General features: G+C 47.9%; 1 protein-coding gene across 1 annotated transcript; it reads right to left on the bottom strand.

Annotated features, from left to right (window-relative positions):
- Positions 1 to 6,630: 6,630 nt before the first annotated feature.
- Positions 6,631 to 50,016, bottom strand: LOC127579259 (syntaxin-2-like). Its single transcript, XM_052031909.1, is given in 11 exon segments — positions 6,631 to 8,304; positions 11,407 to 11,517; positions 16,982 to 17,119; positions 18,232 to 18,305; positions 20,422 to 20,530; positions 20,843 to 20,913; positions 24,574 to 24,608; positions 24,610 to 24,649; positions 38,966 to 39,065; positions 40,292 to 40,366; positions 49,890 to 50,016. Coding segments are annotated over 11 exon segments (864 nt in total). The 5' UTR covers positions 49,920 to 50,016; the 3' UTR covers positions 6,631 to 8,223.
- Between the last annotated feature and the right edge of the window lie 10,932 nt (positions 50,017 to 60,948).

Genomic DNA, 60,948 nt, shown 5'->3' with positions numbered 1-60,948 from the left:
GGCAGGGGGCAGGGGACAGGGCAGGGGGCAGGGGGCAGGGTTCAGGCAGAGCAGGGGACAGGGCAGGGGGCAGGGGGCAGGGGGCAGAGCAGGGGACAGGGCAGGGGGAAGGGGGCAGGGGGCAGGGGACAGGCAGAGCAGGGGACAGGGCAGGGGGCAGGGGGCAGGGGGCAGGCAGAGCAGGGGACAGGGCAGGGGGCAGGGGGCAGGGGCAGAGCAGGGGACAGGGCAGGGGGAAGGGGGCAGGGGGCAGGCAGAGCAGGGGACAGGGCAGGGGGCAGGGGGCAGGGGGCAGAGCAGGGGACAGGGCAGGGGGAAGGGGGCAGGGGGCAGGGGACAGGCAGAGCAGGGGACAGGGCAGGGGGCAGGGGGCAGGGGGCAGGCAGAGCAGGGGACAGGGCAGGGGGCAGGGGGCAGGGGGCAGAGCAGGGGACAGGGCAGGGGGAAGGGGGCAGGGGGCAGGCAGAGCAGGGGACAGGGCAGGGGGCAGGGGGCAGGGGGCAGGGAGCGAGGAAGGGCTGATTTTGATGCAAAGATCCTGGCAGGTGAGGCAGGGGAATTCGGGCCACAGATCGGCACCTGGGGCTGGGACGTTGCAGCGACACACTGAGGGGTGGGCAGGACCAGTAGCTCAGTGTCCGGGGACAGGCGCCACGGGTCGGGAAGTGGGGAGCAGTGGGGTTGCTTTTGTGATTAGGGAGAACATTAGAGAGGATATTGTGGGGGGGGGGGGTCACTCAGGGAGGCTGTGCAGCTGGAACTGGAAAACAAGAAGGGGGCGATCACTTTGATGGATCGTGTTTGGGCCCCTCCCCCAACAGTCAGTGGGAATTAGAGGAGCAGATATACCTTCAGAATAATAGGGTTGTAATAGTAGGTGATTTTAACTTCCCTCACTGAGACTGCCATGGTGCTGAGGGATTAGATGGGGCAGAACTTGTTATATGTGTCTGGGAAAGTTTTCTCAAATAATATGTAGACAGCCCTAGTGGAGGGGGGGCAACATTGGCCCTTCTGTTAGGAAGTAAGGCAGGGCGAGTGACTGAAGTGTCAGTGGGGGAGAACTGTAGGACCACTGACCACAATTCTATTAGTTTTAAAATAGTTATACAGGATAGGGCTGGTCCTCAAGCCCCAGTCCTAAACTGGGGCAAGGCTAATTTTCATGGCACCAGACAGGAATTTGCAAAGGTTGATTGGGAGAGGCTGTTAGCAGGTAAAGGGATGTCTGGCAAGCGAGAGGCTTTGAAAAGTGAGATGGGGTGAGTTCAGGGGCAGTTTATTCCTGTCAGAGTGAAGGGCAAGGCTGGCATGATTAGGGAACCCTGGCTGATGAGGGATATTGAGGCTCTTGTAAGGGGAAAAATAAGGAGGCATATGTTGGGTATAGGCAGCTGGGATCAAGTGAATCTCTTGAGAGGTGTAGGAGTTTACTTAAGAGGGAAATCAGGAAGGCAAAAAGGGGACATGAATATCCTGGGCAGATAAGTAAAAAAGAATACTAAGAGGTTCTTTAAGTATATTAAGAGCAAAAGGGTAACTAGAAAGCGAATAGGGCCCCAAAGGATGGATGTAGTTGCCTATTTGTGGAGCCACTGGAGATAGATGAGGTCTTAAACGAATATTTCTCTTCAGTATTTACTGTGGTGAAGGTCGTGGATATGAGGGAATTTGGGGAAGAGAACAGTGATGTCTTGAAACATATCCACATTACCAAACGGGAGGTCATAATGTGCACAAAGGTGGATAAATCACTGGGTCCTGACCAAGTGTATCCTAGAATGTTGTGGGAAGGTAGGAAAGATATTGCAGGGGCCCTGGCAGAGATATCTGTATCTTTAGCCACAGGTGAGGTACTGGAGGGTGGATGATAGAACATAGACCAGTACAGCGCAGAACAGGCCCTTCGGCCCACAATGTTGTGCTGACATAGCTAATCCCTCCTACCTACAGAATGCCCATGTCCCTCTATTTTTGTCTAATTCATGTGCTCATCCAAGCCCCTCTTAAAAGCCCCCAATGAGTTTGCCTCCACCACCCTATCAGGCAACACATTCCAGGCATCCACCACCCTCTCAGTAAAAAACCTGCCCCTCACGTCTGTTCTGAACCTACCCCCCTCACCTTAAATGCATGCCCTCTGGTATTGGATCGCTCAATAATGGGAAGAAGATATTGCTTGTCCACCCTATCTATGCCCCTCATCATTTTATACACTTCCAACAGATCACCCCTCACTCAGCCTCTGCCACTCCAGAGAAAGGAGCCCAAGTTTATACTACAAAGACATGTCTCTCAGCTCCAGAGACCCGGGTTCGATCCCAACCTCCAGTGCTGTCTGTGTGGAGTTTGCACGTTCTCCCAGTGACCGCAGGGGCTTCCCCCTGGAGTTCGGGTTTCCTCCCACATTCCAACGACGTGCGGGCCGGTGGGTTAATTGGCCGACGTAAGTCACCCCCAGTGTGTGGGTGAGGGGTAGAATCTGGGGGGAGTGTAGGGAGGATAAAGTGGGATCCGTGTCAGCCCAGTGTAAGTCGGTGTCTGAGGGTCAGCACGGACTCAGTGGGCTGAAGGGCATATTTCAGTGCTGTGTAACACTACAACACCAGCCCGAAATCCTGATGTGGTGTGATCTTCAGCTGTGGACTGGGTCAGCTCACTGATTCAAAGTGCTGCCTCCACCAACCCCCTGACCCCAGCCCCAACACCTACTACCCCCTCCACCCCAGCCCCCATCAGCCCGAAGATCTGGGCCTTGCCTCAGCCGCCTTTGACGAGGAGATCCTGCTGTAACACAGCCGGATCCTCCAGCATTAATAAACATCCTTGGTGGGAATGCCGATGGAATCCGAGCAGCTCGCTGGCTCAGCTGGTGAGAGGCTTTGCTGAGGTTGAGCAGGTTCTGCTGGGACCTGTCCTGAGAGTCTGCCATTTCCTCAGCTCCACATGCCAACCCCTCCCCTGGTCATGGAGCTGTCCACACCGGACAGACCCTTCGGCCCCTCACATACATGCTGGCTATTTTGCCCACCTGCACTCTTACTCAGAGTGAAGCCTCGTGTCCCCGAGGTCGTGTGTCCCACTGACTGACAGGTGGTGTCAGGACCCTTCTGAGGTGGATGGGGGGGGGGGGGCCACTGAGGGGGATGGAGGGAGAGAGGAGTCACTGAGGGGGTGGAGGGGGAGGGGCCTCTGAGGGGGATGGTGGGGGGAAGAGGTCACAGGGTCAGGGTCCAATTTCCTCACACCTCCCAGAGATGCGCTGTAATTACCCCAGGGGGGTGGGGTTGGGGAGAATGGGTTAGTGGGATTGTCCTCCAGCAGTTTGCTCCCGTTATTGTTTTGTGGGATCTTGCTGTGCTAATCACTGTGGTCCAGATGCCAGCAACTGGGGTCTGGTGTGTCCCAGGACACCAGCACCCCTTCAATGCTGTCCTGTTACCCTCAACAACGCTCCCTCAGTACCGCCCCCCCACTGGGGCGCTCCCTCAATGCCACCCGATAGGCTGCAGGGATGAGGGAGCGTCACTGTGGGAGGGGGTGGTACTGTGGGATCTTGCCGTGCGACTCTGGGTGTACATGACTTGGGGCGTTCCATGACCAGGACAGGTGCTATACCAATGCTAGGAACAGATTTGATGGGCTGAATAACCGCAAGCAGTTCGGGATCAGACCCGCCGCACCCAGAGGACGGTCCTGGGACCTGAGCCCACCTCTGGGAGGCGAGGTGGGGGAATCCCTCCCTGGATCACAGGAGCCTAGGGTCAGTCCTCACTGCAGGTCTCCCATAGAACCATACAAAGTACAGCACAAAACAGCCCCTTTGGCTCACAATGTTGTGCCGACCTTTAAACCTCACCTAATACTATCTAACCCCTTCCTCCCACATATCCCTCTATTTTAAATTCCTCCATATGCTTATCTCGCAATCTCTTGAATTTGACCAACGTACCTGCCTCCACCACCACCCCAGGCAGCACATTCCATGACCCAACCACTCTCTGGGTAAAAAACCTCCCTCTGATATCTCCCTTGAACTTCCCATCCATTACTTTAAAGCCATGTCCTCTTGTATTGACTGAGTGTGCGGCATCAGGGCACCCTGGTGAAACCGAACAAAGGTGTCTTTGTTCACACACAACGAAATTTGCCAGGAATATGAGAGTCGATTATCGGTAAGGCTGAAATCCGATGATGGCTATGTCCCAGAGTTCTGGACAACTGGAGATCCTGGAATGGTCCCTGTGAGGAGGGGAGCAGATGTGATCCCACTGCTTGGCAGAAATGATCCCACTGTCACAGTAGGGAAACCACTGGGTGAAGCATGTGGTAACAGAACATTGAAAAAAGAAAAATAGGACTGAGCCGAGCTAGCAAGGGAATCCCAAACTACTGGAGGAACTCAGCACGTCAGACAGCATCTGTGGACCATCGACCTTTCAGGTTCAGACCCCTCATCTGGACTGATTTGAGGATCCTGTGCGAGTAACCTGCCAGAATAGCATGAGGATGGTGGAATAGATCAGGGGGAACCAGTGGATGGGATGTATTTAGATTTTCAAAAGGCTTTTGACAAAGTCCATCACTGGAAGTTGGTCAACAATAAAAACATTGGAAACAGGAGAACTGGCCAGCCTTGAGCCTGTTCTGCCATTCAGGAAGATCGTGGCCGGTCTAATCGTGACCTCAGCACCTCAAAGCAACATCCATCAAAGATCCCCACCATCCGGGCCGTGCCGTCTTCTCACAGCTCCCATCGGGCGGGAGGTACAGAAGCCTGAAGTCCCACACCACCAGGTTCAGGAACAGCTACTTCCCTTCAACCATTCGGTTCTTCAACCAACCGGCACAACCCTGATCACTCAGTTTAGTGACACTGTGACCACTTTGCACTAAAATGGACTTTTTTTTTGTTCTAATTGTGTTTTCTTGTAAAAATTTTGTTTATGTTTTTCTTGTGACTGCTGCTTATCTGACGCTCTGTGCCTGTGATGCTGCTGCAAGTAAGTTTTTCACTGCACCCGTGCACACATGGACTCGTGCAGATGACAATGAACTCGACTTTGACCGTCCTGCCCCCTTCACTCCCTATGGTTCAAACGTCTGTCAATCTCTGCCATAAATATATTCAATGACTTTGCCTTTACACCTCCCTGGGGAAGAGAATTCCAACAGTTCATAACTCGGAGAAGGAACTCCTCCTCACCTTGTCTGAAAGGGGCGACCCCTTATTCTGACACTGTGGCTCTTGGTTGCTTGTGGCCGCTGCACTTTTGCTGTAACTGTAACGTAACTACGCTGCATTCCACTTTCCTTTTTACTACCTCGACGTACTTATGCACAGCACACAGACAAAAACTTTTCACTGTATCTCTGTACACGTGACAATAATAAACCAACACCAGAACAGTCAACTTTCCAGGTTAATGGCCTTTCCACAGGTGAAAGGTTCACTTTAACCGTTGACTGTTCCTCTCTCCACGGATGCTGCCTGACTTACTGGGCATTTGCAGCTTTCTCTGCCTTTATCTCAGATTTCCACCATCTGCAGATTTTGTTTTCCTAGGAGGGAACCATAGTGCAGGGTCATCATTTACACTGGGAGGGTGGAGGGAGAAGGAGATGGGAGGACTGAGTCTTTCAAATCCTCTCCCCCATGGCTGAGCAGGGTCACTGAACACATTCAGGGCTCAGACAGGGGGTAGAGGTTCTGGGGAAGAGCTGAGACCAAGATCAGGTCAGCCACCATCTTGTGCAGTACGACCAAGTGTGGAGATCAGAGTGAGCCATCCCCGGTGCCGTGACCAGCTGCACCAGGGAAGCCCATTCCAGCTGTGAACATTCACCAATCTCACTCCCAGCTCCTTCCCCACAGCCCCGCATGATACTCTCCTTCAACTACTGAATGACAGGTACAGTTAGAATGTTTAGAAGACATTTGGACAGGTACATGGATGGGAAAGGTTTACAGGGATATGGGCCAAACGCAGGCAAATGGAACTGGCTTGGATGGAAATCTTGGTCAGCATGGATGAGTTGGGCCGAATGGCCCGTTTCCATGCTGTGTGACTATTACTATTCCCTTTGGAAAGCTCCTGTTGAATCTGCCTCCACCAACCTCCAGGCACATGTGCTCGATCACAGCAACTCGCTGTGAAGCAAAATCCACATCTTCTGGCACCAATTTTTCTATCACTAGAAAAAAAGTCTTACGTACTCTGGCAAAACAGTAGTGCAGCGGTTAGCGTAACGCTATTACAGCGCCAGCGACCCGGGTTCAATTCCGGCCGCTGTCTCTAAGGAGTTTGTACATTCTCCCGGTGTCTGCGTGGGTTTCCTCCGGATGCTCCGGTTTCCTCCCACATTCCAAAGACGTACGGGTTAGGAAGTTGTGGGCGTGCTATGTTGGCACCAGAAGCGTGGCGACACTTGCGGGCTGCCCCCAGAACATTCTACACAAAAGATGCATTTCACTGTGTGTTTCGATGTACATGTGACTAATAAAGATCTTATCTTAAAACGTCTAATGATGGTGAACACCTCTATTCCATCTCCATTTCACCTTCTCAGCTCCAGAAACATCCCCAGCTGCAGGGACATTTGACACAATCTACAGAAAGTTTCTTTGCTATAATTTTGATATTAGTTTATTCTGAAATTTAACAAACATAATTTACATTTCCAAATAGTAATGCAGTACAATGTTAAATTATAGGCCTTAACATCAACACAGAATCTCACAATTCTCACGTTTGATTTGTGTGTTTTTTTTAAAACGGGAGAAGAATATTGTCTTCCAGAAAAGACTGCACAACTTGTGGAAGAAAAAGATGTGTTTTTTTAAAAAAAGTACAACTTGAAAACCAGGTTTGTGCGAAATAGTGATAACGTACGTGACACAGGGACCGTCTCCAAGTTTCAGAATGCTGCTACAATAATTTGATTTGTGTGTTGACCAAACAGTAATGCACAGAGTGATTAGTAAAGCAGTAAATGTCATATTTACAAGAGAGTTAAAAAGAATCCAATTTCTTTTGGAATTTTCTTTTAAAACAATTGTGCACAGTCTAAGCCTCTAAAACTTAACCTACATATAAATTTAAACATTTAATCTGCACCAACAGATATACACAGGCATTCCAAAATCAGTGACATTCTCACCTGGTCTAAAGGTGAAGGTGTAACAAGCTGTAATGCACAAGATATCTATCAGAATGGCTTTTCCTTCAATTTGTGTAAACACAAGCTGGAGTAGAATTTATGAAGTACAATTATTCCTTACGTTTGCTAGAGTTTTTCAAAAAAAAGTGCAACTAAGTGGTGCCACAGGAGCTGAATGCACATCGTAATCAAAAGACTCAACTCTCAATAAAAGTCCTAGCTCCCACTAGCTCTTACTGTGGAATCCATAACCCAGATCATTGAGAGTTAACAGTCCTTTAACCGTTGAACAAAGACCAATGGGGCAAAAAATATTTCACCAGAGCACGTCCCATAGTGAGCCCTGGTCACAAATGAGGCTGGAGCTGGAACTCAGCGTGACCTTTGTCATTTCCAGTTATCGGCAAGGCATTCCCAACATTATGGGTTTTCAGCATGTTTCTTGCTCTGTGTGTGCGAGTATCTGTGAATGTGTGTGGCTGTCTGAGTGTTCACACAGGCCGAGTGACTGGAGTGGTGTGTGTGTGTGTTCACACAGGCCGGGTGACTGGAGTGGGGTGTGTGTGTGTGTGTGTGTGTGTGTGTGTGTGTGTGTGTGTGTGTGTGTGTGTGTGTGTGTGTGTGTGTTCGTTCACACAGGCCGGGTGACTGGAGTGGGGTGTGCGTGTGGCTGTTGGACTGACTTGCCACTTTGTGTGGATTATGTGCCAACCAACCATTGTTCAGGATTTCCTCAAGTGGCAACTACAAGATCAACACTGTAAATCAACGGAACCTTTATCATGTAAACAGTTTCCAAAGCAAGTCGTTAACTTAAAAAAAATATTTAAATGATATAAAAATGCTTAAGTATTGTACAAACTAGTCAATTAATGGCAGTAATCGCTTTGGTATCAAGCATCTCACAAGCAACTCTTTACGCATTTAGTTGTTGTGTCATCACTTAACCAAGACCGCAGCAGTGTGAGGGACTCAGCCAGTGTGGGCACACCGATTCTGCGGAACGGGGCGTGGAGTGAGCCCTCCCAGTTACCTGTCCCGGGGGGGGGGGGGGGGGGGCTGCTACAATCCAACCGACACTCCTATGATAATTGCAATAACCGCTAGGAGAACCCCAACACAAATCACGATCAGGAACATTTTCTGCAAGAGATGAGAGACAAACATATTACTGTTGCCTCACGAGATTGCCAACATGTTATTGGCACATCAAAAATTAAAAAAAACAAAGTCAAAGCTGAAACAGGACTGAATAGTGTGAACCTTGCAGAGCAGACCCTTGGCATCTCTGTGGTTACTGGAGCACAGTTGCTGATGACGTGCAGGTCACTGTGGCTACCGACATGGACACAGCAAGTTCCCCGAACAGCTGAGTAGTCATTGGCCAGTTTAATTTTCTTTTGTGATTGAGGGGCGAGGGGGCAGGGGCATGCTTTGTGGGAAACTGCCTGCTCTGGGAGGTGTGTATACAAGGCAGAAGCTCTGCACTCATGCCCTTGCTTTAATAATCTGCAGCCTGGACACAGAGCAGCTGGGAGTTTAGTCAAAGCCGGCATCAGTAATGTTAATCGGGCTGACTAATGCCCTTGCCTGGGTTCGCCCATCTGTGATTCCAGATTCCCGGGAGTGGGATTAACAACCCAGCAGGTTCAAGGAGGCAATGCGTCTGGCCTTATCCTGTGAATTACGTTAACTGGGAGTCACCAATGAGACCAGCCACTAGTCCCCATCCCTCACACCTGAGATCCCTGGACCACTTCAGAGATTAGCAAAGGTCCCGTGTTAGTGAGCATCAGACCCTCCCTTCCCTAAACCCAGCAGCATCAGACACCTACACACTTGCTATTTCCCACCTTTCTGGCAGTGAGAGAATTAAAACATTCGTTAAGTTTTCCTTCCCAGTCAATTGTTTGTAGAATTGTTGGACACTCAGAGAGCAAGTCCTTCGTTCCAAGAGCTTTCTAATATTGGAGCCTACACTTTAAACACTTGAAGCTAGAGGGCCTCTTGTAGAAATGAATGTTGACTCAAGAAGGAAACTGCATCCAAGCAAGCGGTTTGTCACTGCTGGGTTTACTTCATGGGCTCTTGATATTAAATTTCTGAAAAGTCAGGCTTGTCATGAAATATGAATCGTTTCTCTCCCCTTCCTGCAGAGGATGCCTGAGACGTGAGTGCTTCTGCTTCTCCAGTTTGACTCACGTCCCCAGCCTCTAGTAACTGTTGAGGGTCACTGATGCACCTCCTACTGCAAGTACAACTCCTCGATGCACACGTCAAACTTGCCTCAAAATGTGAAAAGCGAAAAGCTTGGTACTGTGCAATCAAATAATTCTTATCCCAGGAACAGTGGGCCCTTCCAAAGGTCTGTTAGCAAACTCTTGCTGGCTTCAGATCAGATGAGTAATTGGCTCTGAGGCTCTGCTGACTCTGACTGGCCAGCGTCCAGGAGGCTTGGTCACTTGATCAGTCCCTAATCAAAATATTATGTTGGGATCTTTGATACACCCAGGGCAATAGGTAGATCTTGTTTGAGTGTTTTAGCTAAAAGAGAGCCAACGTACCAGTGTGTGGTTGAGGGAGCACTGCACTGTCAACTAGTCAGCTGAGATCTTTGATCTCAAGCCACATGCTAACCCAAACCCCAAATGAGCCGGAGTGATGTGGGATGGTAAACCAAGGTCCTCAGGTATGAGTGCCAGAAGGTCCCATGGACACCATTTCAAAGATGAAAGGTACAGTCCCAGTGACCTGGTCACTTCCCCTCACAATTGTCCGGCCATTGTCACACTGATGCTCGTGGGTTCTCACTGACCACAAAGAGCTGAAAGCACCAAGTTGGGACCTCAATTTCAATAGCACCTTTCACATCCTAATGATGTGGGCACTGATCTAGAGGATGGGAATAAAAAGCCACGTGGGAGTCTGTGGGATTGAGGATTCAGAGGCTGTGTGGGACCGGACATGGTTCAGTGATGGGCCGGTGAGCTGCTCTGTAACAGTGCTTGCCAAGGGCTGGTTTTGAGACAAGTCCCTTTAATTTGTAAAGTTTATATAAAGTTGGCAGACATACAAAATTTGGTAAACTTGAAGCCAGTCGTGAGGATAGCAGGCTTGTGCTCAGATGGGCTGGGGTGTGGCAGATGGAGTTTAATGTGGAGAAGCAGAGTGTCACAGCTGAACCGTGCTGGGCCCATAACCCAGAGGTTGATGGATCGAAACCATCCTCTGCTATACTTCAGGTGGCACGGTAGTGTAGCGGTTAGCGTAACACTATTATAGTGCCAGCAATTGGGGGTTCGATTCCCGTCACTGTCTGTAAGGAGTTTGTATGTTCTCCCCGTGTCTGCATGGGTTTCCTCCAGGTGCTCCGGTTTCCTCCCACATTCCAAAGACGTACAGGTCAGGAAGTTGTGGGCATGCTATGTTGGCACCGGAAGCGTGGTGACGCTTGCGGGCTGCCCCCAGAACACTCTACGCAAAAGATGTTTTGGCACACGTGTGGCTAATAAATAAATATATCTTAAAGCGTGGAATCATGCATTCTCAGGAGGCCTGATGTGGAAGAGTTTACTGAGACAATGCCCGGCTGAGGAAGAGGGATGAACAGAGGCAGTGACCATAACACATACACACAATCCTTCAAGTTGCCGGGGAGGTTGACCCACTTTGCAAAGTGTATGGGTTTCTTGGGTTTGTAAACAGAAGGAACATCAAATGATCAAAGGTCAGGAGAGAACTTTATAAACCATTTGGTTAGACGTTGGTTGGAATTCTGAGAATCCTTCTGGGCTCCACCACAAGGGGTGAGGAGGCCTTTAGAAATGGTTTCAGGAAGCTGTTGGATGAGGGGCTCCTGCTGTAGGGAGAGACTGGAAAAAGTTCAATGTGCTTCCTCTGTCTGGTCACCTGAAGAGGTGACCCAACAGAGAAGAGCTCTGACAGATCAAGAAAACACATTCTCGCTGGAGAGCTGGTCGATAACCATAGTTAAATCAATGGGGAAAGATCCTGAGCAGAGTGTTAGCTGGAAAGGCAAGGGTTGTTCCCTTCAATAACTGCAGCTTGGAATTGGACAGGAACTGGAGGGTGGGTAAGAGTCCAGGAAGGGGGAGTGGGGGGGGGGCCGACTGTTTCAAAGACCCAACACAAGGCAGTGAGTCTTGAAATAGCCGTGACCCCCCTCCCCCCCATCTTCCCAGATTCTGTGAAGGACCACTGTACGGATGCAGAAAACAGACTGACCCGCCGAGCTTTGCTCTGGTACCGCATGGCTTTCTTCGTCTCTTCTTTTGCTCGCTCGACGTATTCGGTGGCGTTCACCACATTTGTCTCAATGTTGTCAACCATTTCACCCTTTAAAAGGAGGAAGTTTTAGCCACATTGTAAGATGGTGTGTGTGCACATGTATGTGTACGAGTGTGTGCACATGTATGTGAGTGTATCTGTGCGCGCACATCTGTGTACACCAATGTATGTGTATGTGTGCACGTGTGTATCTGTGCACGCACATCTATGTGTATACCAATGTATATGAGTGTGAGCGTGTGTATGCATGTGTGCGCGTGTATGAGAGTGTGCGTATATATACACGTGTGCGCGCGTCAGTGTATGAGGTGTATATACGTGTTGCAGCGCGCGACTTTTCCCCTCCCACCATTACTGAAGGCTTCGCTCTGGTCCCGTGTCACACTCTGACTCTAATACTCAGTTCATCAGACCCACTACCCAAGCTCCCCCACACAAACCACCCCCGACTCGCTCCCACCTGCCCCAACCCCCTCAACGCTCCTCATTAACAGCACACGCTGCTTCAACAACAGAGCGGTGCTGAGATTCCCACTCCAACCTCCAGCAGTGCAGGGCTGGCCCGGCCCACCGGTTCCATACCAAGCAGAACCCCCATGACAGCATCAGCTCCTCACTGAACCCTTTCAATAGTCAGAGTGGGAGTGGGACCAGCACAGCCTACCCAGCCCATGCTGATCAAGCACCCAGTTACACCCACCTACACATATCCCATTTTACTCTCCCCACATTCCCATGAACTGCCCCTAGATTCTACCCCTCACCCATACATGGGGGACAATTTGCAATGACCAATTAACCCCCCCCCCACCGACCCACAGTGCAAGGCAACCCCCACCCCACACTTGCCCTCCGTCCTGCACTGGTAAAATCCCAACAAACCCACTGCGCCTCTTTCCCAACCTCCTCTCTCTCTCAAATGTCCAGGCCTCTGCTCCTGGCAGTTTCCAAAAATCCATTCTTCAGGAGCACAGCAGGGGCATGGATATTACAAAGAAAGCCCCCTCATTGAGCCCAAAGATCCTCAGCCCCTACAGCAGGAACAATCTCTACACATACTGAACCCGGCCTCAGTCCCAAACAGCCTGGCTCCTCCCCGCTGAGGATTTCCCACTGGGGGAAAGTTTATCACCACCCAGTGAATGAAGCACCATCTTTGGTTCAAACACCCAGACTGCACAGGAGAGGGGTTCTGCCCTTGATCACAAGTAGAACATAAAACCACACCTCCTGTTGACAGTCTGCACTGATCACCCCTTCCAAGCTCCAGCTCTGAGGAATGACACAAAAATGTCAATAAAAGTGTCCTGCTCGTTCAAGTCAGACGTGGACTGGTGAGCCTGATTATGTGATGAAGATGCTTCATGACTACACACAGCAGTAGGTGAAATGATGCCGAGGCTGATGAACAGGCACAGGAAACATCATTCAATGCAGACTGGAGCAGCACACAAGCCGGGGTCCTCAGTCTGCACCCAGAACCAGTACTGAATTATCACTGATGTTTCAGGCAGCCCTGACCCCCGTGCATGCACACTGTGCCGGGTGTGAGCTTGGGATTTCGATGTCAACGTACGGGACAGATACCACAGCGATTCAACATGCTCATTGATGAAATGGATGGAATCGTGTGCACTGAGTTGTTACCTGTTACTTGCCATCAGCAGCACTTAACACAAAAAAAGAGAAATCTCATTTACACATTAACACACACACATCAGGAAGCCCAGCCTGAAGCAAGTCTCCAGCGCAGATATCTACCAAACTGGTCTGGGTACGTTTTACACAGTGAATGGTACAGGACGGGGCAGGACCTGCACACTAAACTTTCTCATGGGACAGGAGGTGGCTATTCAGCCCATTGAATCCATGCTGGCCCTCAAAGCAACCCATCATTACCGCTCCCCACCTTATCTCCCTGTAAACCCATTTGTTACAACATGCTTTAGAGTCCCTCAGCACAGAAACAGGCCCTATGGCCCACTATCCCCACTAGCCATCAAATGCCTATCGCCACTGATCCTGACAATGACGTGACCTACTATGCCAGTGTTTCAGCAGCTTGTCTAAATCCTTCATACCTCAGTCCACCTCACCCCTCTCCTCTTCGTACTGGCCATCTCCCATCTCAGTCCCAATGCAGGATTTCAACCCGAAACGGTCAACAATTCCTCCCCCCCCACCCCCCCCCCCCCCCCCCCCTACACAGACACTGCTTGACCTGCGAGCTTCTCCAGCAGATTCCAGCGTCTGCAGCCTCTTGTGTCTCCTGAATACTTCTTCCTATTGTGAGAGAAACTGCCCCAGCACCCCGGGGTGTTCCAGATTCCAGTCACCTGCCTCAGCCCGAACTCCCCTTCATTGATCCTAACTGCCTCGTGCTGTGTGTACACACCTACCTGCAGTGGCAGCTCCGGTCTCCAGTGCCTCGTGCTGTGTGTACACAGCTACCTGCAGTGGCAGCTCCGGTCTCCAGTGCCTCGTGCTGTGTGTACACAGCTACCTGCAGTGGCAGCTCCGGTCTCCAGTGCTCGTGCTGTGTGTACACACCCTACCTGCAGTGGCAGCTCTGGTCTCCAGTGCCTCGTGTTGTGTGTACACACCTACCTGCAGTGGCAGCTCCTGGTCTCCAGTGCCTCGTGCTGTGTGTACACACCTACCTGCAGTGGCAGCTCCTGGTCTCCAGTGCCTCGTGCTGTGTACACACCTACCTGCAGTGGCAGCTCTGGTCTCCAGTGCCTCGTGCTGTGTGTACACACCTACCTGCAGTGGCAGCTCTGGTCTCCAGTGCCTCGTGCTGTGTACACACACCTACCTGCAGTGGCAGCTCTGGTCTCCAGTGCCTCGTGCTGTGTGTACACACCTACCTGCAGTGGCAGCTCCTGGTCTCCAGTGCAGCCCTTCTGCCAGGCCTCGGTATTACTGGTCCTTGTCTGCAAGGACCCCAAAACCTAGAGTTATGGTCACTACCTACAAAATCCTCTCCAATCAGTCACCCAGGTACAAGGGGAGGTCCGGAACTGACCCTTCCCTACTTGGGCTAAAGCTCTCCTGGACAGCTTCCCCCCCCCCGCCACCCCCGGGCCTTTCACACCAAGGCAATCCCTGTTAATATTGGGCGAAGTCCCCTCGCACAGTAGCCCCATAATCATCAACAATACTGCGATTTATCTACACATCTGCTCCCCCGTCTCCCACTGAGTAAGCCTGTTGTAACCACCAGCAGAGAGATCTCCCTCTTTTGTTTCTAAACTCCACTCTCAGGACCTACCAGGATATCCTCCTCCATTAGTTCAGCATGGACTCCTTCATAAATACTGCAATACTCCTGCTCTTCAACATTTGCTCCTTTCCCACCTCAAGGTTCTATATCCTGAATGTCGAGTTACCAGCCCTGCCTGTCTTTTAACCTGTCTCTCTGTGATGGCAACAATATCATCCCGTGCGCTAACCTCCAATGCCCCGTGTTCCACCCTCATGCATGGAATGACTGACAGTACCCACAGGTCTTTGGGATGTGGGAGGAAACTGGAGCACCCAGGGGGAACCCACATGGTCACAGAGAGAACATGCAAACTCCACACAGACAGTGCTGGAGGTCAGGATTGAACCGGGTCTCTGGAGCTGTGAGGCAGCTGCTCTACCAGTGTGCACTGTGCTGCCCATAACTTACACTGACAAGAAACTGTTAACGTGTCAGCTGCAATGTCTGGTAACACCGAAAGCGAGGGAGTGGCAGCTGTGACGGAGCAGAGTCAGAGGGATTGGGCATGGCTGGGATCTTGTCTCCAGGTTAAAAAAATAATCTGCCTTAATTTTTTCTCAAAACAGGTTTGCAATTTCCTGTCTGAGAAAGAACCTGTGTATCAGCTTCTCACCGCCCACCTGCCTCGGCAAAGTCTGCAGTACAACACGAGACTTCAGTAAGTGGACAGCTCTCCGAATGCTCTTTCCGAGCACAGATTAAGCTGGCTGGACTCTTGGCTTAAACCAGGTTTGGGAAAAGCACTGTGAGGCTAGAAGACGGCAGATGGAGCTGCTGTTCCGCAGCTCCAGGGACCCAGGTTCAATTCTGACCCAAGTGTGGAGTTTGCCCATGACCGGTGTGGGATTCCCCGGGTGCTCTGGTTTCCTCCCACACCCCATCATGAGCTGCTGGTGTAAAATACCTCTGGCGTTGGTGGTGGCAGGAGATTTAGTGAGAGTTTGATGGAGAGGTGAGGGAGAATAGGTAACAGGGAATACGTGGAGGAGTGGGGGTGCTGGCACAGATTCAGCAGGCAAAGTGGCTTCCTTCCATGTTGTAACGAAGTATGAAATAATATGAGAAATACAAAGTCAAACGTAGCTACTTTCTTGAAGAACCTTCCAAGGGCGAGGATCAATTCCACACTGATGAGAACTAGAGCTGTTGCTGGGACAGATCTAATCCTCACTCTGGTTCTCTAAACTGTTGTGCAAGTTTGGAGTTGATGGTTTGAGGTAAAAGCTGTGCCTGCCCAACATTCAGACTGGCAAAGTGGAGCCTCGGGATGGACTCAGCAACATCACCCTTGGTCAGCGGCAGGAGGGGTCTGCACAGCTTCAACTGACCCCGCACCACGACCAGCTCCTGGGGTCTCCGCTCCACACAGACCTGGACCAAAGCTCTGACCCAACACGCCTGCCTTACTTTGGGACATTCCGTGACTACTTACACCACCCCATCAATCCAAATTTATGTTGGCTGCCCTGTTAATTCATCAATCACAGACTCGGTCCTTGTCCTGCACACCCCACCTAACCAGCAGGGCAGTTAAATGGTTTATTGTTAAATTCTTACAGCTCTGACATTAGGTGAAATTCTGCCTCTTCCCCCTCAGCGTGCATGCAGTTCGACCTGCTGAGCGTTTCTAGCACTTGTTGCTTTTGCCGATTTTCAGGTTAATGTTCGGGACTGCCGGACGCGGGTCCCGCCGACGCACTGCCCTCGGGGCCGCTGGACGCGGGTCCTGCCGAGGCACTGCCCTCGGCTTTCCCTGGTATCTGACTAACGTTCCAGTCCTTATGCAGAGCCAGCAGCCGAGGCTCGGACGTGTGCAGTCACACGGATGCTGAGCTTGTTTCTATGGTTACAGTTTCCAATGAATCACCCTCAGAATCACTGCTTCAATCAACACGTGCCCTTGTGACACTGCACGCCGAGACTCCAAACTTTCTTCCCCTTCCATATGCAGGCAGCACCTGCTTTTCATACAACTCCACAGCCTAGAAAATTCATAACCCAAACTAGCTGCTAACCAACTTCAGGGACAGAAACACCCACTCCTGGAAGTAAGGGGCACGTCAGGACACAGGCGGTTGGCGAGGAGTTAAGTCTTGGCTCCACACTCCTTCCCACCTGCAGTGATTGCTTTGAGTACTGCTCCGCAACACGTGCCAAGCAGCATGCCGACACGCTCCAACAACCGTGCAATAACTCTGGCGTTTAACACTTCATTTTAAACAGACAACAGACTTTCAGATACCCCACCTGTTGTTCGACTAACATTGCCATGTCCACGAACATGTCGTGCAGCTCCCGTATACTCGCTTCCAGCTTGATGATGTCCTTATGCCGTGACTCAATCTCGTTAAGAGCTTGCCTGGTGATCTGAGTGTCTGATATGATCTGTGGAGATACAGATCGAGAGGTGACTTCTGTGCCATTCAGGAAGTCTAACCACTTGCTTCCTTCAGATATTCAAAGTCTGAGCAGGGTAAAGGGCAGTCCAGGACCTGCCTCACTTCTCCCACTGCACTCTGGACCTCATCCACAGGATGGAGAATTCGCTGCTATACAGCCGTACCATAGGGTGGGAGCTCACAGCTGAAGGGTCAACAACACTGGTTCAGCCACAGCTATCGTGTACAGTGCTGTCGCCACACTCAGTGGACTGTCCAGGCAGGTGTTTTCTTTGAAATAATGAGGTTTAGCTGAGGTGAATAAAATTAAGAAGGTATTGACAACAGAACTGTCTGCAGCTTCATGTATAGTTTAACTAAGATACAAGCTTTACACCTTCTCTGCTTTTCTATCAGTGTTGTAGAAGTGAGGTGCAGGAGTCAGGCCCTTTGCTACACTCAGCTGGAGCAAGAGAAGGTCATCCAGTTCCCCCTCTTCAGATCTTGGGTGGCTGGCTCTTGGCCTCAACTCTCTCCCCTCTGCTCCTCCATCAGCTGAGGCAGCAACCTTCCATGGAATCCCTGGCCTTCCGTTCAAACGCTGAGGGGGGAACATTTCTCCACAAACCAGGATAATCCATTTCCTCAACACTGTGGCCATGAGGTCCCTGAAGTCCCCCGAGACAGGAGGTGGAACCCTGGGTTCAACACCTTGTCCAAAGGACATCACCCCTGACCACCAGGGATGGGAGGGTTGGTTGGTTAGTTGATCACTAAATTGTTTTGCCCTAACGTGCAGTGTTGATAGAATTGGGGGAGTTTATGGGAATCTGGGAGAACAAAAAAATGGGATTAATTCAATGTAAATGGATGGTTGGTCAGCATGGACTCGGTGGGCTGAAGGGCCTGTCTGTGCTATATCTACGACTACCAATGGGAGCTTCCGTCTGGAAGATGCCATTAATTCTCATGGGTGAGGCTTGAACCCAGAACCTTTTGATTTGGAGGTGAAGTTGCCCAGCGGAAGTGAACAGGAGACAGGAGCTCCATAAGGTGTTCGGTCAAAATTTTAAACTGTGCTTTGTACAAAATGTTGGGGCGATGGAGATTTCTGCGTACATCAGATGTGAAAATAGATGGGTTACCACTCTCCAACATCTCTTCCAGTTCATCGTCAGTGGTTGTCCTCCCAGCTGTTGAAACAAAGCAGAAACAGTCCATTCAATGACTGCTCACCCCTCTGGAACACGTGTCCCACTCTGAAACACCAGGTTATAAAGCAAATCAATAAACTTCAGCACAAAGCAGCGAAGTCCAAATCCACCTTCACTTCTACCTTTGGCTGCCCACCAGCTTTCAACGCAATGATCATCCCACCCATAGATTCCACCACCCACTGGAACATGGAGCCCAAACGTTCAGATCAGTTAGCCTTGGGCACGAAACACCAACGGAAAGGAACGAGAAGCAAACTGCTGGAGGAACTCAGCGGGGGAGGAGGAATCGTAGGCATTTCAGGTTATTGTGGTTTGAACTGTATTCTAGTTTGCCCTGATGCGTTCCATACAATTTTGGCATCATGAGCAACAGACAAAAGGAGCTGGAGGAAATCAGCAGGTCAGGCAGCATCTGTGGAGGGAAATAGACAGTCGACGTTTTCAGGTCGAGACCCTTCATCTGGACTGTCTCTCCATCTGGCATTATGACTATACTCTTGTATTGGATGAAGACAAGAGGCTACAGATGTTGTAATCTGGAGCAAGCTAGCACTTGTGGAGGCAGAGGGATGGTCAATGACTTTATCCCCCAGCACTGATACATCCATGGGTCTGTGGACAAACACTTCCAAATCCTCTATAGTTTTGATCAACATTCAAAACTAACAGCAGCTCGCCTGAATGAATTGATTTCACAGATGTTTAGTGACAAGAAGAGTGTTGGACAACAATAGCAAACTGGGTCTGGTGCACAGACCATTGGTACAAGCAGCATGAATGAGCAGTTCCTCAAAGTTTTGCCATTCCCATCTTGGACTCATACGGTTGTTGTTACTGAGGGAAAATTGAACAATAACATTTTCTAAAAGAGAATTTCTTTAAAGTTCATTCCAATACATTTAATTCTAAAACTCGCAAATGTTTCCATTAGCTTTAACATAATACCCCCAAGGCACAGGAAAGAGATAGAAGATGAAGCATTCAGAATTCAGTAACTGACAGTTGGACAGGCCAACACCGTTTGGAAAATCTGACTTCACACATTCCACAGAGCTGAGATCACTAACATGTTACAATGAAGCCAGAATTACTTCAATAAATGTTGGTCTTCAGTGTGAAAGTTCATTGTTCCATTCTCGAGTGCAGTTTGCCAAAGGATTTCAGAATGGCACGTTAAACCCCCATTGTCCACAACCCCAGAGAGCTGGAACTTGTCAGAGCAAATCGTCCTCCTGGCCATTAAGCTGGAGGAGGCCATTCTACGATGACAGCACAGCATGTCTGTCTGCACGTGCCAAACTCGTGGGGGGTGCGCTGGGGGAGGAGTGGGGGAGACAACACACACCACATTGACCAGTAACACAGAGGCAACGGTTGATGTAATATGTTATTCTAACAATGCGATTTTCCCTTGTCTTCACACCCGCTTCCAAAGACTCTCCCCTCCTCCAGCTCTACATCTCTCATGGGAACAGTCCGGCCTCTCCAGTCCATCCATTCACTGTGTTCCCCAACAGGAGCCTGAAGACCCACACTCAACGATTCAGGAACAGCTTCTTCTCCTCCGCCAGATTTCTGAATGGTCCCATGAACATACCTCGTTATTCCTCTTTTGCACTATTTATTTATTTTGTAGTAATTTTGTGTCTTTGCTCTGTACTGCTGCTGCAAAACTAATTTCACATCATATAAGGCAATGATAATAAAGCTGATTCTAACTTTAGCAATCGAGTGCCTTTTACACAGTATTTCTGTGTGACCTGTGTTCCAAGGGACGTAATAAGCTCGAGTAGTGAACTGTAGGGAATTCACGAGCAAGCTCCACCTCAGCAGAAGCATCCCATTCACCTTCACAAGGTGGGCAACGTTGTCTCAGATGCACGAGTTACTCCCACTGGGATCGGACCAATGCTCCGTACAACCGGAATCCAACTTCTACACTTCTGATTTCCAACATTAATAGCTTCCTTCATTTTTAAAACATTAAACTGAGCTGACATTTTTAAGAGGGGATTCAGAAAGTCACATCTGCTTTGAATACACAATTTGTCACTGAGACAGCAAGCAGACTCCTCATTAAAGATGCACTCACTGATCTCAAGCTGACGCTGGATCCGCCCTTTGCTGCGTTCTCTGAAATATATCTGAATCTCGTTGTACTCTGTCATCACATTTGCAAACTTTCGGGACAGAGTTGAGTGCTGAAATTGAAAGAAAGATGTGTTAAACATAAGAGTCACGTCAACCACTGACAGTTCACCACCGACACATCCTTTCCCACTGATCAACATCCCACCCTCCCAACCCCTTTCACCAACACGTCTCTCCCTGCCTCCTCCTCTGCCAGAAGTGCCCATGTGCCTGGGTGCACTCAGGATGACAGTTTTCAGCAGAGTCTGTGGGCATAACACATTCACACAATTCCATCATCCAGTCACCATATGCAAGCTCGATTAGGAATTGTGACCAACTTTCCCCTCCCGTTCCTGACAACTGGAACAACAGTCCCATACCTGAGTTTTCCGTATCCTTAAATCTACTGAACCGTGGTCATCATCTTCATCTTTAATGCTTTGTTCTATAACTAGATTGAAAATCACAAAAATCATTGATAAACATCAAGCAAAATAGGATGAGTTATGTACAAGAATCACAGGAATTAAATGATACAGGAGAGGTCTAATCAAACACTGTGTGTAATGGCAGACAAAGCACTGTTTAATGGGACAAAGAGGGCAGAGCATGCAGATGTAATGCACACATACAGTAGAATGGGAACATGGACAAGAATCAAACGATACTGGAATAACCAAGGTCAACAGACCCAGGGCCCTCTCACCACACAATGATATCTCCAACTAACGTACAGCAGCAACCAGATTGGTGATTTGAGAACCCAAGGAATAGATCCAGTCCAAGGAGCTCACCTTCAAGGAGCCCTACACCTGTGGTACTGTGTACAGTTCTGTCCCAAAGACAGAGATACCTTTACCATCGGAGTGGGGCGGAGCCCGATATGAAGCCTAGTTGGGGTTAGCTCAGAGGAAAGACTGGATAAACTTCTGCTTCATCAATCCTGAAAGTTAATCTTTGACAATTAAGTTTCTAGAGGTTTGCAAGATTGCTTTTAGCATAAGATTATTAAACCATGAACAGGATATTCCAAAATGTTTCCAGATCCAGACATGCAGCCCATGGAACAGAGGTGTATAGGCTCAGATTAGTGAACAGTAAGTGAAGGCACCAGGGATTTTCATCATTATGGTGACCAGTGGCCAAGGAATAACGTACAGGACAAACATTAACTACACAGACTACAATCAGACCCCCACTGTCAAATAAACAAATGAAAAGTATGATGAAGGTAAAAGACCTCAAATCCAGATGAAGAAATAATTTAAAAGAAGGTTGTCCAGAGGGGTAACCACCAAGGAACAATGATTACAGAAAACCATCAGCTCCAGGTCCGCTGCCGGGGCAGCAACCTCCTCAGCCCCACTCCCCTCCTTATTTCCTGGTAGCCCTGCAGTTAATTCTCCCTCACACATGCCCACCAACTCCCCTTTACCGATCACCTGCACTAGGGGCAATTTACCCGCCATGTTTCTGGGATGTGGGAAGAAACCCAAACTCACGTGGTTGCAGGGAAAAGGTGCAAACTCCAGCAGCGCTGGAGGCCAGGATCGAACTTGGGTCGCTGGAGCTGAGAGGCAGCTGTTCTGCCAGCTGCACCACTCTGCTGCCCTACCCACAAGGTGACAATTCTTTCAGCACGTCAGTGGGGGAGGCGTCAGTGACAAGGCGAAAACCACAAAAGGCTGCAGTAGAACCAGGAATGTGTGAGAGTCAATGCTCCAACTGATTAAATAACCATAAGGGACTGGAACAGTGCGAGCTCTCCTCAACAACGGCAGCTTCACTGTGCACGAGACAAGACTGAGGCAGACGCAAACAGCTCTCGACAAAATCACCAGGGATCAGCACCAGGGCTGCATTAGCAATTAACGAGACTTATGTTGGGAAGGTAATGAGATTAGAACTGGGCCAATTGGTCTCTATTCAAAGAGGAGACAGGCAATGGCAAACTCACCAACCTTCAAGCAGGCACGAGAACTGACTATCAGTAGTCAGCCCAAGGGTTCTCTGTGTAACACCGTGGTAAATGTACAAGACATGGATTCAAAAATGAATTGGAATATTATTGTCACATGTACCGAGGTACGGTGAAAGACTTGTCTTGCAAACCGTTGATACGATCGATCCTTACACAGTGCATCGAGGTAATATGAGGTAAAACAATAACAGAATAAAGTGTCACAGTTACAGAGAAAGTGCAGTGCAGGCAGCAATAAGGTGCAAGGCCACAATGAGGTAGATTGTGAGGTCAAGAGTCGATCTTATCGTACTAGGGGGACCATTCAATAGTCTTATAACAGCAGGATAGAAGCTGTCCTTCAGCCTGGTGGTACATGCATTCAGGCTTTTGTATCTTCTGCCTGATAGGAGGGGGGAGAAGAGAGAACGTCTGGGGTCTTTGATCATGTTGGCTGCTTCACCAAGGCAGCAAGAAGTGTAGGCAGAGTCCACGGAGGGGAGGCTGGCTTGCGTGATGTGCTGAGCCGTGGAGACATGTCTGTGTAACCCATTCTGCACAAGTCAGTGGACTGAGAGCTACATGAAATAATGTCGTTGAAATAAAAGACCAAATAGTCAAATTAAAAGTTGTGGGAACTCCAGAGAGCAGATGAATTACTGGGGGCAAACCTTCTCTCATCCATTAACCCATCAGTCTGATGTTTTAACACAAATTGTGAGAGAACCTTCACCAATAGCATTCCAAACTTGTACCAGTAATTCATTGGGTTAATTGGTCCATATTGAAGACATTTTAGAAAAGCAATAGTAAGGTCAATTACAACTACCCGAATGGAAAACAAAAAACTCAAGACAAGGCCAAATATCAAATTATCTATTTCAACAGGGAAAAAAATATTCCTTTCCTGAGGCTGGAATGTTATGGTGAAGGGAAGGGCTGGTTAGACAAGAGAGAGAGGGGGTGCAGGTAGGTACTCCCAACATCTTGAAACACCAAGGAATACAAGACCATGAAGGAACATAGAACAGTACAGCACAATACAGGCCCTTCGGCCCACAATGTTGTGCCAGCCTAAGACTATCTAACCCCTTCCTCCCACATATCCCTCTATTTTAAATTCCTCCATATGCTTATCTAACAATCTCTTGAATTTGACCAATGTACCTGCCTCCACCACAACCCCAGGCAGCGCATTCCATGCCCCAACCACTCCCTGGGTAAAAAACCTTCCTCTGATATCTCCTCTTGAACTTCCCACCCATTACTTTAAAACCATGCCCTCTTGATTGAGCATTGGTGCCCTGGGGAAGCGCTGGCAAATGGGATGTGTGAAGATGGACACCTGATGGTCAGCATGGACATGGTGGGCCGAAGGGCCTGTTTCTGTGCTGTGCAACTGTAAATGCAATAGGAATGAAGGTAAATGACCCAGACTGAAGGCATGAAAGAGGGTGCAAGGAGAGAGATCTGGGTGTGTGCGCACATAGTTCGGAAAAAGCAACAGGACAGGGTGAGAAAGCATGCGTAAAAAACAAAGCACATGGGATTCCAGGCACCGGTCCAAGAACTAAAGGTTGTGGTGAATCTTTATAAAACTGTGGTTTAACCACAGCAGGACATTGTCCCCAATTCTGTGGCACCACACTTATGGGAAGCTGGGACAGATTTGAAGAAACTGAAGCGATTTATTAAAATGATTCCAGGATGAGGAATCTTAGGTGCCGTGGGTGGAATGGAGAAGGTGGGGTTTGTTCTCCTTGGAACAAGAGGAGGTTATGAGGGAAGCTGATAGAGGGATTTAAGACGATTAAGGGTGTAAATGGAGAGAAACTGTTCCCATTGCCAGAGGGGTCAGAACCAGAAGATGCAGAATGAAGATCATTGGCAAGAGAACGAAAAGTAATGTAAGAATTTTTTTAAAAAACTCAGCATGCGGTTAGGATCTGGGATACATTACTGGGAGAGTTGGGTAAGTATCTGCAAGGAAAGAATTGCAGGCAATGGAGAGAGGGTGGGGGAATGGGAATTGCTGAGCATTCTTAGCAAGTTAGTACGGACTCAGAGGACCGAAGGGCTTCCTTTCATGCTGTAACTATTCTGTGATTGAGACTGTCTACAGAGCAGTGCAAGAGGGCAGCATGAAAACACTTACTTTTAGCTTATTTCGGACTTTGTTTGCTGTTCCTGATCGAGAGTGTTAACTCCTCAAGTTCTTCTTTGGTTTCTTTTAAAATGAAAAGTTTTAAATGAACTTCCGAATTTATAGAAAGGGAATATTTGTTCAACATATTGATTCCATCATTAAACTTGGCTGCAATTCATAACACACATTAACATCTGCCCATATTAAATTCAAAATATCTGTAGCGTTTATTTGCTGATTTGGAATGGAAGGGCAGATTTAATATCACAACTAATCAAATGTGGTCCATTCTATAATGGGTTAGGAAATGTAAGACACACTGTGTCAAGCAATCGGCAGGAAACAGCACTGAGATAAATCACCAGGTTAGCTGCTCTCCTTAACTGACAACTTGCTGCAGATTTCCAGCATTTTTGGTTCTCCTCAAGAGCTGGAAAACCATGCCAGGACAGAGCTCCGTCCCTTCTGCACATCACCACACTAGTTCCAGTGATTTATTAACCTCTTGCTGGGGCTCAGATGCATGGCTGGGCACTGATCAGACACTACTTCATCCTCTCTATTGTGAAGTGTTAAACAATGAAGGATTGTCATTCCCTCTCAAGTTAGTCTTTTACAAGACATTATCTTTAGTTGTGTAAAATACAAGGATTATGGCACAGAAAGTTGTTCCCCGCGTTAGATTTAATCAAAAATCCATAAACAATTCTTCACAGGCACAGAGCTAAAGCAATTCAATGACTTCATTGTATTTTAATCCTTTTTGGTGTAGTGTATCGATGCATGGACATCTCCGGCAAGGCCAGCATTCATTGCCCGTGCCAAAATGCCCTCAGGTGGTGGCCAGCTACTTCCTTGAACTACTGCAGCTCTTCTGGTGAAGGTGCTCCTGGGGAGAGAGCTTCAAGATTTAAGCCCAGTGGCGATGAAGGAACAGTGACATTTTTCCAAATGAGGATGGTGGTTGTGGCTTGGAGTGAAACCTGCAGGGGTGTGTTGCCCCTGTTCCTGATGCCCTTTTCCTGAAGCAGTCTTAGGTTTGGGAGATGCTGTCAGAGTAGCCCAGGCAAGTAACTACGTGCATTTTGTAGGTGGTACACACTGCAGCCATCGTGCGCCAGTGGCAGGGGGAGAGTGTGTTTTAGGAAGTGGATGGGAGGCAATCGAGCAGGATCCTTTGTCCAGGATGGTGTCGAGCTTGACATTTGTTGGAACTGCATTCATGCCGGCAAGTGGAGAGCGTTCCATCACACTCCTGACTTGACCTTTGTAGATGGAGGAGTCAGATACTTACAGAAAATGGGACAGTAACTAGACTATAATTGAGATTTCATCACCTCAATGCCTCATTAAACAGACAATTTTTCTGCAAACAAATGCAGCTAGAAACTACTTTTAATGAACTACTGTGGCAATGAACTCGTTGGACATCTTGTTATGAAAGACATGAAATAAATGCAATTACTACTTTCTATTGGAAAGTGCAGCTGTGGTGGAAGCAGCCAAGTGCTCCCCTGGGTCAGTCCTGTAGAGAACCGCTCAACCACAGGGAAAATCAGAGGTGAGGCTCTGCAATGATTTCAACTGAAGTGTTTAAGGAAATGCCTTGGATTGTCTCCTTTGTCTGGGAGCCTGATGGGTAAGTGAGCAAGACATCAGAGTTCCTGTCTGACTGTGCTTTCACCTGCCATAACTCACCTCATCATCACTGGATGGGGGCCAGAGCGAAGGAGCAGCACGTGGTGGGATATCCTGGCTCCATACTGGGAACCCCCTCTTGCTGGAAGGGAATGTGGCTGGAGACAGTCAGCCCACCCTCACTGGTAACCAGCCAATGGCGTCTCAGGTGTTAGCTGGGCTGCTGGGCAGGATATAGCTGAGGGGTGGGGTGGCGTTACCCAGGGCTGTAACTGACTTCAGGCACTGAAGGAGATTTGAGGGGACGGAGGTTTGGATGCTGCTGGGATGACCATAAGATATAGGAGCAGAATTAGGCCATTCGGCCATCGAGTGTGCTCCACCATTTAACCATGGCTGATTTTTTTCAACCCCATTCTCGCACCTTCTCCCCGTAACCCTTAACCCCCTTACCAGTGAAGAACCTACCAATCTCTGCCTTAAATACACCCAACGACTTGGCCTCCACAGCCGTCTGTGGCAACGAATTCCACAAATTCACCACCTTCTGGCTGAAGAGAATTCCTCCTCATCTCAGTTCTAAAGGTACATCCCTTTATTCTGAGGCTGTGCCCTCGGATCCTGGACTCTCCCACTGATGGAAACATCCTCTCCACGTCCGCTCTATCCAGGCCTTTCAGTATTCGGTAAGTTTCAATGAGATCCTTCCCCCCTTCCTGAACTCCATTGAGTACAGGCCCAGAGCATCAAACGCTCCTCATACATTAACCCTTTCATTCCTGGGACCATTCTTGTGAATCTACTCTGGACCCTCTCCAGGACCAGCACATCTTTCCTTAGATATGGGCCCCAAAATTGCTCACGTTATCCAAATGCGGTCTGACCAATGCCAACGGATGAGAAGGGAGACAGTGTGCAGACAGTTCTTCCTTCAGGAGCACTGAGAAGATTCGGGATTGAACATAAATCCACAAATGCACGGACTGCTCTTCAGTTAGTTAGGATGGGGTAAGGTGGCAGCATTTGTGGCCGGCATGGTGGGCAACACCTTGGTCGTTGGACAAGGGATGGTGGACAGCTGAGGGGGCTTCTCCAGAGGAAGAGGGGGGCAATGTGGAAGCCCACCATGTTTCCCCACCTCGCTGCTAAGGTTCAACTTGTAAAGAGAGGAGGAGAGAGCATGGGATACATCTTTGGAAAGGATTCCACATCCAAATGGTTGGTCTGAAAGGACAAACCACGAATAGGAGGCTGGAACCACAGGAACTGCAGAGAGCTCCACAAGAGAAAGGCCCCAGAAGGATAGTACCTCAGACAGAATGGCCTTGTGAAATTGTACCACCACTGTGTGAAGGACAGAAATACACTCCAACATCTGTTGTTGTTTTGTTCTGGCGGTTGACTTCTCTGGGACAACCCAAGAATGTCAGTGAGGTAGCTTCCAGTGAAGCTCACTGTGGAATGGCAGCACCAGCCTACATGATGTGACAGCAGGCTCTGGCTGGTTGGCTCAGCACAGATGGGCCAAATGGCCACCTTCATCTTCTACACCATATGGTCCTCTTCCAAGCTCATTAAATCCCAGTTACACCGCACCCGGATACAAAGCTGTCACATGACTCTTCACTAGTCCGAATGCACGAGTAAAGCACATGGCTAATGATAAACTCCTCAATGAAAAACAGAAATGCCAAGAACACTCAGCAGGTCAGGCTGCATTGGTGGGAAGAGAAACAGAGCTAATGGCTTCATGTCAAAGACCCTTTGTCAGCTGAGTATTTCCACTAGTTTCTGTTTTTATTTTACAATTCCAGCATCTGCAGTTTTTTAAAAATTTAAACTCCTCAATTATGCTCACTTGCAACTAGATTAGAAATTGAGGATATGAAGTTCACCACACAATACAATGACAAAATTTCAGTCTTGAAAATTTGCAGTTAACACTCTTAGCTGAAACAACTAATCTTTCCTTTATGATCTTCACTCTCCTCCACCCTTGGACAACACTGGTCAACCTGACTGCAGCTGGAAGACCAGAACAGGGCAGCCAGCCAAATGCTAATTATAAATCTCAAAAACACCCACAGATGTCCCTCATGTCCCCATTTAAAATTAAAGCTTATTAGAAATGCTTCAAAAGAGAACATCTACACATTTTGATTATTCTACTTACTTTGGATTTCACTTTACACTTGTTAGTTTGCAAGGGGATTGAGTACGAAAGGAGAGTGTGATGCTTCAGGTCTCTGCTGAGACCACATCCACAATCCTGTAGAGTACTGGTCTCCTTATTTAAGTGAGGATGCTAATGTGTTGGAAACAGTTGAGAGATTTACTGGACTGACACCTGGAACAGGATGGTCGTTACACGAGCAAGGGTGGGACAGGTTAGGCCTGTACCCACCGGTGCTGGGAACGGCAAGAAGGGACTTGATTGAAACATAAGATCCTGAGGGGTTTTGATAGTGTGGACGTGGAGAGGATGTTCCCACAGGTGTCATGCAGGACAATTCCCAACATTCCCCTGGAATCCCAGAATGGCTTATATCAAGTTCAATGTCATGGGAGCACACACCCAGGGTATAAATGCCATGAAAGTTAGCTTTCTGCAGCAGCAGCTCAGTGCACTACACACATACAAATATAAATTATACAAATTAGTGTCAACTTAAACAAGATAAACAATGCCATCCTCAAAACAGATATGTATTCAATCACATACAGTTAACTCATATTCAAATACACACAATGCGCACAGCTGCCTATAAACCCATGGAGAAAACAGCCCCGAGCTTGTGCCAAGGTGATTAAACTTGTCCGCTCATCACTCTGTTATCTTTCACCATACTTTCATTTCCAGCTAGATTACACCTTGCAGTATACATTGCACCAAAGTGAAGCAGGGGGTGACACAGCACATTTACACCCTGACTCAGCCGATTTTCCACAGTCCACATACGGATGGATTCCTACTCTACATAAAGTAGTCACTTATCCAGGAAACATACGCTTGCCCTTGAGGGCAGAAGAGGTTCACTCTGTTGACCTCTGGGTTGTGGGGTGCACCTGCCATCAGATTATCAGTTGGGTCTCTAATCTTTCTTTAAATTATTCACCTGTGGGTGGAGGGGCATTGGTGGTGAGACCAGTGTTTATTGCCCCTCCCCTGACTAAGCTGAGCCACCTTCTTGAACCACTGCAGTCTTTCTGGTGAAGGTGTTCCCACGGTGCTGGTGGGGAGGCAGTTCCAGGCTTTAGACCTAGGGATGAAGAAGAGATCCTCTCTGTGTGGAGAGCACAGAGCAGGAATCACTGGGGGAGGGGGAAGAATTCTGCTCTCAGAGGGTCTCACTGCATCACTGGACTATTCTCCCCCAGAACTGTGGAAGCTCAGGCTTACTGGGTACAGTGGTGAAGTGTTAGGTGAATGGACCAGCAGCCAGGGTTCTGGACATTGCGGCAGCTGGGAACATAAATTGAAGTGATCCACATGTCCCTCCACCTTACCTGGTGTAGGCCACGGGTGATTCCAGTCTAACCAGAGGTCAGCTTTCCAGCAGGGGGCTGGAAAGTTCAATAAATGCCATTGACACCAGCATCCCCATCACTGACACAAATATAAAGATTACCCAAGAACCAGGTCACAAAGACTGACTGCTGCTTCAGTTCTGCCAGGATGACTTGATTCAGTTTGAGTCAGCAAGTAGCCATGCCATTTCAAATCACGGCATGTAAAAGATGGTGATTGTAGGGTATGGTTGGGGGTGTGGTCAAGGTTCCTTCGGCTGACGTGCTTGGTAATAGATTTGTTCAGAGCACTGCAGCGTGAATACTTCAATAGGTAGCAGATACAGCTGCCAATCTTCTGCTCAGTATTGGACAATCCTTTAAACCATCCACCAACGGCAGCAAGTCATCTGACTATCAAAACCCCTCATCACCTTCCGTGGATCTTGTAACCTTAATCTCAACTTCTCCACCTCCACCTAACTGAAGTGCCTCGTTCTGTGGATCACCCTCTGCACTCCCTCATCCTTCCCACGAAGCCATGCCTACACTGAACACAGCTCGGGCCTAACCAGTCACTCCTCGCACTACTACAGTTCCACTGCCTTTGTTTATCTGTGCTATGCTGGCAGACTGCATGGTCCAAGTAGCAACTGTGCAAATACCTATAGGAACCAGCAATCATTCTGCACTCACTCTCTGGGATCCAAGCACCTGGTAGGAGTGTGCACGCCTACATGCCTGCCCACAGAAAACCTACCATTCTGATTTCTTTATGTTTCCATCTGTATCAATAAAAATACTGTCAAAGCAAATAAGACCAATTTATATCAATGTGACAGTAAACCCAGGAGAGATGGGCGGTGGATTTTTAAAATCATTTCCAAGTGTATTGAACACACTGAAGTTATGGACAATAATGCAGAGATTCACAGTGCATCTTCAGATGGGAATCCAGGAGTTGAGAGGTTGCTGACTCCGGCAAAAATCAATGGGACCGCCTGCTGAACGAACCTCCCACATCAGCAGGGTGTCACTTCATGTCGATGACCTAGGCTCACGTTTCCAGAGTTCAGGCACAGGCAGACTCAGCACCAGGCCTTGTGTGTCAGATAAGGAAACAAGCGTCACCCTGTGTGAAACCTGAAGTTTAAATACTTTCCATCCAGCAAGGTTTACTGATCAGTAACCGACTTGCATTTAAATCACAAACTGGAGCCTTTAAGAACACTACAGCTCCCTTTACACTGTAATACAGTGGGGATCAATTATTCAGCAGGAGATCCTCACGTGTACAAAGTTCTAAAGCTTCAGCTGAGTTTTTACTCTGAAATTGTCAATGCCATTTTACCTCGGACTAATAAGACTCAGCCATCAGAACTCTTGGCCTTAAAAGAGCAGTGTCTTCCAGCAATGTAATTCACTTAATCTTACATGGATAATGTTCCTGACAGCAGATCAACTGAAAGGAAACAGTGCCATACACTTGCTTAGGAAGGAAATCCTATCCCGGAAACCTGCGTCCACTACATACAGACCATAACTTCCAAAACTCAGACCACATATTTTAAAACTGCTTGTATATTGTAGGAAGAATTTCAATGTAAGATGATGGAATATCCTGCTGTTATAAAACACGGTAGCCCACAACTGTCCAAGTTGTATGAGATTTCAGTTAGTATTTAGTGAGCTGTGGTGTACATGGAAGCACATGGGAACGTGTGGCTTAGGTGGTGGTCATTTGGCCCATCACACCCACGCCTTTCCCACACAGAAATATATTACATTTGCTTCGTGTTATTGCTGAACCTCCTCCTTTCCAGGTAGTGTCTGCAAAATTCATCTCCCTTCTGGATCTTTTGCTGATTATCTTAAGCCTGCCAGAGTCACACAGCACAGAAACAGGCCCATTGGCCCAACCCATCCATGCTGACCGAGGTGCCTTCCTGAGCCAGTCCCATTGCCTGTGTTTGGCCCGTATCCCTCTAAACCTTTCCAATCCACGTACCACCTAAATGTCTTTTAAATGTTATAATTGTACCTGCCTCCACCACTTCCTCCGGCAGCTCGTTCCATGTACCCGCAGGTAATATTTGCCCCTCAGGTCCCCTTTAAATCTTTTCCCTCTCACCTTAAACCAACAGACACTTCTGCCAGAACCAGGAAGAGTAAAAGGGCAGCTAGGGACAGAATAGGTCCCCTTAAGGATCAGCATGGCCAACTGTGTGTGGAGTCAAAGGAAATGGGAGGAATTTTTTAATGAATATTTCTCTTCAGATTTTACAGTAGAGAAAAAGATGGAAGCTAAGGGAATAGGGGAAACGAGGGGTGCCGTCTTGGACCACATACGAATTAGCAGAGAGCAGGTTTTGGATGCCTTGAAGTGCATCGATGTGGATAAATCCCCAGTCCTTTGCCAGAACTGGTAAAGGTGAGAAAATAAGTTGTGGGGAGGGTGAGAGGGGATGGATAGAACAAGCCTCTGGATCGGTCTCTGATAGGGCAAGGCCAGGGTTACTGTGGGAACAAGGTTATGTGGTCTTTGGGTTAATGGAGGGAGAACAGCACATTTGTTCATGAAATCTATGAAATGAGGGTGGTTAGACTGAGAACAGAGAGAAGAAAATGCAAGAGCTATGGCGCACAGGGCTGCAGGGTGTACCCCGGGAAACTGAAACAATATCACAGGTGGATGAACTAGTCCTTTCTCATGCAGACATAGTGAATTAGCTGGAGCTGTATAATTCAACGTCAAGTCCTACAGACTGCCACAAGCCCAGACAGATGAGATCTTGCTCCTTAAGCTTGTTCTAACAGTGTGGGAGGCCAGGACAGAATGGAAACATGACGGAAGATTAAAGAGGCAGACAACAGGAAGTTCAGGGTCATTCCAGAGGACTGAAAGCAGGTGCTCCACTGAGTAGTCACCTGATTTGCACGTGTTCTGTCCAGTGTAGAGGAGAGCACACGGTGAACACTAGGTTGCTGCTGCAGCTGCAAGGACTGGTTTTATCCCTGGGTGGTGGGAAGGAAAGAGGTGAGGGGACATGTTGCACTGTCTGTGGTTGCATGGGAAGGTGCCGTAAGATGGGGAGGGGGAGGTGGGAATGCAATCCCTTCACCTGAGAGGGGGGAAGGGAATGTGTCTGGTGGAGCTGGCAGAGTCACTGAATGTGGAGGCTGGTGGTGTGGAAGGTGAGGACCAGGGGAACTCTGGTTCTGTGCACAAGGGGGTGAGGGAAGAGGTGTAACACAGCCAAGGACACTGCTAATTATACTGGAAGGGTGACAATGGCTCAGGAGGAAGACACCTCAGGGCACACCCGGGGAAACCCACGTGATGGCGGGGAACGTGCAAACTCCACACAGACAGCACTGAGGTCAGGATCAAATCTGGGTCACTGGAGTTGAGGCAGTGGCACTACCTGCTGCACTGGGCCACTTGCTGCTGGTACTACGCTAACATGGTGTGAAACAACATTCTGCAGCAGATTCTCAATGGCTCATGCAGTGACACTGAGGTTAGATTACCAAACACAAGGAAGGGTGAACTTCCCCTATCAGGCTGCATTCTCCCTGAGCTGAACATACTTCCCCAAATTTCCTGTCACCAGTACGCTTCCAACATGCACAGCCTGAGCCCAGAGGGGAGAGGGAGGGAGGCAGGGGGAGAGGCAGAGGGAAACAGTGGGGGAGGGGAGGGAAGGGGCAGAACCAGCTTGGGGGTGGTGGGTGGAGGAAGTGGGAGTTGGTGGGTATCTGAAGGCAAACCAGAAGAACAGGTTTGCTTCATTTCTGTGTGTTACTCGTGCCTCTCGTTTTCTTGACCCAGCACGTACGTCAAATAGAGGGGCATCTATGGCAGGAATTAGTGTCATGACCAAAATACCCGACACAACTCTAAAACATTAACTACAGATGTGTGGCATCAGGAAACCCCTCCCAATACCACGCTTGGCCAAGCACATCCTCCAATGAAGACCTCATCAACCTTCATTCTCCAAAGGAGTACTCGTCCCAATTCAAAGCCTCTCTCATCAATTCCACAAATAACCAAGTAGACAGGACATGCAACAACGGGACGCCCGATAACTGCCGTGCTCTTCCACAGAGAGGAGCTGCAATGGGTTAAACAATTTCCCATTTTGTATGATTTAACAATATTGACCATTTGTATTCAGCATACGCCAAACATCCAGAGGTGTTTTGCAGGAAAATTATCAGTGGGTTTCCCCAAGTGCTCTGGTTTCCTCCCACTTCCCAAACTTGTGCTGCTAGGTTAACCAGTTACCATAAGTTACACCCGGTGTCGGTGAGTGGCAGGAAGATCAGGACGGAGTTGATGGGCATGTGAGAGTAAGAAGGGCTGCACGGAAATGAGGGGAAGATGGGATTGCTCTGGTGGGAAATGGCCTCTGTGTAATAGGGTAGGCAGGGAGATAGACTTTTGGTCATCAAAAGCTTGTCCATGAGATACACTTTATGGGGCATCTCAGGAAGAGCGAGGTCTTGCAATGAGAATGGCATAACTGATCCATTGGCCATCTCAGCTAACCTGATACAACCCTCATTACCACAGGACACGTGTTAACTAACAGCTGGAGACCCATGACCAACAATGCAGAACCTCAGGATTGAGGAGAGAACTCCGATCCACAGGCCGTTCCCAGGGACAAGCACCTAGACAAACGTCGGCTGCTGCTAGAAGATCATCAGCTCGGTGACAGATGTACTTTGGTCTGTCTGAAACTCATTGGTCTTTCAGAGTAAGGAGATGTAAATGGATGCTGCCGCCTGGCACAGTCCAGGGTGCAGGAGTACGGGCTGAGGGATGCCGTGAAGCTCGGCACAGCCACCACAAGAGCTCTGTGGGGAAGGACAACAGTCGAGGGTCTTCCCGCCACAGAGGGGCTGGATGCGGTGTAACATTTCACAGGTGCACGAGTGACATGGATGCACCGCAAGAGGATGTATTGGCTTGATGGCACAATTGTAAAGATGTGGATCGATTGCATTTCCTGTATATATTTTATGGATAAAGTACATTCTTAAAAGTATCTTTGAAAATGAGGCTCATTTCACATACCTCCTCCCCACCAATTTCTCTCCTCCCTGTATTGCCCAGCTCCCAATTTGGTGTGGGCAGATCCTGGCACAGATTTAGGATTGGTTTGGGTGGAGCTATGCAGTATCTGGGAGCAGGAACTACCCAGCAGTGGGAGTTATTTATATGGTCTCCAAACAGTAGATCATGTTATAAATGAGGAAATTAGAGGTGCATGTAACAGACTAGTACAGTGATCATTGTGGCTTTAATCTACTGGGCCAGTCAAAATAGTACCGAGAGAGACGATGAATTCCTGGAATGTAAACAAGATGGATTTGTTGATGAGTATATTGAGGAACCAACAGGGAAATAGCTATTTTAGAGCTAGTACTGTATATAAAGCAAGGGCTAATTAATAACAGTAACAGTGTGTCTCAACTTCCTCAATATTAACTGGGACTGTTTTAGTGTGAAAGGCTCAGAAAGGGTGGAGTTTTTAAGAAGTATATCCAAGAGGTTTTTGAGCTAGTATGTAGATAGTCCTACCAGAGAAGGAGCAGTACTGGACTTAACCTTCGGAATGTTGCCAGGCAAGTGTTTGAAGTGTCATTGGGACAGCATTTCGGAGATGGTGGTCCTAGTTTTAAATTCCAAGGTAGTTATGGAGAAGGATAAAGTTGGTCCAGAAATTAAGGCTCCGGATTGAGGGAAGGCAGATTTCAATATCATTAGACAGGACCTGGCAAAAGCTGATTGGCTACTGTAACCTACCCCTGGTGTTAGTGGGTGGCAGGCTGGAGTTGATGGGCACGTGAGACCAAGATGCCAGATGAAGCAGAACATGGAACTGTAAGGGAGAAGGTCAACCATGGTCTTGTTGAATGGTGGAGCAGGCTCAAGGGGCTGAATGGCCCAATGCTGCTCCTGTTTCTTATGTTAAAGGTGCACATTCAATCCTAGTACTAACTTAAGGTGTAGCACCTTGTAGTTCCCATCTTGAAATTCTTCTACATTTCCAGTTTGTAACACACCGAAACCACTTTCAGCCCCTAGCATCGGCTGGTGAGCATTCCACAGACTCCACGATCACCACCTCACAACCACGGCTATCGTTACAGTTACAAGGTGGAGTGTGAGTACCAGCAGCTGTTTGACTGTACACCCAGTCCAAGCCTATCCTCACCTGGTGCTCTGGAGAAAGGAAGCTGTGGTTAATTCTTCACACCAAGTTCTCTGGTCAGGCTCTGCTCCCCACTTTACCAGAACAGAGACTGCCTGAGACCGTGAACAGCCCCTCAGTTGGTAGACTGGCTAAACATGGAACGGGTGGTCACAGTCCTTGGACCTGTTCTTCCGTTCAATTCAATCAGGTCTGACCTACACTCCAACCCCATCTATCAGCCTTTGTTCCATAACTTAATTCCCTCATCTACCTATCTCAGCAGTAGGGTTCTAGACTTCCATTTTCCAGACATCACCCTGAACAGTTTGGATCTAATTTTCATCCCATGTTCTGGACTCTCCCACCATAGGAAATGCTTCCACTCCAGCTACCCTTCAAATGCCAAAAGGACAGATTCAATTACAATGTTCAAAAGGCGTTTGGACAGGCGCTTGGATAGGAAGGGTGCGGAGGGACATGGGCATATTGTGCGCAATGAGATTAGTGTAGTTAGCCATCACGGTCGGCATGAACAAGATGGGCTGAAGGGCCCGTTTCTGTGCTGTACAACTCTATGAACTGGCTGGCCCACAGAAGGCAAAGAGTGGTTGTTGAAGGGTCATATTCTGCGTGGAGGTCGGTGACCAGTGGTGTACCTCAGGGATCTGTTCTGGGACCCTTACTCTTTGTGATTTTTATAAACGACCTGGATGAGGAAGTGGCGGGATGGGTTAGTAAGTTTGCGGATGACACAAAGGTTGGAGGTGTTGTGGATAGTTTGGAGGGCTGTCAGACGTTACAGTGGGACATAGATAGGATGCAAAGTTGGGCTGAGAAGTGGCAGATGCAGTTCAACCCAGATAAGTGTGAAGTGGTTCATTTTGGTAGGTCAAATATGATGGCAGAGTATAGTATTAATGGTAGGACTCTTGGCAGTGTGGAGGATCTTGGGGTCCAAGTTCATAGGACGCTCAAAGCAGCTGCATAGATTGACTCTGTGGTTAAGAAGGCATATGGTGTATGGTCCTTCATCAATCGTGGAATTGAATTTAGGAGCCGAGAGGTAATGCTGCAGCTATATAGGAACCTGGTCAAACCCCACTTGGAGTACTGTGCTCAGTTCTGGTCACCTCACTACAGGATGGATGTGGAAGCCATAGAAAGGGTGCAGAGGAGATTTACAAGGATGCTGCCTGGAATGCAGAGCATGCCTTATGAAAGCAGGTTGAGGGAACTTGGCCTTTTCTCCCTGGAAAGACAGAAGATGAGGGGGTACAAGATAGAGGTATATAAGATGATGAGAGGTATTGATAGGGTAGATAGTCAGAGGCTTTTCCCCAGGGCTGAAATGGTGGCCACAAGAGGACATAGGTGAGTAGATATAGAGGAGATGTTAGGGGTGAGTTTTTTACTCAGAGAGTGGTGAGTGTGTGGAATGGGCTGCCAGCAACGGTGGTGGAGGCGGATGCGATAGGGTCTTTTAAGAGACTTTTGGATAGGTACATGGAGCTGAGAAAATAGAGGGCTGTGGGTAACCTAGCAATTTCTAAGGTAGGGGCATGTTTCGGCACAGCTTTGTGGGCCGAAGGGCCTGAATTGTGCTGTAGGTTTTCTATGTTTCTATCCTGTGACCTGTCAGACTGTCCCTTAACCATTGCCACTAAAGGGAATAAAAACCTGGGCCATCGGCCTCGGAAATCACGAAGTAGCTATGAAATTTCAAAGTGCAAAAACTAACCAAAAATATTAATGTTTAATTCTAATGTAATAATTGGCCTCTGCTTTTGGTATAGATGTGCACACCTGTGCTCAGGTATGGTCCAATGGTAAACATTCCAACTCTGAAGGGTTTGGGCTCAGAGGGTAGAGCAGCAGAGGTGACACTGACACCACAGTGTGTGCACTGGAGGAGTGCAGCACTGTCACAGGTGCCACCTTTTGGCTAAGACTTTAAACTGGTGCCCTGTCTGCCTCAGCATGAAAGATCCCACAGTATTATGTTGAAGAGCAAGGGAGGGGGATCCATTAGTTACGATCACTGAAAGGCAGCACCTGGTCACTAACAAACCATGTTTGTGGAGCTTGCAGTGGGCAAACTGGCCGTCCCATTTCCTACCACATCGGCACTCCATTAGCTGTGGTCCTTCTATCTTAGGGTCAGAAAACGAGTCTTAGAAATGCAAGCCTGTGTTCCTAGTGCTGTATCAGGTTACCGGAAGTACCTCTGGCATTAGAGCTCATGTGGAAATAACAGACTATGTAGCTAAATATTAAAATGATTCATTCAAAGCATTCAAAATGCAACTTCAGGGACCAAACAACCCATTGGGAGAACATCTGGAAATTAGGGCTCGTCACCACATTCCAACAAACTATTTTACTGTTGTGTATCTTGAGATGACATGTACAAGAATTTTGTTCCAGACACCCTATGTGCCTTCATGAAATCCCTTCCAGCTGGGAAAGGTGACAAGTCAGAGTAATTCCGTGGCAGTCAAACCCAGAGTCTGCTTTTAACGGATGGTGTTTTTGGATTTGAAAACTGCAGTAAGGAAAACCAGCAAACGATACTAATGACTGTAACTGCCTCCGCCAATCTTCGGGAAGTGTTGCTGGGCACTCGAGAGTTAATAGGTTCCATTACGGCAAGGACCTCAAATCCAATCTAGGCCACAAACCTATCATTACTGATTACCAGAACCCTAAAATATAAAGACATGCATATTTAAGTCCATAAAATGCATTGAGTGCCTGGATTTTGCTTCTTGCATCAATATTGGTTTTCAAATACTTACAGAGGAACTTCTACACCATTCCAAGCAAATTTAATTTCCTGTTTATTCTGCATTCCATCAGAAAAACAGTGAGCAGCCTATATTGCCTCCTGAATTATGGGTAGGATCTGGTTAAACTCCTTCAGCTTACTTGCTAATTCCAAATGGATTTTCATGACCCTGGTTTCCAACACACATGACGTCAGTGTCAAACTCCAAGCAGAACTTCGGTACAACATTAGCTCGAACCGTTTCATGCCAATACTTACTGCCATCAGGGTTGGGTGCTGATAGAATGATACTATGCTTCTTCTTCACTTCTTCCACATTGTCAGAAATGCGATCAATGTACCCCCGGATTTCGTCAACCTGTAAAACAAACCTTGCCTTCAGTTACGGATTATGCTCACATATCCACCAACACAAGTCACCAACACAGAATGCCAAAAAAAACCCAGATTGCACGTTTACACACAGTTCCCCTCAGCTAGGTTTCCACTGTTGAGCCTCTGCCAGAAGCAGCTTTTGGATTGGACAAGCTTGTGCATCATTCCTTACAGGGCTGAGAACCTGCACTTAAGCAGGACTGGGAGTCCCCACAGCAAGCTTGGTGCTCCACCAGAGGTGTGCTGATAACAAACACTTGGGAACATCCTCGTCGCTGATGGACTTTACCCAGCACAAAGCTAGAGTAGTATTGGGTCAACCTGCCCACAATTCTCAATCTGAGGTGTGTGAATTGAACAAACATCGACAGCGGAGGAAACAAAAATCCACTACAGTGCAGAGGTTTTCTCAGTAGGAAAGGGCCATAGTTATTCTATAAAGCTGCTGCCAGCCATCACAATCCAACCTATCCACCTATCTGTGACCCACCTATAACAATAGATGTAAATATCATGAATAGCTTGTCCTGGTCCAACCACGTAGAGCCCACGACCAAGAAAGCATACCGGCACCTCTACCTCCTCAGAAGGCTAAGGAAATTCGGCATGTCCCCTTTGAAACTCACCAACTTTTACAGATGTACCATAGAAAGCATCCTATCCAGATGCATCACGGCTTGGTACGGCAACTGCTCTGTCCGAGACCGCAAGAAACTGCAGAGAGTTGTGGACACAGACCAGTCCATCACACAAACCAGCCTCCCCTCCATGGACTCTGTCTACACTTCCCGCTGTCTCAGGAAAACAGCCAACATAATCAAAGACCCCACCCACCCAGGTCATTCTCTCTTCTCTCCTCTCCCATCAGGCAGAAGATACAAAAGCTTGAGAACACACACCACCAGGCTCAAGGACAACTTCTATTCCGCTGTTATAAGACTATTGAATGAAGCCCTTGTACGATAAGGTTGAAATCTTGACCTCTCAGTCTACCTCATCATGGCTCTTGCACCTTATTGTCTGCCTACACTGTACTTTCTCTGTAACTGTGACACTATATTCTGCATTGTTATTGAGTTTCTCTTTGTACTACCTTGGTGTCCTTTGTTTTGCGTGCCATTCAGACAGATCATTTCAAAACACAAGTTTTTCACTGTATCTTGGTACATGTGACAATAATAAATGAATTTCTAATTACCAACTGCCTACCTGCTGGAAGAACTCATCCATGAAATGATCCTTCTCCACAGTAATCGTCACTTCATCTTCATAATTTTCTTTGTACTATATACAGACAGAAAAAAAATCAGCAAACAATAAAAGTAAATTCTCAAAGGAACCCATGTTCAGTGCCTTTGTTGTCTGCACGTTTCTCTGACCCAGTTTGATTTATCTTCAATCAATTCCTTGTTGGACTTCCAAACCAAATTATTCCAGACCCAAAACTTTCTATTTTTACCCTACATTCCACTACTCTGGCAGTGTTCCTCACCACTTTATCCCATCTTCTGGAGACAAGAACATCCACAACTCAAACAGCTTCACTTTGCCTTTCTTTCCAAACCAACATACTACTCCCTGGAAAGGGAGTCTGTGACCAAAAGAAAGCGTAAAAATAAGAGCCAAGAAGTTATGGACAATGTTCAACTCTCTTCCTCAAATGGCCATTAATGCAGGTGAATTGTTAACTCTGCCATTGAATCAGATGTAGGATCACTGCAGCTATTCAAATGAGATAACATATCTAACAGCAGTATTGAGAAAGTAATCCACCTGACCTTGCATTTACTAAACGTGTCAGACACACCTGGCCGTGAAAGGTTAGAAAGGTTAGGTGGAGTGACAGGTCACCAAGGGATCCAGGAGAGAGCAGGAAAGGGCGGCACGGTGGTGCAGCAAGTAGTGCTGCTGGTGACCCAGGTATCCTAACCTCCGGTGCTGTCCGTGCAGAGTGCACACATTCCCTCCACGGCAGGGCAGAGTGCTCCAACACAAAGGCTGGTATAAATTACCTCAGTGCAAGTCCATGGCAAAATGAATCAACGGGGGGTGGAGAATGTTGCACGGTACAGGGTACAGAAAGTAAGGGGAGGGTGGATGGGACTGCTCTGCTGGGAGTGGGAATGAACCTAACAGCCTGAATGGCCTCCTCCTGTATCATTACAAGACCACCACACCAACATCCCTTCTCATTCTCTGCTCATCATCATGATCAATTTTACTTCCATGAGTGTCCATGTGATGGTAGAGGATTACTGCAAGATGAACAGAGCACAAGAAAACGCCTGAACAATTATATGGAGCCTCAGCCAGTTCACACTAGGAGTGTTGTGTACTGTGCGGTCTCCACGTCCAAAACAGCACATACTTGCTTCAGACTGTTCCTGGGATGGCAGGTCTGTAACAAGGAGAGATTGGGGACACTAGGTCTCTGTTCCCCTCGAGTTCAAAAGAATGAGAGGTGAGCTCACTGAAATGTACAAAATTCTTTGTGAGCCCAACAGGTAGGTGTGGGGGTATTTCCCCAACGTGCAGGAAGAGGAAACAAGGAGTAGGCCAGTTAGGAGTGAAATGAGGAAGTTAGAACATAGAACAGTATGGGCCCTTCGGCCCACAATGTTGTGCTGACCTATACAAACCTACTCCACGATCAATCTAACCCTTCCCTCCTACACAGCCCCGACTAATGAAGGCCAACACACCAATACAGCTTAATCACCCTATCAACTTTCGCAGTAACTTTGAGGGATCTATGGACTTGGATGCCTAGATCCCTCTGTTCGTCCATATTGCTCAGAGTCCTGCCATTAACCTTGTAATCTGCCTTCAAGCTCGATCCTCCAAAGCGTATCACTTCACACTGTTCCGGATTGAACACCATCTGCCACTTGTCAGCCCAACTCTGCATCCTGTCTATATCCCGTTGTAACCTACAACAACCTTCTACACTATCCACAACACCACCAACCTTCGTGTCATCTGCAAACTTACTAATCCACCCCTCTACTTCCTCATCCAAGTCATTTATAAAAATCACAAACAGCAGGGATCCCAGAACATATCCCTGTGGAACACCACTGGTCACCGATCTCCAGGCAGAATACTCTCCATCTACTACCACCCTCTGCCTTCTGTAGGCAAGCCAATTCTGAATCCAGCCAAGTTTCCATGGATCCCATGCCTCATGACTTTCTGGATGAGCCTACCATGGGGAACCTTGTCAAATGCCTTACTGAAGTCCATATATACCACATCCACTGCTCCACCTTCAATGCGTTTTGTTACCTCCTTGAAAAACTCAATAGGTTTGTGAGGCACGACCTGCCCCTCACAAAGCCATGCTGACAATCCCTAATAAGACTATGCTTCTCCAAATGCTTGTAAATCCCATCCCTAAGAATCCTCCCCAATAGCTTGCCCATCATTGACGCAAGACTCACTGGTCTATAATTTCCAGGCTTATCCCTATTACCTTTCTTGAACAATGGAACAACATTTGCCACCCTCCAGTCCTCAGGTACTACTCCTGTGGCCAGGGAGGAAGCAAAGATCATCCTCAATGCCTCAGCAATCTCTTCCCTCACTTCCCATAGTAACCTGGGGTACATCCCGCCTGGCCCCGGGGACTTATCTATCCTAATGTTTTTCAGAAGCTCCAACACTACCTCTTTCTTAACCTCAGCATGCTCCAGCACATCAGCCTCACTGAAGTCCCTCTCCCTAATGAGCACTGAAGCAAAGTATTCATTAAAGACCTCCCCTACCTCCTGGCACGTTTCCCCCTTTATCCCTGAGTGGTCCTACCCTCATCCTAGTCATCCTCCTGTCCTTCATGTACGTGTAAAACACTTTAGGGTTTTCCTTAACTCTACTCACCAAGGCCTTCTCATGTCCCCTTCTAACTCTCCTAAGTCCCTTCTAAGCTCCTTCCTGGCCACCTTATAACTCTCAAGGCCCCTGTCTCATTTTTGCTTCCTAAACCTTAAGTCTGCTTCCTTCTTCCCCTTGACTAAATGTTCCACCTCTCATCAACCATGGTTCCTTCACCCTACCATCCTTTCCCTGTCTCAGTGGGACAAACCGACCCAGAACCCCAGACAAGTGGTCCCGAAACAACCTCCACATTTCTGCTGTGCACTTCCCCAGAACATCTGTTCCCAGTTTATGCTCCCAAGTTCCTGCCTTATACCATCGGATTGGTTTTGGGGGGAGGGGGGACGGACGGACAGTGACCCTGTATGTGCAGACTGGGGGGGAGAACGGGACAATGCAGCAAGTGACCCTGTAGGCAGGCCAGGGTGGAGGGGGGTGGAACACACAGCAAGTGCCCATGTATGTACACAGACCAGTGGGGGGGGAGGGACACAGCAAGTGACCCTGTATGTACGCAGGCCAGGATGGAGGGGGGTGGAACACACAGCAAGTGACCATGTACGCAGACCAAGGGGACATGGGCAGTGATCCTGTACACGGGCCGGGGGGGATACGGGCAGCAACCCCGTATTCAGGCCAGGGGAACATGGGGGGGGCGGGGGGAGACACTGGCAGTGACCCTGTATGTGGGCCGGGGGACACAGGCAGCGACCTTGTACATAGCCTGACTGGATAATGTACTGAGCTGGACTTGGTCTGGCCTGGTCTGACACACGTGGACAGGTCCCAGTTCTGTATGTATCAGGCTGCTTTCACCAGCCTCAGTCTTGGTTCACACAGCTTGAGAATTCCACACACCCCGGCTGATTCCATGGGGTCTGTTCAGCCACTGGGCTGAGCAGGGGGTAAGGGAGATCCAGTAGATGGATATTACGCTGGGAAGGATATGGAATCAGTAGTCCTGCTCAGAACAGGGCAGGATTTCAGTGATGTTTAATCAGTGGGTGCAAAACAAGCCACAATCAGACCCAGGGTTGGGTTAAAATTATCCCCGTCAAACTTCCAAACTATGACTTGGGAAAACTGGCGTGGTAGCATGGCACAAGAGAATACTGTAAATTTCAATTACATCACTGAAAACTTGCTTTTAGCCAGGCCTTGGCAACAGCTGAAAAACACAAACAGATCTGGCGCCTGGCTGAGGAAAATTGCAGGCACTTGCCAACAATCACATGGACTCGTCGGGTGCTTGACTGCAGAAAGATAAATGATTCAATAAAACTTCATCTTCAGCTCGTGGCCTGGACTCCACTGGGACATCCAGCCCCTGACCTCAGTACGGGTCCACAAACATTCATACTCCTTAACATTAAAACATTGCTTTTGGCAGTGTTGAGGTCACAGGAAATGAAATGGAAAGAAGCTCAAGTAAAAACAAGGCAACTTTCTTTAGTAGTTTAAATGCAACACCGCTGTGCTCTTTACTCAAAACTTTGAAGCTCATCAGATCTTATCACTAAGTTTCTCCACCCAACTGTATTTTGTTGTTCTTTCAAGTGGTCCAGCATTAGCAGTGCAGGTCCAGCAGAGCAGGCTGTATCAGTGCCAAGAACAACACGAAGGTCCGATTCACCAAACACCACAGCGTGCAGCAAGTTCAAATTCACAATAGTGCACATTTCAGAAACACTGCCAACTTCAATATTTTCACTAGATTAGTCCAAGATGTATTGAAAAGTTGTAGATTTTTCTATTACTTGCTACAGAGTATTTATATAAAAGACAAGTGGTCCCGCACTTGCATTTTACCACTTTGGTTGCCCTCAGCAGTACCAGATGTTCTGTACTGTCCATAACATTAAGACCAGGGTTAGAGCAGGGCACACATTGCACTCGGTTCCCAGTTTCAGGGGAGGACACAGTTCTTGTTTTAAAATGGAGAGGAACTTGCCCACAAGTCCTGGAATGGCTGTTAAGCAGATGTCAGGGACAGACTCCGTTAAAGCAAGACAGACAAGAGTGATTAAGGGAGCTAATCCCAGAGTTTGGCACCTTGGCACGTGAAGGCAGGGTCACCAACATGGGTGAGACTGGCAGTGGAGGAGCTCAGGGTTGTAGATCATGTAACTGAGCAGAAGGTCCAAGGCTGGACTCCTGGCCAGAGCTGAGGTCTGTCTCAGCAATGCATTTGATGATGTGACAGGGAAGGAGGGAAGCAAGGCGAGCCAGTAATCCCTGGGAAGATACACAAGCAGTCGAGATTAGCTCAGAAGCACCACCCTCAGGATGAGAATTCAAGACCTGGTCTAGAATCCTGAACACTGAATCTCAGACTAACACCTGCAGTATTGGGGGCAGCACCTTACAGATGAGATGTTAAACTGAAAACCAGTCTCATTCCTCACAGGCAGCTGTAAAACATCCCATGGCTGCTACTGTAGGAAGAGCAAGTGGCTCACCAATATTTACTTTCCTATCATATTTAAACATGGATCTATCTACTGGTGTTTGTTGGATCTCACTGTACACTCTGGTACATCCTGAAGCCATTATTGAACACAAGAAATCTGTTCAAAGTCCAGCAGATAATTTGTAATCAGCTTTAAGCTTCAGGGTATAGAAACTTCAGACATGACAGAGCGGACTGTGAAAGAAGAAAGAAGTTCACACTACCGAATAGGAAGAACATAACAGCGGATATCCTGAGAGACAATATCCTGAGGGATCGTCCAATGAGGCCACATGGGTAGAATTTAGGAATAAAAGGAGAGAGGGGAGGAACTGCTTTGCCAGGGTTACACTATCGGCTTCCTAACAGTTATCAGGAATTAAGGAACAGATATGTAGGCAAATTGCAGGAAGGCACAAAAGCAAGGCTACAGTAGTGGGGGATTTTACCCTTCCCAGTACTGACTGAGATTGCCTGAATACAAAGGGTTTAGATGGGCAGAATTTGTTAAGTGTTTTGAAACAATATGCAGAGAGTCCTACTAAAGATGGGACAGTACTCAGCCCGACCTTAAGAAATGAAACTGGACTAGATGGTAGAAGTTTCAGTGGAGGAGCACTTTGGAAACAGTGACCATAATTCTCTAAGCTTCAAGGTAGTTATGGAAAGGGATAAGGTTGGTCCTCGAGTTCAGGTCTTGAACGGGGGGGGGTGTAGTTGGCTGATTTCAGTAATGTAAGAGAGGATGCCTGCAGGTAAAATGGCAGCTGACAAGTGGGAGTCTTTTAAAAGAGAGTTAGCAAGAGTTCAGGGTCGGCATACTGTGGTAAGGGGGAAAGGCAAAGATGGCAAGATAGGGGAACTCTAGATGACCAGGATCAGGTTTGATCAGGAAAAAAAAAGCACGTAGTGGATCTAGGTAACTGGGATGAAGGGAGTCTCTTGAGGAATGTAGAGTGTGTAGCAGAGAGAGCAAATAAATTAGGAAGACAAAAAAGGGACAATGAAATATCTTTGGCAAGTAAAGTCAAGGAGAACCCCAAGACATTCCATAAGTATATCATGAGCAAGAGGGTAGCAGGGGAAAAGAGTAGGTCCCCCAAAGGAGTAATCTGTGTGGAGTCAGGGGATGTAGGTGAGGTCCTAAATGAACACTTCTCATCTGTATTTACCAAGGAGGAGTTCAGGGAGGGGTACGTGGCTAATCTGGACCAAGGCAGTATTAAGGAGGAGGTGTTAGATGTCATGGAATGTACAAGGGTCGATAGGTCCCAGGGCTGGGTGAGATCTATCCCAGGATGTTCCTGGAAGCATGGGAGAAGGTGATTGTGCCGGAGAGAGTGCAGAGGGGATTTACCAGGATGTTGCCTAGATTGGTGGGGCTTTAATGATGGGGAGAGATTGGAAAGGCTGGGCTTGTTTTCCCTGAAACGAAGGAGGTGACCTGACAGAGGTATATAAACCTTATAAGAGGCAAAGATGGGGTTGATAGAATCTTTTCCTGTAGCAGGAGTATCAAAAACAAGAGGCATGGTTTTAAGGCGAGAGGAAGGAGTTTTAAAGGGGACCTGAGGAGTAATTGATATCTGGAACTCACAGCCAGAGAAGGTGGAATCAGATACAATCAGTACACTTGAGACACTTAGACAGGCACTTACATGGGCAAGGCGTAGAAGGATACAGACCTAATGCAGACAAATAGGATTCGTGTGGTGGGCAAACAGGTCGGTATGGACGTGGTGGGCCAAAGGGCCTGGTTCTGTGCTGATTGCATTTGCACATACATTCTCGTGAACATCATTAACCCAGTGCTCTCACAAGTGGCAGTCAGCACAAGCTTAGAGTAAGAGACTTCAGTTATTTTCAGCAAAATACCTAGAGAAAATTAACACCAATCATCTGTAATATACCCCAATGCTCCTGTTGAAGTATCCCACAGTATATACTGCAGCTAAGAAAAACACTTGTCATAAAGAAACCACACATTCACTGCCTGGTCCTAAACCGCTCATGGAGCCTGGACTTCTGCTCACCAGCTGACCTCCTGGGCATCGTTCACACTGACTTCTGGGATACTAACACCCGTATGTGTTCAAATCACTCCAAGGACTCGTGCCTCCCTAATTATCTATAACCTCCAACAGTTCAACAATCCTCAGAGCTCTGGTGCGTTGTGCATTCCCCAGTTCCTGCCTCCCCATCATAGGTGGCTGTCCCTTCAGCTGACTTAACCCTCAAATTATGGAGTCCCCTCCCTACACCCTTCTTGCCCCTGATTTGAGATTTCTACAATCCTGCTTGAACACAAGCTTTGGTCACCCCACCTGATGACTCTTCTTCGGGAAGCTTCAATCTGTCAAAAGCTCAATGAGGTGGTGTACAGAAGTGAGACAGATCGGCTGGTTGAGTGGTGTTGCAACAACAACCTTGCACTCAACGTCAGCAAGACCAAAGAACTGATTGTGGACTTCAGGAAGGGCAAGTCGGGAGAACACACACCAGTCCTCATTGAGGGGTCAGCGGTGGAAAGGGTGAGCAGCTTCAAGTTCCTGGGTCTCAACGTCTCAGAGGATCTACCCTGGGCCCAACACACTGATGCAATCACAAAGGTGGCATGCCAGCAGCTCTACTTCATTAGGAGTTTGAGAAGATTTGGTATGACACCAAAGGTGCTTACAAATTTCTATAGGTGTACGGTGGAGAGCATTCTGACTGGTTGCATCACCGCCTGGTATGAAGTCTCCAATGCACAGGATCGCAAGAGGCTGCAGAGGGTTGTAGACTCAGCCAGCTCCATCACGGTCACAACCTTCCCCACCATCGAGGACATCTTCAAGAGGCGTTGCCTCAAGGTGGCAGCATCCATCACGAAGGACCCTCACCACCCAGGACATACCCTCTTCTTGTTACTACCATCGGGGAGGAGGTACAGGAGCCTGAAGACCCACACTCAACGAGTCAGGAACAGCTTCTTCCCCTCCGCCATCAGATTTCTGAACGGTCCATGAACAGATGAACACTGCCTCGTTATTCTTTTTTTTGGCGCTAATTTTATTTTTGTAATTTATAGAATTTATAGCTGCCATACAACAACAAATTTCAGGTCATATATCAGTGATAATAAACCTGATTCTGATCTCTCCATAACCAGGTTCATCCCCTGTCCCAACAAAGCCAACATGAAGCTATTCACAAAACAATTCCCCATGCTAATGCTTAGCCTTGAGAAAACCTGCACCAAAAATGAAATTACAAGAGAAAGTAATTACATTTCCCACGGAAATGGGCCACACCCACAGAGACTGGTAGCCAATGTCTAGTCTAACATTTCAAGCGATGAGCCAGACAGCCGACACCGCCAATAAACGAGATAGAAATCTAAGGCAACCAAGGCGAAATCTCACTCCTTCAAAACCACAATGTGGTTGAGAACAGCCTCACAGCTCACGTGTGACCTCAGATCCTTCGGGGTAGCTCCGTAGGCAACACTCTCACTGCCGGGTCTGAACACAATGCACAGGTATAACCTTCTGGGTCAGAGTTTCACTGTCAGAGGCGTCACCTTTTGACCGTTAAACAAATGCTGACATTTCAGTGGGCTCAATAGATCTCAACACTGTTTCTCAGTAAGAGCAGAGGAACTCCCAAAGTTCTGCCCAACTTCTCCAACGGACTTGCAGCACTTCCTAGCTTACAACATAGTTTGCTTGATGTCACGAGCTCCGGAACATCCTGAAAAGTACCATAGAAATTCAAATCCCTTATCTGAAGCTCTGTGCTACCTGAACCCACACTTCGCCTTACAGATGAGCCGAGGACAACAACACTCACGTTGGAATTTATTCTACGATACCCATTGTCTGACTTCAAAGAGCAGACGGAGAGATGATCCCCCGACCCACAGCACACACAGGACGGTCTGTCACCCTCTGACCGCCCGCCCCCGACCGCTGCCCAGCCGGGTGGGTACTGACCTGAGGGAGTCACTGGCCGACCAAACACACTGCCCCCCCCACCCCCCACCCGGGGAGCACCGGCCCCGCCCGGTGGCAACAGGAGAGGGGGCGGGGGACATGGGTCTGTGGGCTGGGGGGGGGGGGGGGTCCACCATGGTATAGGGGACGTTGTCGGGGGGAACCCTGCCCGTGGGGGGGGGGGGGGTGGAGGGTGGAGGGGGGGACCCTGCGTGGGGGTGGAGGTGGGAGGGGGACCCTGCCCGAGGGTCGGGGGTGGTGGAGGAGGGGACCCTGCCCGGGTGGGGGAAGGGTGGAAGGGAGGGACCCTGCCCCGGGGGGGGGGGGGGACCCTGCCCGGGGGAGGAACTGCGGGGAACCGCGGTCGGGCGCCGGGCCTCCGCCCAACAGCTCCGGGTAACGGTCCCGCGTCGGGCGGCCGGGAGCGGAGGGGTGGGGAGGGGTAGGGTGGGTGTGGGGGGGGGGGGGTAGGGGGGTCCCGGTCCCCGGCCCGGCCCCGCCGCTCACTCACCGCCCGCAGGTCGCCGAGCCGGTCCTTCATGACGGAACCGCAACCGCCGGCACCCCGCGCAAGGCCGCCTCCAGCACGGCCGGCAACCGCACATGCGCACTGTCGCCGGCGGCTGCAGACCGGCCGAACCCGCCCACTGCTCTGCCCCGCCCTCTGCCCCAAGTCCCGCCCACCTCTCCGCTCCGCCCCGCCCACTGCCCCAGTCCAGCCCACTGCTCCGCCCCGCCCACTGCTCCGCCCCGCCCACTGCTCCGCCCCGCCCACTGCTCCGCCCCACCCACTGCCCGCCCCGCCCACTGCCCATCCCGCCCACTGCTCTGCCCCGCCCACTGCCCATCCCACCCATTGCTCCGCCCCACCCCACCCATTGCTCCGCCCCACCCACTGCTCTGCCCCGCCCACTGCCCATCCCGCCCACTGCTCCGCCCCGCCCACTGCCCATCCTGCCCACTGCCCGCCCCGCCCACTGCCCATCCTGCCCACTGCCCGCCCCGCCCACTGCCCATCCTGCCCACTGCCCGCCCCGCCCACTGCTCCGCCCCACCCACTGCCCATCCTGCCCACTGCCCGCCCCGCCCACTGCCCATCCCGCCCACTGCTCCGCCCCGCCCACTGCCCATCCTGCCCACTGCCCGCCCTGTCCACTGCCCATCCTGCCCACTGCCCGCCCTGTCCACTGCCCATCCCGCCCACTGCCCATCCCGCCCACTGCTCCGTCCTGCCCTCTGCCCCAAGTCCCGCCCACTGCTCCGCCCCGCCCACTGCCCCAAGTCCCACAACTCAAAGCCCCGCCCACACTCCAACCATCACTCGGGCTAGGTTGCCTCCAATTCCTAACCCGCAGCCAAGGCCTGCCCGTTGTCCCACCTACAGCTCTAAGCCTCGCCCCTTGCGCCAGCACAGCATGCCCACAACCTCCTAACCCGTACGTCTTTGGAATGTGGGAGGAAACCAGAGCACCCGGAGGAAACCCACGCAGACACAGGGAGAACGTACAAACTCCTTACAGACAGCGGCCAGAATTAAACCCGGGTTGCTGGCGCTGTAATAGCGTGACACTAACCGCTACACTACCGTGCCTGTCCGTGCTGGAGGAACTCAGTGGGTCAGGCAGCATCTATGAAGGGAAATGAACAGTCAACGTTTTGGATCAAGACCCTTCATCAGGACCTTCATCAGGACTGTAACCTCAACCTCAAAGCTTGGTCAACCTCAGTCAAACACAGACTGTAGTCTAAACAAACAGCGACCTGGATGGACATCCGCATTGGTACCATTGGACTGTGATATAGGCAGAAAATGACATACACAAGAGCACAAGAAGTAGGAGCAACAGGGCTAATGTTCTACCTCAGCACCGTTCCCCTGCCCTTTCTCATATTCCACGATTCCTCCAACATTCAGAAATCTGCTGATTTGTTTGTGATTGATTGTGGACTTAGAACATAGAACATAGAACATTACAGCACAGTACAGGCTCTTTCGCCCATGATGTTGTGCCGACATCTTATCCTGCTCTAAGATCTATCTAACCCTTCCCTCCCACATAGCCCTCCATTTCTCTATCATTCATGTGTCTATCTAAGAGTCTCTTAAATGTCCCTAATGTATCTGCCCCCACAACCTCTGCCAGCAGTGTGTTCCACGCACCCACCACTCTGTGTAAAAAAACTTACCCCTGACGTCCCCCTTATACCTTCCTCCAATCACCTTAAAATTATGTCCCCTTGTGTTAGCCATTTTCACCCTGGGAAAAAGTCTCTGGCTGTCCACTCAATCTATGCCTCTTAACATCTTGTACACCTCTATCAAGTCACCTCTCACCCTCCTTCTCTCCAAAGAGAAAAGCCCTAGCTCACTCAACCTATCCTCATAAGACATGCTCTCCAATCCAGGCATTATGCTGGTAAATCTCCTCTGCACCTTCTCTAAAGCTTCCGCATCCTTCCTATAATGAGGCCTTCAGGAAGGGGAAGTCGGGAGAACACACACCAGTCCTCACTGAGGGGTCAGCAGTGGAAAGGATGAGCAGCTTCAAGTTCCTGGGCATCAACATCTCAGAGGATCTACCCTGGGCCCAACACATTGATGCAATCACGAAGAAGGCACGCCAGCAGCTCTACTTCATTAGGAGTTTGAGGAGATTTGGTATGACACCAAAGGTGCTTACAAATTTCTACAGATGTACAGCAGAGACCATTCTGACTGGTTGCATCACTGCCTGGTATGAAGTCTCCAATGCACAGGATCGCAAGAGGCTGCAGAGGGTTGTAGACTCAGCCAGCTCCATCACGGGCACAACCCTCCCACCATCGAGGACATCTTCAAGAGGTAGTGCCTCAAGGTGGTAGCATCTATCACTAAGGACCCTCACCACCCAGGACATTACCCTCTTCTTGTTACTACCATCGGGGAGGAGGTACAGGAGCCTGAAGACCCACACTCAACGATTCAGGAACAGCTTCTTCCCCTCCGCCATCAGATTTCTGAACGGTCCATGAACACATGAACACTGCCTCGTTATTCCTTTTTTTGGCACTATTTATTTATTTTTTGTAATTTATAGTAATTTTTGTGTCTTTCTGCCTTGCACGGTACTGCGGCCGCAAAACAACACATTTCATGACATATGTCAGTGACAATATACTGATTCTGATTCTGTTTTGGATAAATTCAAGAGAAGTCCAGGGATTGGGCAGCTTTGGAGTGAAGAAGATTCTTCTCATTTCAGTCCTAAACAGTCTACCCTCTGGATCTACACTCCACAGACAGGGGAACATCCTCGTCACATTTATCCTGTGAGGGCCTCCCATTCTTCCAAGGAGAGACCTTGTCCTCATAGAACAGACCCGGCAGCCCAGCAATCAGTCTGGTGATTCTTTGCTGCACCCGCTCTGCACCAAGACTGTGTCTCACCAGGGCCCTGGACGACCTCACTCCTCTCCTCCATTCATCTTGTAATAAAGGCCAAGATATTATTTGTCTTCCTAATTGCTTGCTGCACCTGCACATCCACTGATTCCCCTTCATCTACTCCACAAGGTACAGCCTTAAAGAATTCTAGTAGATTAGTCAAGTCGAGTTTATTGTCAGATGCACGAGTCCCTGTGTGGACGGGTGCAATGAAAAACTTCCTTGGAGCAGCATCACAGGCACATGGCATCAGATAAGCAGCATTCACAAGAAAAATATAAATTAAACACAATTTTTACAAAAATGAACACAAACAAAAAAATCAAAGTCAATTTTAGATCAAAGTGCTCAAAGTGGTCCCAGTGTTGCTATACTGAGGCAGTGATTAGGGTTGTGCAGGTCGGTTCAAGAACTGAATGGTTGAAGGGAAGTCGCTGTTCCTGAACCTGGTGGTGCGGGACTTCAGGCTTCTGTACCTCCTGCCCGATGGGAGCTGCGAGAAGATGGTGTGGCCCGGACGGTGGGGATCTTTGACGATGGATGTTGCCTTATTGAGGCAGCACCTCCTGTGGATACCTCCGATGGTGGGGAGGGATGTGCCCATGATGTATTGGGCTGAGTCCACTGCTCTCTGCAGCTTTGTACTGTTACGGACTCAGTGAAAGTCCCTTTAAGATAGAGAGTGTGTGTGTATGTGTGTGTGGGGCGTGCTTACGTCAATAGAAGATAAAGGACGTAATGACGTTGTTGAAGAAGTAAGAAGAAGAAGGAGAGAGAGAGAGAGAGAGAAGGGAGAGAGACACCAGCCTGCTTGTTTTCTCTATCGATGGATGAGAAACAATAACTGTGTTTGCCACTGAAATCCATGTATGGAAGTTGGAAGTAATCCGGTGGAGTTCACTTTGTTGCTGACCTGTAGAAGGAAACAGGTATTTGTGTGTGGACGACCACGATTCGGATGCTTTTCGGGGTGAGGAAGTCACTACCGAGTAAACGCTGAAGTGTCGTTTGGGTTCCATCGTGGAACATTTGGATTTTGTATGTACTCTCTCTATGTTTTTCTACATCTACATCTTATCTTCAGACAACGGTGGTTGTTGAAGAAGCCCTTGCTCATGTTTCACCTTATGGCTTGCGGAACTGAACTTTAAGAACCATTCAGGAACTGGGAGTTTTGGACTTTGCCACACACACACACGACGAGTTTAGTTTTGGGGATAACGTTCGAGGTTTAACATTTTTGAATTCTAACATACTAACATTTTTTTTTACTTTTATTTTACGTATTATCATAAGTAGTGATTAATAAAATAGTTTTTAACACTGAATCATGCTCAGTGTGTTTCTTTTGTTGCTGGTTTGTGACAAAATTGGGGGCTCGTCCAGGATAGTGCCCAAGGTTAACGAGATTCGTCCGGGATAGTTCCCAAGGTTAACGAGTGTCGTCTGGGATCGTTCCCCAGATTGACGAGATTTGTTCGGGATTCAATCCAAAGATTTTTGAGGGAGGTCTGATAAATTCTTTTTAATTGGCTTGTGTGTGTGGAAACCAGCAGCAATGGATATTAAGGCATTTTTGGAGTCACCAACCCAAAAGGGATTGGAGGTGGCGAAAAAGGATGATTTGATAAAGATTGCTACAAGGCTAAACCTTACAGAAGTAAAGCAGTCTATGAGAAAGGCAGATATTCAGAGACTGATAGCTGGCCATTATGTGGAAAAGAAGGTGTTTGAGAAGGAAGTGTTACGACAGTTTCCTGGCAGTGAAATAGCAATTTCTGAGGCACAGGTGCAGCTGGCAAAGATAGAGGCTGAACGAGAACAAAAGAAATTAGAGGCCGAACAAAAGATAACTCAGATGAAGATAGAGGCTGATCTAGCAATGAAGCAGATGGAATTGAAGAGGATGGAGCTGGATAACGAGGAGAAAAAGAGGCAGCATGAGTTACAAATGAAGCGTAGGAGTTTGGAATCTGATTCTGATGATGGTTTTTCAGCCAGCAGGGAGGTTCGATTAGTCCCTCCGTTTGAAGAAGATCAGGTTGATCAGTATTTCCAACATTTTGAAAAGGTTGCTGTGAGTTCAAACTGGCCAAGGAAAGGATGGGCTCTTATGGTACAGAGTGTGATTAAAGGTAAAGCTCAAAAAGCTTATTCTGCTTTGTCTGCTGAGGATGCAGCTGATTATACCAAGGTAAAACAAGCTATTTTGAAGGCCTATGAATTGGTCCCTGAGGCTTATAGACAAAAATTCAGAGACTTGAGGAAATCTGCAGATCAGACTTATATGGAATTTGCCAATGGAAAGAGAATATGTTTTGAACGATGGTGCCTGGCTAAAAATGTAGATGGGGATTATGATAAATTGAAAGAATTGATATTGGTGGAAGACTTTAAAAGATGTGTTCCAGCTGAATTAACAACATATTTAAATGAAAAGGCAGTGGAAACTTTACAAGAAACTGCTAGGTTGGCAGATGATTATGCTTTAACCCATAAATCCAAATGGGGACAACCTAAAACCTTTCAAAAGAGTTACAAAGACAATCCAGGTAAACCGGAGATTAAATTGGGAGGTAATCAAAAAGGAAAGGATGAAAAGAAGCCAGGGCTGGAGAAACCTGTTGAGCGTACTTGTTATTACTGTAGGAAACCTGGCCATGTGATATCTAATTGTGCCCTTTTGAAGAAAAAGAAGGAAGCTGGGCCCAATGCTTGCTTTCAGGCAATTAAAAATCAAAAAGGTTTAGGAGATGCTGTTAAAGACCAGTCCTTGCAAGAGGGAAAAGCGGAAAAGTTGGAGGAGGTGAGAAAGGAATTCCGTTCGTATGTATCAGAGGGTTTTGTTTCACTGAATGATGAGTCACCCCAGGTGCCAGTGAAAATTCTTAGAGATACTGGGGCTAGTCAATCTCTCTTGCTGGACAGTGTTTTAAATTTTGGTGAAGAAAGTGACACTGGTGAAGTAAATCTAGTATGAGGTGTTACAGGTGAGACCATGTCTGTCCCTTTTCACAGGGTGATTTTAAAGTCAAAATTCGTAGAAGGACCAGTTGAGATAGGGATAAGACCTAGTTTGCCAGTGGAAGGAGTTTCTTTGTTATTGGGAAATGACCTTGCAGATGGAGAAATTGTTCCTGTGGTACGGTTAACGACCAAACCAAGGATTGATGAGTCTGAGAATGATCCAGATGTTTACCCATCATGTGCGGTGACTCGAGCTAGAGCTAGAGAATTAGCCAAGACAGACAGTCCGGTGCAGTCTGATGTAGTTCCTTGTGACAGTCCTAAACAGGAAGAAAATTATGATGCCTTATCTGAGACTTTTCTGTCTTCACTGGAGGATCAACATCCTTATAGTGAGCCTGAATTTAAAGATTTGTCTTTGTCGAGGAAGGATTTTATGGTGGAACAGACAAAGGACCCTGAGTTGACAGAATTGAAAGAAAAAGCACTCTCATGTGAGGAGATTGAAAAAGTGCCGATTGGATACTATGTCAAAAATGGAGACCTCCTCATGTTCCTGTTAATGAGGAATGGGAAGTTATTCATCAGGTTGTTGTTCCAAAAGTTTATAGGAATGAGATTTTAAATTTGGCCCATAGTATGCCTTTGGGTGGTCATTTTGGGGTGAATAAAACTGTAGGGAAGATCTTGAAACAATTCTATTGGCCTGGTTTGAGAAAAGATGTGGTGATGTTTTGTCGAACCTGCCACACGTCAGATGGTAGGTAAACCAAATCAAAAACCCCCTGTGGCTCCTTTGAAACCAATTCCTGCTTTTGGTGAACCATTTTCGAAGGTGATTGTGGACTGTGTTGGCCCATTACCAAAGTCTAAGACTGGAAATCAGTATTTGTTAACCATCATGTGTATCACTTCTAGATTTCCAGAGGCAATACCCCTTAGAAATATTAAGGCCAAGACGGTGTCAAAGGCTCTTGTAAAATTTTTTACCTTGTTTGGTTTGCCAAAAGAAATCCAATCTGATCAAGGTAGTAATTTTATGTCAAAAATTTTTCAACAACTAGTCTATGAGCTGGGAGCAAAGCAGATTGTATCATCTGCATATCACCCAGAATCTCAAGGAGCTCTGGAGAGATTTCATTCTACTCTCAAAAATATGCTGAAGACATATCGCTTTGAAAACACCAAGGATTGGGACGAAGGTATCCATTTACTTTTGTTTGCCGTTAGAGAATCGATCCAGGAGTCAATAGGATTTAGTCCGTTTGAGCTTGTGTTTGGACATCGGGTGAGAGGACCTTTGGAGTTGTTAAGAGAGCAATGGGTTAATGAGGAAGTTCACTTGAGTCTGTTGGACTATGTCCAAAAATTTAAAACTCGGTTGGAGAGAGTCTGCCAGCTAGCGAGAGAGAATCTGAAAACAAGCCAGATAAGAATGAAGACATATTTTGATAGACGTGCTCGGCCTAGGACATTCGCAGTGGGGCAAAAGGTATTGGTATTTTTCCCTAGCCAAAATAATCCCTTGCAAGCTCGTTTTTCTGGACCCTATGTTATTGAATCTCGAGTGACTGATCTAACATGTATAATCAAAACACCAGATAGACGCAAGAAAACACAACTCTGTCATGTAAACATGCTAAAACCTTATTATGAGAGGGATTCAGTGGTGGCCTTGGTGGATGATGTAAAGGTTGTTTCTAGAATGCCTGATGTTGATGTTGAGGAAGGCCAATTTAGACCAAATATTGTTCCATCGAAACTAAAAAACCAAAATATCCTGGAGAACCTTGAAACGAAGTTGGACCATTTACAAGTTTCACAAAAACAACAGATGAGAGAATTAATTTTAAAATTTAAAAATCTGTTCCCAGATGTTCCAAACAGAACATCGATAATTACCCATGATGTTGACGTTGGGGATGCAAAACCAATCAAACAACACCCATATCGAATGAATGTGGAAAAAAGTAAACTTGTTGATCAGGAAATAAAATACATGTTGGAAAATGATATTATTAGACATTCTACTTCAAATTGGAGTTCGCCCTGTGTTATTGTACCTAAACCTGATGGAACTGTTAGATTTTGCACAGATTACAGGAAAGTGAATGCTGTAACAAAGTCAGATGCTTACCCTATTCCTAGGGTGGATGATTGCATAGACAGAGTGGGAAAGGCAAAATTTCTTACAAAGATTGACCTATTAAAAGGGTACTGGTGTGTTCCATTAACAGATAGAGGACGAGGGATTTCAGCCTTTGTAACCCCTTCTGGATTGTATGAATACAATGTTTTGCCATTTGGAATGAAAAATGCTCCGGCAACATTTCAAAGAATGATTAATTCAGTGATTCATGGGTTAAAACATACAGATGCCTACATTGACGACTTAGTGACTGGGAATGATACTTGGGAAGATCACATCTCTGCGTTAGAAAGGTTGTTTGAAAGACTTTCCAAGGCTAACCTTACAGTTAACTTGGCTAAAAGTGAATTTGGCCATGCCACTGTGACGTATCTTGGTTATGTTGTAGGTCAAGACAAGCAAGCTCCTGTTCAGGCAAAAGTTCAAGCAATATCTGAGTTCCCTATTCCCACAGGTACGAGGACTGTTAGAAGATTTTTGGGAATGGTTGGATATTATCGAAAATTTTGTAAAAATTTTGCTGATATTGCTCTTCCCCTAACTAATCTTCTGAAGAAGGGAGTAAAGTTTGTTTGGACAGATTCTTGTCAAGAAGCATTTAAGAAGCTGAAAGCCATTTTATGCTACCATCCTGTGCTCAAAACACCTGACTTTGAAAAGCCATTTTCATTAGCAGTAGATGCCAGTGATGAAGCTGCAGGAGCTGTGTTGTTGCAGAAGGGTGACCTTGATGATATTGACCATCCTGTAGCTTACTTTTCAAAGAAATTTAATGAGCATCAAAAGAATTATTCCACCATAGAGAAAGAATTACTGTCGCTTGTTTTAGCCTTGCAACATTTCAGTGTATATGTTTGCACCGCTCAGAAACCATTGACTGTGTATACAGATCATAACCCATTGGTGTTTCTGAGCCGAGTCAAAAACAAGAACAGAAGGCTGTTAAACTGGAGTTTAATTTTGCAAGAGTTTGATCTCATGATAACTCACATTAAAGGCAAAGATAATGTGATTGCTGATTGTCTTTCTCGATGTTAAATGGGAAACATGTATCTGTACTAATCTGATAGTCTGTAGTTGTGTAGCATGATAATTATTAACATTACTAACTGTATGCGCGGTTAAAATTTTCTTGGGAAAATTTTTTTTTAGGTGGGAGGTGTTACGGACTCAGTGAAAGTCCCTTTAAGATAGAGAGTGTGTGTGTATGTGTGTGTGGGGCGTGCTTACGTCAATAGAAGATAAAGGACGTAATGACGTTGTTGAAGAAGTAAGAAGAAGAAGGAGAGAGAGAGAGAGAGAGAAGGGAGAGAGACACCAGCCTGCTTGTTTTCTCTATCGATGGATGAGAAACAATAACTGTGTTTGCCACTGAAATCCATGTATGGAAGTTGGAAGTAATCCGGTGGAGTTCACTTTGTTGCTGACCTGTAGAAGGAAACAGGTATTTGTGTGTGGACGACCACGGTTCGGATGCTTTTCGGGGTGAGGAAGTCACTACCGAGTAAACACTGGAGTGTCGTTTGGGTTCCATCGTGGAACATTTGGATTTCGTATGTACTCTCTCTATGTTTTTCTACATCTACATCTTATCTTCAGACAACGGTGGTTGTTGAAGAAGCCCTTGCTCATGTTTCACCTTATGGCTTGCGGAACTGAACTTTAAGAACCATTCAGGAACTGGGAGTTTTGGACTTTGTCACACACACACACGAAGAGTTTAGTTTTGGGGTTAACGTTCGAGGTTTAACATTTTTGAATTCTAACATACTAACATTTTTTTTTACTTTTATTTTACGTATTATCATAAGTAGTGATTAATAAAATAGTTTTTAACACTGAATCATGCTCAGTGTGTTTCTTTTGTTGCTGGTTTGTGACAGTACATTCCTGCAAATTGAATTGCCGTCCCAGACCGTGATGCAATTGGTCAGGGCACTTCCAACAGTACATGTGTAGAGGTTTGTCAGAGTGTTCGGTGACAAGCTGAACCTCCTTAACCACCTAAGAAAGTAAAGACACTGGTGCACTTTACTGTTTACTGTAGAAATAGGCTAACTGTGTTCCTAAAAATTTCTTTCATTTGAGTTATATTCCATACAGTTGTTTCTTTCCCTCTTTTACTGATATTCCCACGGGCAGTGTAGGGGCTGGAAGACGGCTGTGATGTGAAATGTTCCAAAAATATTCAATGCACCTTCTAATAAAGAAATCAGAAACTTCAGTTCTGTTCCTGTCTCTACAGGTGCTGAGGGTTTCTGACATGTTCTGCTCTAGCCTTGGCAGTACTTGGCGTTCCTGTGTTCTCCTGTGTGATTTCCCCGTGGATGGCTAACTGGTCCCTAATCCCTCCATACGGTAGGGGTGAGCCACCTCCATGAGGTGAAGCTGCAGTCCCTCTGGTGAAGGTGCTCGCACAGTGCTGTGGGGGAGGGCGTCAGGATGGTGTGTGAGTGGGAGGGGAAGGTGCGGATGGTGCTGTTCCCTAGCATCTGGTGGAACAGGTGGGGGGGGGTGGTTTGGGAGGTGTTGTCAGAGTATCCTGTGTGAGTAACCATGGTGCACTGTGCGGACGGTGCACACTGCAGCCACTGTGCCTGTGGTGGAGGGAGGGAGTGTTCAGAGTGATGTACCACATGTCATTCAAGTGGACTGCTTTGTCCTGGCTGGTGTGGGCTGCACTCATCAGGAGAGTGGACAGTGCTTGGGGTGTCAAGGGGCGAGTCACTCACCACAGGATACCCAACCCCTGAGCTGCTGTTGTAGCCGTGGTATTTATGTGGCTGGTCTGGTTGTGTCTCTGGTCAATGGTGACCCATTGAATGTCGAGTGTCGATGGTTAGACTCTCCCGTGCTGGAGACAGTCATTGCCTGGCACTTCGGTGGTGTGAATGTTACCTACCACTTATCGGCCCGCGTCTGGGTCAGGCTGCAGGCTGGCATGGGTCGCTTCATCTGCTAAGGAGTTGTGATCGGAATTAAACACCGGGCAGGCAGTGGACATCCCCACCTCTGACCTTCTGATGGAAG

The sequence above is a fragment of the Pristis pectinata genome, chromosome 17, assembly GCF_009764475.1.
Source record: "Pristis pectinata isolate sPriPec2 chromosome 17, sPriPec2.1.pri, whole genome shotgun sequence".
Taxonomy (NCBI): domain Eukaryota; kingdom Metazoa; phylum Chordata; class Chondrichthyes; order Rhinopristiformes; family Pristidae; genus Pristis; species Pristis pectinata.
The sequence above is the reverse complement of the archived record's forward strand: the minus strand, read 5'-3'. Positions and strand labels throughout refer to the sequence as shown.